This window comes from Muscardinus avellanarius, assembly GCF_963383645.1.
Source record: "Muscardinus avellanarius genome assembly, chromosome: 8".
NCBI lineage: Eukaryota > Metazoa > Chordata > Mammalia > Rodentia > Gliridae > Muscardinus > Muscardinus avellanarius.
This window is the reverse complement of record NC_137794.1, coordinates 86,238,161-86,310,249: the sequence shown is the minus strand read 5'-3', so window position 1 is coordinate 86,310,249 and position 72,089 is coordinate 86,238,161.

Here is a 72,089-nt window from a genome sequence, read left to right as displayed (position 1 = left end):
CTGCCCCGTAGTTAAAGGCCCCAAACCGCACAGGGTGAGCTGGACCAAGCCATCCGGACTAAAGCTGCCTGGAACCATGCAGTGGGGGAAACATTCCAAATGTCCTTGTGCAGTACATGCTGAGTTGACTTCTTGAAGTTTTACTGATAATTTTTCCATTGTTTATGCTGTCCTGTTTGTTTTTTAACGAGAGAGAGAGAGAGAGAGAGAGAGAGAGAGAAAGAAAGAAAGAAAGAAAGAAAGAAAGAAAGAAAGAAAGAAAGAAAGAAACAGGGAGATTGCAAAATTGTGGAGTCAGCAACAGCAATGCACAAGAGAAGGCTGAAAGGCCAAACCTAAACCAAAAACCATTGTTAGCCTCCAGACTGAAGATTGGAGAGTTTCCAGGCTAGGAAAAAAGATAATGTGGGCTGGGAATATAGCTCAATGGTAGAACACAAGTCTAGCATGCATGAGGTCCTGAGTTCAATTCTCAGCTCGCTCGCTCTCTCTTACACACACACACACACACACACACACACACACACACACACTGTGCACCTTTGTCAGAAAAGAAGAAACTTGGGAGAACCTATAGGTGAAAGAGGAACAGAGGAGAAGGAGGAACAGGAGAAGAACAAAGTGCAAGAGAAGGCAAAGGAGGAGTGAGAGGAAGAAGGGAGGGAGGGAAAGAAGAGAAAGAGTAAAGGAGGAAGCAAGGAAGGGAGGGTCCCGTCACCATTTTTCAATTCATAAATGCATGACCTATCTGCAGATGACATTGGGAATGAAAGATTTACACTAAAGAACAGTCACAAATACACAAACATGGAAGTCTTCAGAAAATGATATTTATGATGGAGGCTGCCAAAGTTTAATCTGTTCTTTCCATACAACTTTTCTACTCTATCACTCCTGAGAAAACGCACACCCCTCCACAACGTGGTTACTGTCATCGAGACATATGTTATTAGTGCTTGCTTCTTATTTTTTCTCCAATAGACCCTAGACTCGACTATACTTCTTGCAGGAAAAGGATTGTCGTGGAGTCTACCTCAGACTACAAGGACCTCTGATCCTGCCCTCTTTTCCTGCTGCTCTGACAGGCAGGCTCACAGACCCTGCCAATGCTCCCCGTGGCCAGCAACTCACCATCACTGAGTCACTCTGCATTGAAGGACTTTAATTATTACAAAGGGGTTTTCTTATAGAAGCCTAAATTCACCACCCGTTCTCCCATCCTTTTCCATTCCCTAACTATGTAGAAATATCTTCCCCCTCTTCTATAGAGCAGGCTTTGAAACTGTTAACACAACTTGTCATTCTCTCAGGCAAAATGAACACAGTCCCCAGTTATTCCATATATGATATGGTTTCCAGACCCTTCACCATCCCTCCTTTGAACATGTTCCAGTTTGCTGTCAACTTCCCTCTTAAAATGTGGTGCCCAGGTCTCCACAGAGCGCTTCCTGTGTGACCGGCAGTGAGTGAGGTTAGACCAGGAACTCCCTTGATGTGGACGCTGTATGTCAATTACTAGAGTGTAAGGCTGAGGTGTTCAGCGGCAAACCCACACACTTGAATTAAAACCCAAAGTACTTCTCACACTCACTACCAAATCAGATATTCACTATTCTCTACACAAGAAACTATTTAACCTAAATGTCAGATTTTCTATTTGTCCTTTTCAATTTTAACTGTGTCAGTGCAATTGCTCTCTCTAGCTCACAAATTATTTTAATGAATTACTTTTCCCAGTTCATTAGCTAGTCCTCCTAATTTTGTATTGCTTACTATTTTGATAACTTTTTTTCTTTATCTATGCATTGAATGGAAGAGAAAAACAAGGGCCTAAAATATAGAGGGGGAAAAAATGAAAAACAAGAGCCTTTAAACAACGTTCTGTAACATGCCTGACATCTAACAGGCAATAGTGATTGCTACAATTAAAACTCTTCAGAGTCCTTCCTCCTAGTGAGCATCAATTTTTTTCTCTCATGACAATACTTATAATGACTTGTAAAAACTCAGGAAATACTATGAGCAGAAAAGAGAGGCAAGAATATGAATAAGAGGCGCCCAGGGCTAGGGATGGAGCTCAGTGGTACAGCATCTGCCTGGCATGTTCAGAGCCCTGGGCCCTGATCCCCAGGATTTAAAAAAAAAAAAAAATACAAAAGGCCCAGCAGCTGAGTGACAGCCAGAAATCTGGTCCACCTCCTATCCTCAAAGTGCTCTCTGTAATGCACTCTCATTTGCTGCTAGTTTTCTATCTCCACTATTTTAAGAAACAAGAACAGTAACTAGTAAATGGGGAGTGCAAGTTTGTTTACTTTTTGTTTCAGCGAACAGGGCTCTCATCCTGTCCATATCAGCAAAATAGTGTTAGAGATGGACATTACAAGAATTATTCACTTACGACTTAAGAAAATAACTGAATATTTTTACTGTGGCATGACAGCACAGTACGAAATGTTTCCTGTTGACTCTAATTGCTTCTGTAGGCATTTACGTGAAGAAAATTCCCTTCAGTGAAATGTGGAAAGTTTAATATTATATATTTTGAAGTAAGTGTGTGTGTGTGTGTGTGTGTGTGTGTGTGTGTGTTACTAGGAATGAAACCCAGGGACGTTCCACCTTCCAGCTGTTTCTTATATTTTGTTTTGAAACAGGGTCTCATAGGTTCCTGAGGTTTCCTCAAGCCTATGATCCTACTGTCTCAGTCTCCCACATACTAGAATTATAGTCATATACCACATGCCTGGCTTGAAATATATTTTTTAAAATATGGTCAAAACAATTGAAAAAGATAGTCCTGATACCTGGTAACTGCTATTAAATTTTTATTATTCTGTTCCTTCCATATATCTGCGTTTATTCTTATTTAACAAGCTATATAAATACTCTTTATAATATATGCATCTGGTGTGTATTAAATGATTCCAAATAAATGAAAGTTTTATAAAACAACATACTGTTTCTTCTGGTCTGTGTCCCCTAACTGCCTACTTGTGTGTGGAGAAAATCGGACAAAGATAATTATTTTTCAGAAAAAAATAGCATTTATAATGCAGAGGGAATCTCGATTTTTATTAAATTTATACCTAACTTTAAAAATTCATTTAGCCAGGTATGGTGGTGCACGCTTATAATCCCAGAGCTTGGAAGGCTGAGACAGGAGGATCGAACAGGTTTGAAGCAAGCCTCAGCTACTTAGTGTGGCTCTCAGCAACTTAGTGAGACCCTGTTTCCAAATAAAGTATAAAATAGGTCAGGGAATATAGCCCCGAGGTAGAAAGTCCCTGGGTTTCACCCCCAGTACCACCAAAAAAAAAAAAAATTAATTTAATCAAGACCATGAAATTAAAAGGTAAACATTTAGGTATCCAAAAACAAATGAACTTTTCTATCAATTTCTTACATTTTTTCCTACTTTTTTGTGTATGTGGTATTGGGAATTGAATCTAGGGGCCTCCTACCACTGAGTTATGACCCCAGCCCTTTTTATTTTGAAACAGTCTCCCGAGGTTGCTGAGAGCCTTTCTACTTTGCTGAGTCTGTCCTCAAACCTGCGATCCTCCTATCTCAGCTTCCCAAGGCATGTGTCCCCAGCTTTTTTCTACTATTTTAAGGTAATCAGGGTTTCATTTCTAAAGGATTGATTTTTTTCTTCCCCTATCTACATTTTCTATGTAAAAATAATCATAAGAAAAAGAAGTTCTAATTACACAACATTTGAATTTATCAAAATGGCTTCTTAATCCGCTTATGAGAAAAATCATACCTTCATCAATATCATCAGATATGATAGAATAAAAAGTTAAAGAGTAGTAAAAATACATGAATGTGATATTTTCTAGAGCCCCACACTGAGAGGTACGGTGGAAAGGACTCTTGATCATGCTGTGGCTTTATCTCGTGTATTGCACAGCGGATTTTCCCACTTTTCCAATCCTCTGAAGCACTCTGTACCCCATTCTCTGTGCACCCTTTCGCCCACAAGTGGCCACACTTCTCCCAAGACTTGTTCAACAGCCCGAGGGTCCTGTGATCACCAAGACATGAGTTCAAATGAATGGAAAGAGCATCCCTGTTGGCCAATATCCTTCCACTTCACGGTGATCACTTTCCAGGCCACCTTCGAGATGATGCACCTTGAGCTTGGGGCCCCTCATTGTGAGGTCCCTGCTCTCAATTGCTAATGTTTTTGTGACTTTGGTTATTGATTCTCTTAATGTTAATGGACATCAGATGCTTTAATATGTGCCCACACAATGATGGTTGGGAAAACCAGTAAGAAGAAATTCTTCCTAGCTCCTGCCAAAAAACATTATATATATATATATCTTTAAGTAGATATCATTTCCCCAAAGTCATTTGGGTTTTGTAAATGTGTTTGAAGCCACAGAGGATTACCTTTTGCTATCTCTGCTTTCTGCTGTGGACCTACTTCAGCCTCACCGATAAGCTATTTTTTTGTGATTCTTTATAAATACTTTCATATAATATTTTATAATACTTTCATATAATAGAAATACTTTCTAAATAACTAACAATTTACATTTGTCCTTATAAAGAGAAAATCTAATTTGTTCATGACTAGATCTTTACTTAGCAGCAATTCCTATATCCTAAACACCTGTTATTCCAGAACATAAGAATATCTCCTGTAATCTTTATAAATGCTTCCTATTTACTTTTCTTTTATTCATTTAAATATTGTCTTTTTCAGTAAAAAAAAAAAATCCACCCAAATAACCCCAAAATAGAATTTAAAAGTTACTAAAAGTTGACAGGGGACAGAAATACTTTACCACTAATTACAATTCTAAAATATAGATTTCATATTAATATTCAAACAAAGACATGTTTACATTTACATTACAAAATAAGATACTCTGCTTCAGAGAGGCAATGACCTTCCTGACATTAGCTGGTTAAAAGATACAAGGCAGGGAGACCAAGTGCAATTCCCTTCAGAGTAATACTGATTCCCTTTTATGCTCACTTCCCTCACCCCAACTTCCCAAACTCCGACAGAGGCCTATTTAACAACCAGTCTTTCCTAGTAGATGAAGAAGCCTCATTCACCAGCGTTGCGGTGGTCATGTGCTACATACGAAATTTTAGTACCTTCCATTGATATAGTCAGTTGTGTGTATGTAAGTGTGTGTATGTGTGTGTGTGTGTGTGTAAGAGTTTTTATACTATTCAAGTGCATTGACAATGATGGCTATTTCCATAACAAAATACCAAAACAAATAGAAAAGATCTTTTACTTCACTGCTAGAAAAAAAAAAATTATCCATGCTGCCGTAAAACCTATATAGTCTTGACATTTTTAAATGCATCATTAGGACATTTTAAAATTTATTCTAATTATAACACTAGATTTTATGCATTATTATGCATGAGAGATAAAAGAGTTTGCTGCATTGGCAATAAGATTTTGTGTGTGTGTGTGTGGTACTGGGGTTCCTGGAAGCCCTTCTACCTCCGGGCTACACTCCCAGACCTATTTTTTTTTATATTTTTATTTGGAAACAGGGTCTCTTAAGCTAGAGAGGCTGGCTTCAAGCCTGTACGATTCTCCTATCTCTGCCTCCTAAACGCAGGGATTACAAGCATGCACCACCATGCCCGGCAGAGAGAAATTTTAAGCAGAAACTAAACTATATTCTACAAAGGACTCAAATTACAGTAGTGTCCACTTGTACACAGATTTAATCTAGACCTCAAGAGCGGTGATAACACCCAACCTTCTGTTTGCATAGTCAGTTTCTAATCAGAAAGAACAATCAGAAGCCGGGCGTGGTGGCGCACGCTTGTAATCCCCGCAACTTGGGAGGCTGAGACAGGAGGGTTACACAGGTTCAAAGCCAGCCTCAGCTACTTAGTGAGGCTCTCGGTAACTTAGTGAGACCCTGTTTCCAAAAATAGGTCTGGGAGTATAGCCCAGAGGTAGAAAGCCTCTGGGTTCCACCCCCAGTACCACAAAAAATAAAAAAAGAAAGATCAAATATGCACTCAACACAATAAAATCTAAGAAAATGTAGGCATAATGTTAAAAAAAAAAACATGATTATTACAGTGAAAGAGTAAAGCTAATACTATTTAGATGAATAGGTTCTCTAAAAACCACTGGGCCCTGTGCAGGTTGTCACCAGCACAGTATCAATAAATGCAAGAAAATATTGCCATATGATATTTTCATATAATAAGGTGCTGTTTTAGTTCTTCTCATTGCTAGACTGAGTTCAATAGCACTGGAAGGCATTTAATAGCAACTCTTTGATCTATACATAATAAAACAAGGCCCTGAGTAGCTTGTCCAAGAAAACATAGATAACAAATGGCTGAGCCAGACCCCAAACTAGCGCCTCCACTTCCACGGCCAGTGTTCTTTCCCATTGCACCAGGCTCATGTAAAACTCTAAGACACACATTTTAAACAGGATGTGCAATTTGGAAAATTTGCTTTGAATTATAACCTTGTGCCCTGATTATTTTCCATGAGTATTTATCTTTGTACCTCTCTCTGTCCTGGGGGCTCTCTGTGTTGGATCATTGTTATCTGATTTTTCTAAACATTCCTGTTTGTCTTTCACTTTCTCTCCATAATTGATTTTCATTGTAGGGGCCGATTTCTGCTTTTATTTTTATTCTGAGCATATTCTTTTTATATTTCCTGAAAAATCCCAAGAGGAACACTGGTATAGTTCTGAAAATACCCAATAGCATGGCTTCATTATCAAGAACTTGGATGCTACTTACATATTCCAGATACCTACAGTTATCATTAAAACTAATTTCTCCTTTCTAACCTTTATGTTATCAAATCCCTTTTAACAGTGTTTTGAGAAGTTGATTTTAAAGCTATGAGAATCCTGTAGATGAAAAAAAATGGGATGAATGTGGTTAGGATAAAGAACAAGACTCTGGCATGGAATCAATGTGATTCAGTGGAGAAGCTGAATTTCCGATTGTTGTATCAGTTTTAAACTAAATTATGCATTGCCTGATTCAGGAGGCTTGATTCTTCCAACATGTTTGAACCATTCTCTGGAAGAAAGTTAGATGCTTTGAGAACAGAACAAAACCAGCAGAATTTATGGTGTTACAGCATCCCATAGCCTCAGAGTTTCTACAAAACAAGCAAGGATACTTTGAAGACAAAGAGTTTGCACATTGGCTATATTATGAGTGTTAATAAATGTACTACTACTTGGCCCAGAACGCCAAAATTTTTCAACTTTGATAATTTTACCTACTTCAAAATTAGGGACAGTGGAGAATTTGAAAGAGACAAACCTAAGATTTTAGCACCGTTGCTTATTAGTTTTGAAACCCTTGGAACATCATTTACCATCTTGAGAATTATCTTTGACCACCGTGGGGTTGTTCTGATCATAAAAATAACATATGCAATGAGCCTGACACATGATGTGAGTGATACGATGATGATGATGATGATGATGATGATGATGATGATGATGTTGATGGTAGTGGTAGATACCGAGAGCTCTCAATGATTAAAGAGGGTGGAAGAGGAGAAAATCAAGCTTCTGGGTGAATCTTATTAGCAGATATAATTGATACAGAATAACCTATAACAACATTTTTTTTGTGTGGTACTGGGGGTGGAACCCAGGGGATTTTCTACCTCTGGGCTATACTCCCAGGCCTATTTTTTTATACTTTATTAGGAAACAGGATCTCACTAAGTTGCTGAGAGCCTCACTAAGTAGCTGAGGCTGGCTTCGAACCTGTGTGATCTTCCTGTCTCAGCCTCCCAAGAGCTGGGATTACAAGCGTGCACCACCACGCCTGGCTTAACTTAAAATTTTAAAGAGGAATGACAATTTAAAATTTGGATCAGTGATTCAATAAATAATTCTAGGGTAAAAAAGTTTATTCATAGAGGATGACCTATGGGGGAAAAAATCAGACAAACCTATATATGTTTGTACCTGACATTAATAAGTTTAAAATGTTTTTCTCAAAATCTTTTGTTTTGCTGGGCATGGTGGTGCACGCTTGTAACCCCAGTACTTGGGAGGCTGAGACAGGAGGATAATAGGTTCGAAGCCAGCCTCAGCAGCTAGGGAGGCTCTCAGCAACTTAGTGGGTCCCTATTTCCAAATAAAGTATAAAATAGGTATGGAGGTGTAGCATGGAGGTAGAAGGCCCCTGGGTTCCATCCCCAGTACCACACACACACAAAAAAAATCTTTTGTTTTGAATACATGATTGAAAGATCATAAAATCTCTTTTTTAAAAAATATACTTGAAGTGGTTTGTAAATGTAAACAAATTCTAAAAATCAAATTTATAGAACTTTACAGAGAGGTATTAATAAGTTAAAAATATTCATCTCAAAATCTTTTGTTTTAAATATGTGATTGAGAGATTACAAAATCCCTTCTTAAAAATATTCACCACTAGCCGGGCATGGTTGCCCAAGCTTGTAATATGAGTATTTGAGAGGCTAAGACAACAGGTTAGCGGACAGCCTCAGCTACTTAGTGAGGGCCTCCACAACTTAGTGAAACCCTATTTCAAAATAAAGAATTAAAAATAAGGCTGGAATTGTAGCTCTGAGGTAAAATGTCTCTGGGTTAAATTCTCAGTACCACAAAAAAAAAAAAAAAACCACTCACCACTTGAAATTATTTGTAAATGAAAATGAAACAAATAAGACCCAAAGGGATATGCTTCAAAATATAGTTTCTGGAAAGTTATTTTAATGTTTTATTCTATGGTATTACTTTTTTTTATATGATTTTAAACAGTAAAACCTCAGGAAAGAGCCGGGCATGGTGGCGCACACTTGTAATCCCCTCGCTTGGGAGCCAGAGACAGGAGGATCGCGCAGGTTCAAAGCCAGCCACGCGCACGCTGGCTTAGGAGACCCTGTTTCCAAATAAAAATGTAAAAATAGGTCTGGGAGTGTAGCCCGGAGGTAGAAGGGCTTCCAGGAACCCCAGTACCACAAAAAAAAAAAAAAAAAAAAAAAAAAAACCTCAGGAAAGAATCAGGGCCTGGTAAGGGAAGATATTCATATACCCTTTGTGTCATGGTCTGTACATAGAAAGCCCATCCATGATTATAGCAGCATAATTCCCAGTAGTCAAATTATAGGATCAACAGATTAATGGATAAAGAAAATGTAGTATACACATACAATGGAATTTTATTCAGCCATAAAGAACAAAATTACATCATTTGTAGAAAAATAGACGGAACTAGAGAATATTAGTAGGCTAAGTGAGATAAGCCAGTCTCAGAAAGTAAAGAGTCATTCGATTTCTTTCATGTGTGGAAGCTGGAAAGAAACTAGGAAACAAACAAAGGGGACTTTAGATAAATGAGAGAGACCAATAGAATAGGGGACTTGGGGAGGGAGTACGCAAGAAGCAAAAGGGGGGCTGATGAAAGAAACCATTCAAATCATGCTGTGTCTACACATGAAGGTATCACTGCCAATCTCACTAACATGTGTGGGGATGGGAGAAGCAGGGTGGGATCTGGAGAAACACATGCCAAGTGGTATGTGTATATGTGTGTGGGTCACACCGAACCTCACTACAGTATATAATTATAAAAGGATTTTAAAAAGCTTTCATTGCCCCCCCCAAATATGAAAGAAATTCCTATACTCAGAAACAATTTTAGAATAAACAAGGCCAGACTAAGGCAAACAAGAGAACACAGCCTTGTGGAAGGGAAAATTGGTAAATCTTTTAAGGTTCCCAAAGGTTGCAATGAGTCCATCATTTTCTTTTGTTTAGTCCTAAGCCACATGCAACCTGACAGCCACCGGGGGTATTTGTGTTGACATCTCACTTGCTGGAAACATCGCCGATATTTCTATTATTCTAATTTGGGGTTTATTTTTAAAATTTTAAATAATTATTCAAGTCAAGCAACAAATTCCTAAAAACAGTGGGCATTATAATGCAGACTGACTTCAGTAGAAGAAACACTGTCCTGTGGCTCCCTCACATGGGGCTTAAGTGTTGAAGAACAGCCTCCGAGTAACAATTTCTCCATCCCACACTCGGCTCCCTTTTGGTGTGCTGCCCAGGTAGGCAGCCAGCACTAAGTATCTGATAACATGCTTGGTCAGGCCATGTACAATAATATTTTCTTCCAAGCCCTGTAATTTTGATCCTCCACAATCTAAGGCTCCACGCCCAGCACATCTTGTCTCTTGAGAAACCCACAGAGCCTCAGTGGCCAATAGTTAAGCTACTTCTACTTCTTCCAAACCAAAACGAAGATGATTTGAAATTTCTTTACGTTTATTGACCACTGAACTACTCTTCCAAAAATTCTGAAGAGAATGCAAAGATGAAGCGTTCTCTGAAATAGAGGCTAAATGTCTTCCCGAAGCTAATTTTGCTTATTATACAGGCTTGAAAAGACCTATTATGAAAAATAATTTACACTAGCTTATGCTAGCAAATTCAGCGTCACTTTATTTCTTATATACAAGACAGAATTCTAAATTTGCTTGCTTACTTTCTTCTAGGCATTTTATACATGCCTAGAAGACATATATTCAAGTCTCTTATATTTAGCCAGGCACTCTTAGCCTTATTTTAAAGATATAAAGTTGTGGTTCAGCCAGGTGTGGTGGCACATGCTTGTAATCCCAGCATTTGGGAGACTGAGGCAGGAGGATCGTGGTTCACAGACAGCCTCAGCAACTTAGTGAGGCCCTCCGCAACTCAGTGAGACCCTGTTCCAAAATAAAGAATATAGAATGGGGCAGAGGGTATATCTCGGAGATCAAATGTCCCTGAGTTCCATCCCCAAACCCGCAAAAAAAAAAAAAAAAAAAAAAAAAAGGTGAGGTTCAAAAAAATAAGTTACATTAAAAATGATTTTGCTTTGCTGCTAAGAATGATGTTTAAATGTTATCTTTAAGGATATCACATCCTGAAACAGTGTCTGTGTGTGTGTGTGTGTGTGTGTGTGTGTGTGTGTCTGTGTGTGTGTTACTGGGGATTAAACCCAGAGGCATTCTACCTCCAAGCCATACTCCCAGCCCAATTTTATTTCTTATTTGGAAACCAGGTCTCGATAAGTTGCTGAAAGCCTCACTAAGTTGCCAGTGCTGACTTCCAGCTTGCTACCCTCCTGTCTCAGCCTCCTGGGCTGGGATTACAAGCATGCACTGCCATGCCCAGCTGAAACCACTTTTTAAAAATCTTTTTTCTTAAATTGTCAGTGACTTCTCATAAATGATAAATGATGTATAAGTGAAGGTCATATTGTTTGAGTTATAAAGTTCTCAAGGGAGAGATGAGGGATGGAAAAAAAACACTAGATGTTGCTTTCTTCATTAGCTAGCTGCAGAGTGAAGGAGGAGTTAAGCTCATTATCTTGTTATACATACAGGTATTTTTTAACGTTGTGGTTATATTGAACATAATTGCAAACAATTCGGCTTCTTGCTCACTGGTACAACCAACTCACCATCTTCCCCACATTTTCCCAACTGCTTTTCACCACCTCTGATACTTTATCCTAAGGATAACTTAGTATGTGACTTGAGTACATGCAGATCTCCTACCACATCACATCGATGGAAATCAAATAACATTCACGATCCTGCTGTAAATACAGTGTAGAAGGGTCTATTCCTCAGTGTTGTGATTAATCATTCCCTCATTTGCAAACCTGATACTTCAAGATGCTGGCTCCTTATTAATTCTGATTGCACTGTGGTGCTGCAGATCCCATATTTGCTTCCTGGTGAGTTTATGGTGCACCACTGCTGAAACAAAACAAGGCCAAGAGCCACACTGAAGGCTCCCTGAGGGGCCGCATTGCTGAAGAGAAGCCTCAGGTGTGAACTTGAATCACCTGGAAGATGGGTGTGTCAGGAGGAGAGGGGGGAAGGAGACCAGTCACGGTTAGGAATTCTTGGGTGTTCTGTAATCAAACTCCAAAACAATTCCTTATTTTAGTAGAAATTACTGATGGGTAAAATGATGAATTTAGTAGATTTTGAACAAATCAAGGCAAGGAAATAACTTAAAGTTCTATTTATTATTGAGAAAATGAGATGCTCATACATTTTTTTCTGCCCTAATTCAAGCCAAAAAAGTAAACACCGTGTCTCCTAGATGACATATGTAAGTGGCACTCATCATACCCCCAAACGCTTTCCCGTCAGGACTCCAGCTGAGCAGGAAGTGGTGAAGTTAGCAGTAGAAGGTTGGTTTTGCTGCCCTCCTCCTGGTGGAAGCCTGTGTAAAGTGATGACACTTCTTATCCTGTTTTTCTTGAGTTCGTGGGAAAGTGATAATAGCTGGAGTATCTTGAGTGTTGGACCTTTGCTTCGGGGAAGGAGGAGACTGGAAGATTAGCAAATGGCCTTTCTCTGCTGTACTCTGTTCTCTACCTTCTGGGGCAGGGTCTGTGGAGTCAGTCTCTCAGGGAATCGCTTCCTTCTTCCTTCCAGTTTAAATGGCCCCGTGGGTCAGCAGCTGACGTCCTCTGCACAAGATCTTCAGAGAAGCAGGCTGGGCAGGGCTCCACATTCCACAGCCCTTCGCTCCAGCGCTGGGACTCAGGAAGAGGGGCCGAAAGCAGAAGTCACTGTTCCCAGTCCACCAAGCCAAGATCACTATGACTTCTGCATATCTAGAACATCTGAAACCCTGTGTCTTCTACGTCTATACCACCCTGAAAGTGCCTGTTCTTGTCTGAAATCCTGTCCTTTTCCTCTTCATAGGAGAAGCTATCTAGGGTGTCAATAAAATAAATACTAGTTTCCTCATTTCCAGTTGTTTGTTGCAATGTAAGAATGTTTTATGCCCTAGGACCCACATATATAGCAATGCATTTGATCTGCTCCTAATTAATTGTCCTTAAACTTTAAATCCAGAAGTTTAACTTGCTTAAAATGATTTTAAGGTCCAAACAGTACAGCGGTTCCAGTTCTCTGACATATTATTTGCAACCAGAAAAATCAACAGAGCCAGAAGCTTTCTGCTGAGAGTGCTTTTGTTTCCCCCCCTTTGTTTTATTAACCTCTCCACAGCTGGTGCAGTTGAAAACACTCTTTCATCACATGCTTAGCAGAAGTTCAAGTGTAGCTGAGAAGGCAGCCAAGAATCTGTCTGCTGGATTCACAGTCAGAATGTCATGTTTCACTTCTAACCCAACTCCTATCTGATACAGTTGACAGAAACACACAAAGAAAATTCACAACAGTGAAAACTCTCCCTGGACCCTCTTGAACTGACTGTTCGGAGGAATCACAGCCAGTCAAATTTAGCAGAGAAGTTCATGCAAGAATTCAGGATTCCTAGGACTGAGATGCTGGGTTATGAAGCAATGTACTTTTGTCTGATACTACTTGGCATTCACAAAACAGAATAAAAATTCAGCCAGTATCAAAAATGTACCCGATTTCTTGTTTCCTTCTTTATTTTAATAAAACATTTTATTTTCCTGCTCTTTATATATTAGGAGGAGTATTTATATAATCGGGGAGTATTTATGATGATTGCTTAATATTAAAAGATTTGTTACAAGGTGATATTTGCTGCTGGAATGTCTCATAAAATGAGTACTAAAGCTACCTTTCTTTACATTTTATTTTCTTTCCTTTTTATTTTGGAGGAGGATACTGCAGATTGAACCCAGGAGCACTCTACTTCCAAACTATACCCTCATTGATTGCATTTCTCAAGCTAGATGGGATGAGAGGGGATATGACTCCATAATAGGAGAAAATTTTGCCTTCTTTTCAATTTTTTAAGTTTTTCAATTTCAGCTAATTATTAATGGGACCATCTCTCAAATGTAGATACTCACACTCCTGTTTGTGTTGTGACATTCAGTTCATAAGCCCATTGATAGAAATTAAATAGAGCCTAACACTTATGTAAAAGTGATAGGAAGTTAAGAAATATCCAACATGATTACCCATGATGGGTGTCTGGTTCATTCCATCACAAGATAAATATTTAAGAGTCTACTCTTATTATTGGGTGCCCAGAAAAGTATCCTCTGTTAAGAGATATGTTCAGAGATATTTAATTTCTATCAATATAATATAGAAAGGATTGTATATACCTATATTTGGGAGATGATCCTATTAGTAATTTGCTAAAATTTCAGTACTTGAAAAAATTGGTGTGGTAGTGCACACCTGTAAACTCAGTACTTAGGAGACTGAAATAGGAGGATCACAAGTTCAAGGTCAGCCTCAGCAACTTCATGAGGCCCTCATCAACCTAGTGAAATCCTGTTTCAAAATAAAAATACGTCTAGGGGTATACCTCAGAGGTAGAGTATCCTGGACTTAAATCCATGGAAAGAAGGGAGGAAAGAAAGAAGGAATGAAGGAAGGAAATGAAGGAACTGAAAGAGTGTCAGTACACTCACCCTCCCTCATGAGAAGGCAGCCACATGAGGGCTTAAGGGGAAATAAAAAGTCATAAGACAGGCCATGAGGAAGAAACAGAAAGATCTGTTAGGCTAAATAAGTATGAGTTTTATTTAAAGGATACTGGAATCAGATTTCAAGCAGAGGATTAACATGGTTTGATTACTGTATTAAGCCCATCACTGTGGAATGTAAGTGAGCAGTGGGAACAGAGAGACCCTGGAAGCGAGGACAGTGATTCAGACTGAATACAGCTGTTACAGAGTCATTACACAACCTCCAGTTATTAAAATACTGAATCCCTCCCTATTGACTAACAAGCAGCCACTGTTCTGAGTCATCTAAATGCCTTACACCTGCCAGGCGTGGTGGTGCACGCTTGTAATCCCCGCACTTGGGAGGCGGAGACAGGAGGATCACGTAGGTTCGAAGCCAGCCTCGCTTGCTTAAGAGACCCTGTTTCCAAATAAAAATATAAAAAATAGATGTCTGGGAGTGTAGCTCAGAGGTAGTAGGGTTTCCAGAAACCCCAGTACCACCAAAAATAAAATAAATAAAAATAAATACCTTAAACCTTCCTTTCACAGCCTACTTTTTCCCTCAGAATCTCCAAGCCACTTCATGACCCAGTAACTAATGGGTTGATACTTCATATAGCAGGGAACTTACAGGACTTCAGTAGCCCCTGCTGCATGCCTATATGTGTTGTTTAGCAATATATACATATATATAACTAACATTTTAAATGTCACTGCTAATGTAATATTTAGAAATATTCATTTAAAAAATATTTATCAAGAACCCAACACATAACAGAATGCTAGCCCTAAGTGAAATAGATTAAAAAAAATACCTATACAGAGAAAAAGTGGACATATCCAGTTATGTTTTAGAAGTAAAGTCACCAGGATTGGCCGGTGGATTTGGCACAGGCATTAGGAAAAGAAAGAAATCAAGGAAATCTCCCCAATGTGCTGCTCAATTAAGTGGCAGATGGCAGTGCTGCTTATTTAAGTGGGAAAAGTGGTAAGGAGCAGGAATGTGAACAGAAACCTTTCTTGCATGATTGACAGCAGACCTGAATCCCTGAATATTCATACAGGGACTCCATTGATGAACCTTTCAATATAGAATAGAATGACATGTCCAACTTATGAGACACTTCTACAAACCTGGGACATTAATATCCACCACACATCGCAGAGGGCGAGTCATTGAAAAGGCCTGGTAATAAATACATGTGAAATCTTTTCTTATCACTAGAGAAATGGGGGCCCCTACCCCTAACGTATTCCTGACAGTATCACCCAGATATCTGGGACTCATCATTTCTGTCACTTCGAAGTTTCCCCCAGTCAGGAAGCGTGTGAGGCTGGACCTCTCAGCGATAAACATAGAACTGAACAATGGAAGGTAATATCACTGTTCAAATGATCCTTAAATTTTCTTGAACTTTAAGAGGCCATATAGAAATGGTATATACATCAATTTCTATCAGTTCAAAAATGCATTCCCAACCAATCACATATTAACACTAATGAAAACCTGGGCCTGTTTTGATATTGTTTTACAACAAATAAATAGCATCAAATGCAATCAAGCTGTGTTATCTGGTATGATTATAAAAATGAAGACGTGCAGAAGAAAGGAGCAGGTGATATGCCTCCCAAGCCTCCTTTGTGCTTTTTACACTTTTCCCTCGTGCCTTTGGGGAAGCCAAGTCTAAGAAATGGTTCATGTACACAACATTTCCTTCCAGAATTATGGAAAGAATCAAAAGAAATAGTGCATGAGAGTATGCAATTCAAATGTGTATTATGGTTCTATCAGTAATACATGCAGTATACAGTGGAAAAACTATTTGCAGGCTACAATGTGTTGGGTATTTGTTTTATATCTTCATACCTCATCCCATGGCAACCACAGTATTTATTCCAAAGCATTTACCATCCTTCAGTGGATTAAATGAATTATTATTGAAGACAGCAGATGACAAGAATATCATGTGTCTAATTTACTGTACCTAGAAGCTTAAGTTCAAAGCTTTGGAACAATTCCTAAGGTACTTTGCACCCTCCACACTGTACCAAACAACCCTTAAAATTTCAGTAGTTCAAATTCTCTGCCAACATTTTTCAGCTTCCTCTTTTCACCTCCCTTAAGGAATGAGTAATTTAACTTTCTGAAGCTTAATAAAAACTAGACAGTATTTTATAATGCTTAAAGGCACAAGATTTGGGGGCTTCAGGTATAGCTCAGTGGTAAAGTACTTGTGTAGCTTGCTTGAGACCCTGGGTTCAACCCCTAGCACTGCAAAATGGAAAACACACACACACACACACACACACACAATTTGGAACAATACTGCCTGGATTTGAAACTTAAATATGTGAGTGAGTTCGATTAAGTTATTTAACCACTTTGCGTTCATGCAAACGGAGTAAATAAGTTGTTAGCTAATATACATAGTGGGTAGAACAGTGCTGGCACCTAGAATGAGTTCAATAAATGTTAGATTAATTATGGCCTCAGAGTGAGATTTGGCATCTACAATATAAGAAATAAAATAAATTGAAGTGTATGTATTAATGTTATTACATCGTAATACTGATGTGGAGAGAATGCTAATAGGAACACTTTTCACAAAGTGAGATTTATAGCTCAATTAGAATGTTTACACACAAAAAAAACCCACTGATTAAACATTTGTGAGGGCTGGGTGTGTAGTTCAGTGGTAAAACACTTGCCTAACACGTGTGAGGCCCTGCGTTCTATCCCCAGAACTGAAAAATTAAAAATGTGAGAAGTAGCCAGGCGTGGTGGCGCACGCTTATAATCCCTGCGCTTGGGAGGCTGAGACAGGAGGATCGCACAGGTTCAAGGCCAGCCTCAGCTACTTAGTGAGGCTTTCAGCAACTTAGTGACACCCTGTTTCCAAATAAAATAGAAAATAGGTCTGGGAGGATAGCCCAGAGGTAGAAAGCCTCTGGGGTCCACCCCCAGTACCACAAAAAAAAATAATAATAATAATAATGATGATGATAATAATAATAAATGTGAGAAGTATACTGAGATATGCCAGGGACTGTGGTCATGCAGGAAGTATAAAAGTAAATGCAAGAAATATTCAAATTTGGTCTTCTAGCAGGTCACAATGCAGTGAGAAAATCCAGTTAGAATTAAATGAGAACATTTATTTGTTTATACCCATGGAGTTCAAAATTTCTATGCATAACACAGTGTGAAAGGTCCTAGTACAGTAAGAAGTGTGGAGAACAGTGTTCTGAGTTGTGTGCAGGCTGCGTAACTCAGCAATAGCCATTCATAGGACCTTGAGTAGAAGAGAAACTTTGCTCTTTGCTCTGGTTTCGGTGTCTCCCAAAGGGTCATGTGCTGAGGCTTGGTTCCCAGAACCAGTGGGGCTACCCAATTTTGAAATTTGAACCCCTGAAACTGTGTGCTAAATAGACCTTTTTAATTTATAAGTATCTGGCCTCAGGTATTTTGTTATAGTGATAAAAAAAAGTCCTATAGCTTGAAACTGTTCTAGGATAAAGATAAATTGAATCAAAAGAATTTCTAAGAAAATAGGATGCTAGACCTGAGTCTTAAAGAATAAGAAACTTTCCTAGATAGACAGAATTGGGAGGCAAGGGGCATGTATTTTTAGGTTTATTTAAAATTTAGATGGGTAGAAGCAGGAGAGAGCATGGACAAATCTGGAAATGTGAACCTAAATGTGGCCAAAATAAAGTGTTTAGATTCATTGAAGGAACTGAGGATTGGGAGTTTGTCGAGGGTCAAACTGTGCAGGGTGGGGTATATGGAGTCTGAAAAGATCTTAGTGCTGAATGTATTGGGGTAGATTTAATGGGTTTGAGCAAGGTAATGCAGTAATCAAATGTGTGTTTTTAAAAAATCTGACCCTGACAACATCTGGATCCCATGCCCAGAATTCCATATTCTCTTTTTGCTCTATGACACTCCATGGTCCTGACCTGACTCTGGTGTGATTCATTAGTTGTCAATCTCCCCTTAGCAGAAGGTAAGCACCACAAGGACAGATAGATAAGCACCTGCCTCACTCTAAACATCTAATAAGTGAGTATAAAATAAATAGCTGGCATGGGGTCAAACTGCACCCAACTTCTCAACTTGCAACTCACCTATTCATTTGGTCACCCATTCTTCTGGAGGGCAAGTTATTTTGGTGAAGTAGACAATGTGCTATAAACATGACAATTAAAATTATGAGTAGGATCCTAACTGATATTAAAGGAACCCACTTAAACATCAATGATGCATTGGTCCAATGACTCAGATCTCAAATAAAGAGGTTAAGCATTCAGCATTATCCAAAATAAATCCCAAAATATCAAGATTTTTTAAAAAAACAGATGTAACTAGCACAGTAGGATAGTTTTTACAACATTTTAAGAAATGTTGTGGAGGAAATAGGGAAGATGGCAACCAAGTAAAGCAGCATCTACGAGTACTGCTGACACTCGATCTCCATAACTTCAAAAATAATGCCTTACATAGCCAGAAAATACTATCAATAGACAAATAAAAGCTATAAATACAAGGGACACATAAAAAGAAGACTAGAAGAACAACCAGAGAACAGAACAGAAACTTGCCCACTTTGTGGTGGCGGCCACCACACCAATGCGATCTTACCTCACAAATCCAGATTCCCAGGACAAAAAGGAATACAAGGAGCTGAAGTGACCAGATGTAGCTGAGTCGGTTGTAATTCAGTAGTTCTTTCAGCACAAAGACCAGCTAAAATTTCCAGCAGCCAAGCCCATCACACCCTCCAGGGATTCAGAGTGGAGCTCAAAACCAAAAAAGAAATCCACCAGTCTCACAACCGAGGGCGTGGTTATCGGTGCCATATTGCCAGCAATGGCAGCAAGTTCACCATGCCCGCAAGAGCTCCAGCCCAATGCACACCATAATTGTAAGTGAAATTGCAGCTCCTACAGGAGAAATCCTAATGCTGCACCCCCAGGGACACATACAGCTTTGATAAACTCCCTAGGTCTGAGATCTTGCAGTTCAACTCAGTGAAGCAGAAGTGGTAGCAGAAATTATCACACTCTAGTCACAGTTCCCCAAAGGAAAATGCCCAGCCCGGTGCCCTCAGGATCTTGAGCAGCTGTGACTAACTCCCTGGGTCTAAGACTTTGCAATACAACCCAGGGAAGGAATGGTGTTGGCTGAGATTACCACACCCTCCAAAGATCCAGAGCACAAAAAGTGAAGTCATGGTGATCCGGAGAAGAACCCAGAGAAGGTGAGAGTGGGATCTGCTGTTGATCATATCAGAAGCTCAAAGTCAGGCTCTGATCAGTGGAAAGTATGTGGGGAGTCTTACACTTAACACTAAACCCAATGAGTAGGATCTCCAGGAACACCACAAACATCCCAATTGTGGTGAACAGGGAGAAGTCAGACTAGCCCAGCCCTAGCTATGGAGATCAGAGAGTCCTATATTGAGTTTGTTCTCAGAGGCATATGCTACCAGCAGAGGCAGGGAGAGACCTAGACTCCAAATCTTTGGAAAGTGTGGAGGGTGACCTTCACTCAATATTAAATCCAACCCCATTGATATCGAACATCTGCATAGACTGGGAAGACTCAGAAAACCAGACTCACAGAGGGAAAGGTGCTGGTGGCACTCAGTATCTACACAGAGAGAGACTGCTGAGTAGTCATTTATTTGCAGAATTGCCTTAATTTGTTATCGGGATTGTTTGGGTTTTTTCATTCTTTTTGTGTGTGTGACACTGTATACCTGACTATTTTTTGTGGTGGTTGTTGTTTTTTGGGGGGGTGATTTGTGGATTTTTTGCGTTTTGTTTTGTTTTGTTTGGTTGGTTTTGGTTTTTTAACCCTCTTCCCAAATCCTCTCCCAAGCTTCTTCCCATGTATATACCTACTCTCTCCTCTCTAACCTTTTTCTATCTTTCCTCTTCTTTTTATCAGTCCCTTGTCTTTATTAAATCTACTTCATATCACTATACCAGAAACTCTACATTTATTACTAGAATACTACTACATACGTATTATCTCTAATCTGTAGTATAAACTACCTTGCCAAACTCATACTCATAATATTCGACCCTATCTGAGGCCTTACCCTATTCTTCCATTTATTCCTTCACTTCCCTCCGTACTCAACCTTTACTGTTGAATACAATACAACTTGCCCTTAAATATACCAGCTGACACCTAGAGACAAACTTCTGAAATCATGGGAAGGAGGAACAACAACGGAGCAATGAGCTCTCACAACCCCACAATAACAGAACCTGATAACACAGAAATGCAGAGATCTCCAGAAGACCAAATCAAGAATGTAACTGTAGAAATAATGCAGGATTTTAGAAAAGAATTTAGAGAGAGTCTGAAAGAAATAAAGGATGCAATCATTGAAGTTAAAGGCATCAATTCAAACTATAAGCAACTGATTAGACCATGTGGAGAATAGAATCTCACTCCTAGAAGATGATCACTCCAAAAATGAATGTATAGTTTATAACTTAGAAAAAACAATTCAACAACAAGAATTGGACATTGAAGAAATATGGGCCCATCTTAAGAGAGTGAATCTAAGAATAATCGGCATAGAGGAGGGAAAAGAAGGTGAAACCAAAGAGATCAACAATCTCTTCAAAGAAGTAACAGCAGAAAATTTTCGAACATAGAGCAAGAGGTGGATACACAAGTTCAGGAAACTTATAGAACTCCCTTTAGATAAGATCAGAAAAAAGGTTCCCCACACCACATAATAGTCAAAATGACCAATGTAGGCCGGGCGTGGTGGCGCACGCTTGTAATCCCCGCGCTTGGGAGGCAGAGACAGGAGGATCGCGCAGGTTCGAAGCCAGCCGCGCGAGCTGGCTTAGGAGACCCTGTTTTCAAATAAAATTTAAAAAAGTAAAAATAGGTCTGGGAGTGTAGCCCGGAGATAGAAGGGCTTCCAGGAACCCCAGTACCACCAAAAAAAAAAAAAAATGACCAATGTAGAAGCCAAGGAGAGAATCTTAAAGGCAACAACAACAACAACAACAACAACAAGGGACAAGTGACATTCAGAGGCAAACCAATTAGAATCACTCCAGACTTCCCAAACCAAGTCATAAAAGCCAGAAGGGCCTGGAGTAACATATGATCCATTTGATCCAGCAATACCACTCCTGGGTATCTACCCAAAAGAAAGAATACCAAACTAATGCATGTGTATCTATGTTCATAGCTGCACACTTCATCATTGCCAAACTATGGAACCAGCCAAGATGTCCATCAACAGATTAATGGATTACAAAACTGTGGAATATGTACACAATGGAATTTTACTCAGCCATAAAAAAACATAATTTCAGCATTTACAGGGAAATGGATGGATCTGGAGGACATTATGTTAAGTGAGATTAGTCAGTCACAAAAAGTAAGAAATTGGATGCTTTCCCTAATATGTGAAAGCTAAGGAGAAATGGGTCATAGGAGGAACTCCAGGTGAAAAAGGAGATCCTATAGAGGAGCAAATAAGGCAACCTAACTGTGGGGATAGGAGGAGGGAAGAAGGAAACTCTTTAAAGCATAAGATGTACTTATTCATATCATAGTCAACTACTAAGCCAAGCTTAGGAGGGGTGGGGAGGGAGTGGGGTAGGGCTGGGTGAGGGCTGTCTGGGTGATGTGTGTATTTATATCTACACAAGTTTTTTACCCCATTATGATATATAAATACAATGCACCAATAAAAAAAATTTTTAAAAGAAATGTTGCTTTAAAAGCTTATCATTTCTGAGTTTGTTTGCTTTTACATTAATGCCTTTGGGAAGAAATGTAATACAATGATTTTTGAGTTAGCACATGCCAAAGTTTTAATGGTCTACAACTGCAATACCTTAAGTTTATATTAAATTCGTTACAATGGATACATGTTTACATATTTTTAAATTATTGAATGTACTAAGCATTTGAAAGTTTTAAAATGGGTAGCTAAGAAGGCCCACCTGAGACCCATCAGGTTTTCCAGAATATGGCGTGCTTGTTTTACGATGTTTTCTTACCACTTCGGAAAGAATTCAGTTAGATTTTGCTGTGCAGCTTACATCATAGGACTGAATGATCTGGGGCCTTTATTTGCTTTCTGCTTTCATTCACCAATCTTGACTCCTGACTGGTTTTGAGCAGGAAAGTTCTGTGCTTGAGTCTGTCAAGCTGAATTCTGTAGTTCCAGAAAGCACAGGATGTAATTTTACCCTGGCAATTTCAGAGCACTTCCTGCTACCTGGTCTCACTTTTTGATGACTTCTAAGACCTTTTTGGTTGTATCCCTTGAAAGAAGCCAGTGGGGTTTTCCCTGGATTTCTTTTGACTGACCCTAGTGGCTACCAGTCCTGTACATGCAAAGTGTCATTTTATCAAATCTCCATTTGGTAAACCCCAGTGATCTCGGTCCCCCCCATCAATTCAAAGAAGTCCTCTACTTATCATTCCAGTCATTTGATTAGTATTTAGGGAGGTACTTAGGAAATACTTGGCCAGGATATGATCTTTGGAGTTTAAAATTCAACCCACTGCTTTCTAAAACTAAGAAGCCATCCCTAATCCCATCTAAAAGAAAACTCTACTGAACTCATTACCATTTTATTTTGGTACTGGGGATTGAACTCAAAGGTATTCTACCTCTGAGCTTCACCCCCACCCAATTTTTTATTTTTTATTTTGAAACAGGGTCTCACTAAGTTGCGGAGGGCCTCACAGTTGCTGAGGCTGGCTGTGAAACTGTGATCCTCCTGTCTCAGTCTCCCAAGTACTGGGATTACAAGCATGCACCACCATGCCTGGCTATCACTACTCTTTTAAAAAGACACTTTTGGTCAGGAGTGGTGACATATGCCTGTATTCTTAGTACTTGAGAGAGTAAGGTTGCAGGTTTGAGAGTAGCCTTGGCAACATAGTGAGACTCTAAACAACATAGCAAGACCCTGTTTCCAAATAAAAAATAAAATAGGGCCAGCAGTGTAGCTCAGAAGTAGAATGCCCCTGGGTTCAATCCCCAGCACCCCACAAATACTAAATCAATTAATTAATTAATTTAAGAAAGCTATTTTCAAGCCAAGCAAATAAATATTATTACCAAAAAAGACTCAAAATATAATGTATTAAATATTGAGTGAGAAAATGAGGTATATGAATTCAATCCTGAAAAATGAAAATAAAAGAACACTTTACTTTTTCTTGCCTCTGTGTGTGTGTGTGTGTGTGTGTGTGTGTGTGTGTGTGTGTGTGTGTGTTGTGGCTCTGATTATTAAACTTGCAGCCTCACACATGCTAGGCAAAGGCTCTACCACTGAGCAGTATCTCCAGCCCTGACCTATAATATTAAATGACTATGCTAAAAGAGCCTTTAGAAATTTCAGGATCTGTGAAGGTTCAGAGTTGTTTTCCCTACTCGTAAGTTAACAAGTTCACAGGCCATCGTTTCATAAGTGTTATCGGAAGACACAAGACTCCTGGGCAGAGACAAAGTAATGTATTACTCACAGAACAGCATGCTATGCTTGAATATGAATCTGCTTCATATTTCCACTAGTTCACTTGCCCCAAGTCCCATGGGAGTGATGCAGGGTGACTTAGGTGGGTAATGTACACACAGTGTGTCTGTGTCACAGCTGAGAATTTTAATTTGTGTGGGGTGTGTGTGTGTGTGTGTGTGTGTGTAGGGGTACTGAGGATTGAATCCAGGAGCCATATACCTCCAAGCTACAATCCCAGACCTTTTTATTTTTATATTTGGAAATAGTTGCTGAGACTGGCCTCACACCTGAGATCCTCCTTTCTCAACCTCCCAAGTATTGAGAGTATAGGTGTGCAACATCATGCCCAACAGCTGAAGAATTTTAAGCTTAGGAAAACTCTAATTTCATAAGGTGTTGCTAATAAATCTACTCAATCTTTTCCAGAGAGAGCTATTATATTTATCATCCTTATCAGGAAGAAACTCTGTTCTCTATCCTAGAAGTATCTGTCTTACAGGTTTTTTGAAAATATGTGCGGCAGTCTTGTAAAGATAGTCTAAAACAAAACCACTGCAAAATGTGTAGAGACACCATAGAGAATTTACCTGAACAATATCCAAAAATTTCACCGTAGAGTTAGCAATGCACAAACATAACCACCATGATATCAACAAATATTTTGAACTTCAAAACTAAAAAATAGTCACTATTAGCAATAAAAAGTGAGACGTAGTAAGTGCGTTTTTGCATGTGGCCCATGCAAATTTATTACATAACACGGTGTTTTTAAATAGTCTATATAAACCAACATTAAGGTATAAATATTTCTATGTATCAATGTAACATAAATGAACAATAATGACAATTGTGAAGGTTTTTAGAGTCATGAAAATTTTTAGAAGTTAATATTTTTATCTTTATATATGAAATTGAAAGGAAAATCTATTGCATTAACCCATATAGTCCCAAGTTTATGATTCTGCAAATATTTCAATAGAATTGACACAGATACATTAACATAGGTTGAAATTATTTTTTCTTTTTGCAGTACTGGGAGTGGAACCCAGGGGCATTCTACCTCTGAGCTACACCCCAGCCCTATTTTTTATTCTTTATTTTTAAACTGGCTCTCACTGAGTTGCAAAGAGCCTCACTAAGTAGCTAAGGCTGTCCTCAAACCACGACCCTCCCATCTCAGCCTCCCAAATGCTGGGATTACAAGTGTGTGCACCACTCCTGGTTGGTTGGAAATTATAATCTGGAGTTTATATATCCACCATCTTATATTTTCATATATTTTAAGCACTCTAATCACTATTATTTCTTAAAATAATAGTGATCTAAATACATAATATTTATTTCAAAAGCTATCAGCAGTGATATATTTGTTGCTCAATTTAAGTTGTTTTTTTTTTTTTTTTGAGTGTCCCACATCTAGGACAATGGAACTTAATGGGTTAAGAATGTAAAGTTAATTATATATGGGTTGTTTTTTTCCCTTTCTCCTCATAACTCATAACTGTCCCTTCACTCTTAGTGAACATTTCTCTTATTTCACAAAGAAAATACAATTGATTAAACAAAAAATCATCTTGTATCTCACTACCAAATATACCAACCTACCCATCCAGGTCCACAACTTTGTATTCTATCTCTCAAACTGAATTGACTCTTTCCTTTCTCTCCTAAGGTTCTTTTAGCTTCATCAGAGACATTTTTTTGCAAATATCCCCTCTCTGTATTTCACATCATCAATTTTCTTATTACTGACTTGATCTAAGCACATAACTATATGCAAAAAAACCTTAAGAAGAACCTCCCTGGACTTCCAGTCCTCCTTTGTCTATTGCCTTATTTCCCACTCCCTCAAAAGAGTCATATAAATAATAATTGTATCTACTCCTTCACCTCCTTGTCTTTTCAGCTAATCATTCCTCAAGCCATGGAGACAGCTACTAGCTAATCAGCAGTTGTGCATACCATTTAGATAGAACTTCAACTCATGGTGCTAGATTAATATTCAGTAGTCAATTTTACTAAAATATACAACAGCCAATCATCTAATTTATAAAATGCAAACAGTATTTCTTTTACGTCATAGTGTTGTTGTGAATCAAAGACCATCACACAAGTAAATATTATATAAGCCACCATGCACTGCACACATGTATCGTGATTTGCTAGCCTGTGAAAACATGGCACAGATTCTTGTAGTTTTTAATCAAACTTTAGTGCAACTCAAGGAAGTTAAAAATGTTACATTGTCCAAAGACATTTGTTTAAAAAAATGAATAAATAAATGATTGAATAGAAATAGTTTAGTGGATAATTCTGGCAGGACACACGTGGAAGTAACCAACTAAAGTGGTGTTAACAAGCATAATAGTGCCTAAGAAGATACTCAGAAAAATCTTCTCTTCAAAGCAAAATGCAGAACCGTCTAAAAATCATCTGGTACACTGAATATCTACATGCCTTCATTCTGTCCAAAAAAGACCTGAACCTTCTTACCTACATTTCTTACCTACATTTCTGTTTAGCTGAGGAGCTATTTCATATAGCCACACAGCAAATAAAAGATAACAGACATGCACACATAAGACAGGACTTCTCTGCTTGGCTAATAATCAAACATCAAGGCAAATCAAAAACATCAACTAAAATATATAATGTGAAACATGATAAAAATGTGTTCGTTTGTCATCTGGTGAATCGCTGTTTTAGGATGCAATTAAAATAAGCTAATGAACATCTTGAGCCCTCGAGCTGCATAAAACAAATAGCTTACTTTACAAAGTCACACTTAAATTACTATGGTCTCCTCTCTATAAAATACTTGATTTTGGGTGACCCATGTTATGATATTCTCCCAGATCTTGAAAGCTTTCCCACATTGTCTAATGAGGAACTTGGAGGAGCAACTGCTCAGCATTAGATTGAAAATAAATGTGCTGCTCTCAGATATTTGCTTCAGGGTTGGCTGACAGCAGTCTACCGTGTTATAGTTTATGGGGGAGACTTGTGAACAGTCTTTGCCGCCAGAGTAAACAGTGCCACAAACCAAGAAAATTTAAAGCACATGCCTTATTGTCAAGTCTAACTTGTTTTATAATTCCAAACAGCCACCCAGCTTCTAAAAATCCGTTTCTGTTTCAATAATTGATATTTAATCATGAAAATAAAATAAACATATTTGTGCACATACATATATGGTAACTATAATTTTGCCACAGGGCTCAACTTTTCAATGTATTGTATGAGAATTCACTAGAGGAAGTAATAATATTAAGAATCATCACAGAGAGATTGCTAACAAGGCAATTACAGTGAAGAATTAAGCAGGGGGCCAGGGATTGTAACTCAGTGGGAGAGTGCTTGCCTAGCATGTCCAAGGCCCTGGGTTTGATCCCCAGCATCACCAGAATAAATAAGTAAATATTAAGTTATATTCTGTTTCTTGGCAGACTAGAGATACACACAAATGTACTTGAAAAATGAGATGATAGTGTTTTGTTGATATAGTCTTCATTCCTAAATATATATTGCCTTTCAAAATCGTGCTATACAAACGTTTGTTAAAACACAGATAATTATACATAAAAATTATTAGAGAGAAGAATGTAAATCACAAAAAATATTTTGAAAATAATCTCAGTAATTTAAAATATGTGGATAGGAATATTACTTGATTAAATAATATATTTATTTCAGATTAATTATATAGAGAGAAGTTCCACGATTTACAGTGAGGTTAGGTTCTAATAAACCAATTGTAACTTGAAAATATCCTAAGTCAAAAATGCATTTAGGCCAGGTATGGTGACACACACTTGTAATCCCAGCATTTGGGAGGCTGAGACTGGAGGATCGTGGTTCATGGACAGCCTCAGCTACTTAGTGAGACCCTTTGCAACTCAGTGGGACCCTGTTTCAAAATAAAGAATAAAAAAATAGGGCTGGGGTGTGGCTAGGGGGTAGAATGCCCCTGGGTTCCAACCCCAGTACCTCAAAAAAAAAAATGCATTTAATATACCTTACTTACCAAATGTTCATCCTAGCCACAAGGCACAGTGAGTCTCTGGTACTGGCCCTTGTGAGGGTGGGGCTGACTAGCAGCTGTGGCAAGCTGCTGCTTGCCAGCACTTTGAGAGAAGATGGACCACTTATCAGTAGCCTGGAAAAGATCAAAAGTCATAATTCAAAGTGTATGGTTTCTACCAAATGCATATTGCATTCATGCCATAGTAAAATTGTAGTTAGGGCACTATCTGTATGTAACATTTATAAATATATATATAGAAAAAATAGAACAAAATCCGGGCGTGGTGGCGCACGCTTGTAATCCCCGCGCTTGGGAGGCTGAGACAGGAGGATCACGCAGGTTTGAAGCCAGCTGCACGTGCTGGCTTAGGAGACCCTGTTTCCAAATAAAAATATAAAATAGGTCTGGGAGCGTAGGTCAGAGGTAGAAGGGCTTCCAGGAACCCCAGCACCACCAAAAAAGAAAAAGAAAAAATAGAACAAAATATACAGGATGAGTTAGATTTTGTGGAGTGATACTGCAATAATAAATAACCTCATGTTTCTCTTTACCAATTTATAATAATAAAAGTTTAATTCTTGCTTTTGTTTCATGCCAGCTGTGGCTTTGCTTCAAGTGTCTCCCTTGTTCTTCTAGTCAGTATAAAGGAAAAGCCCTTCTTTGTTACCTTGTGCTTTTCATGGAAGGGAGAAAAGAGCCAAAGAGAAACTGAGTGATAACTTTAAAAAATTGTACTCAGAAGTGATGCATCCAGTACTTGGAAGGCTAAAACAGGAGGATTGCAGGTTTGAGGCCAGCCTCAGCAACTTAGTAAGACTTTATTTCAAAAAAAAATAATAAAGTAGGGCTGAGGTTGTAACTCAAAGGCAGAACACCTCTGGGTTCAATACCCAGTACTAAAAAAAAAAGTAGTGTATCATTTTCATCTATCTCGTTGGTCAAAGCAAGTCCTATGGACAAGACTGGCTTCAGTAGGATAGAGGAACAATCCTCTTGCAGGGAACCCCAGACATCTCCTGGCAAAGTGGAGAACACTGGGGGAGTAGACCACCATTTGCCACAATAGTCAGCATCTCTTAGTGCTAATATCAGGGCTGCTATTTCTTTTCTTTTGTGTATTTCTGGGTATGCTATTCGGCTAGTACTGAACATATATTACTTAAAAAGCAAAAGAGTTGATGTCACATGGAAAATGAAGCCTGTTCTATTGTGCCACATAATTCATTGCCCACTCTGCTGTCTCCTGACTGAGCTGCATCTTCTCCACTGAATCATGTGAATTGTGCTTCTGATGGGCCCTGGGTCCCAGGCATTAATCTGGTTGGTTTGCTCCTTATTTCTCACAGTCATGTCTAGGCTTCCTTTTAATATTCTACAGCCCTATAAGATAGGCCCATAAACAATATCATTGACATTACTGGAGGGCGGTTCTTGGTATGGGACATCATCATTCTCAGATCAGGAGAATTTTGCCCCAAGAGATTGTTTGACAGTGTTTGGGGGCATTTATGGTTATATAAGTTTGTGTGGGAGGTCCTTCTGGTGACTCATAGGTATTGGCCAGGAATGCTGCTTAGTGGTCTGACTCAAAATGATAGCAGGTACTAAAGTTAAGAAACCATGTGACTCCATGATGACATAATTCATATTTACAAGGGAGACTAAGAACCTTTCAAGGGCTTTGACACCCGCAACCTCCAACTCAACCTTCAGGCAGGGCCGATTATTTTTTTTATAACTGAAAATCTCACAAATGTGATCTCCAAATGATGATGGCGTGTGAGCTGGATTCTGTGACCCATCAAAGCACGCAATCATGTATGTATCCTAAGAACTCTTGACATCAGGAATTGGAGGCTGGGTAATATTTTAAATATCTTGGAAATAATGTCTGGGTGATGACTGTGAGACCAAGGCTTGAGAGAAAGCGCTCTGGTATTCTGCACAGGAAATTGTTGTTGACATGAGGAGGAGTATTTGGAAACCAGTGAGGAATGTTGTGACGGTTTGTCAGTCATGAGTAACTTCAAATCACACAACTATTACCATCATTTGTGTACACGTCTGTCACTTCACCTTCATCTGGTGTGTATTTTGGAGATGAAGGAGAACAAGAGTGATATCATCGCAATATTCAGAGATATCTTGTAACACTTGTATTACACATAGTGTTGTCATGGGTTATTAATTGACTACATCTTGATTCCAAATTTAAAACAAATGTTACATGAGCATCACAATGTAAGAGATTATTTTGTAAAAAAAATTCTAATTAAGAAAATTATTTGGAAATAATTAAAATATGATGTGCTCTCTTTGCTGCTTCTTTCCTGATAATCCCTGCTCCTCCTAAAAACTCCTTTCCACCAAAAATGAGCTCCTTCTCTTTGCCATTGGCCCCATGCCAGAGGTTCTTATGTTTACAAATATCCACCTCTCCTTCCTAGTGTGTGAATCAGGATTGCTGTCCTGTCATACCTTCTGTTACTTCACAGTTGGGAGAGACCACCTATGATCTGTTTTTGTAACCTAGAGACTTACATGTCTAGTATATGACATGTGTCAGTAAGTGATTATGGGTTTATATATAGTCTCTCAATGACAACATTTAATTATAAAAAGGAAGAATAAATTGAGATAATTTTAATATTAAGAGTTGAATGGCTCACCTTTTAAAAGATGATAAATATTGTGTCCAAAAAAATGAATATTTTATGGTGAGATTTCATCCAGAGAAATGGAGAAATAAGGTGTGCAAGTGGTACTGGGAATGGAATCCAGTGGCATTCTACCTCTAAGCTATACCCCCAGCCCTATTCTATTTTATTTATTTATTTTTTATTTTCTAACAGGGCCTCACTCATTTGCATAAGGCCTCACTAAGTTGCTGAGGCTGGCCACAAACCTGTGATCCTCCTGTCTCAGCCTCACAAGTACTAGGATTGCAAGTGTATACCACCATACCAGGTGAAGAAGGATATTTTGAAGCAATGCATTCCCTCTAGATTCCTCAATTTATTGCTAAAAGGTTTTGGCCTGCTCCAACATGACCAGAACCTATTCTGTTTTAAAGAACTAAAGCTGTATCTTACACATTGAGCATGGGAGTTCCTGAAACTGAAAAATATTTTTTCTTAAAGTTATAGCTAATAAAATTCTAACACATATTGCAATGAGAGGGTTAAAAAGTATTTACCTGCCTGTTAACAATACAGCTTGACTTAAGACAAATACATTAATATTTATGAATATATACCTGTAATTACAGAACCTAAAAACCTAATACTGTGTTGAGAATTCTCAATTTCATAATCTATTACATTTTTTAAAAAATTATAATGCAGTTATTGCTTCTTTATTATTTTCTTTCTTTTTCCTAGATGCAACTTTCATTGAAAAACTTCAAATGATGCTCAAACCTCTACTTTATTTTTTATTTTGAAATAGGATCACTCTAAGTTGCTAAGGGTCTGGCTGAGTTGCTGAGACTGGCCTCAAACCTGGGATCCTCCTATCTTAGTTCTTGAAGTTCTAGGATTACCAGCGTGCACCACATTATCCCACCCTACAAATAAATTTCATATGTCACACAGTTCTTCTGTATTCATCCTTAGTTCCCAGTTTCTAATCTTAAACTGTAATATTTCCTGACCCTAACTTCATTCTCCCCAAAGAAGAATAAAATTGAAGTGTGTGGCACATAAAAATATTTTCAACAACTGGCAGAAAATAGTGTTTCAATATTGCAAACAGTAAAACAGGAGCCGAATCCCAGGCTCTAGGTGATCTATCTTGACTATCTATCTTGATCTATCAGCACTTGGCAATCCTGACCATTTTTATTTATTCAAAGATATACCAGACCAAAGGGAAAGAGTCCTTCCTACGTTTGAGAGAGAGCACATTTTTCCTCTCTTTCCCATTAGAAGTGAATAGGAAGGGATATCCCTGACAATTCCTGACCATTCTGTTACACCTAGGAGAAGAAATCATCAGGACAGACCCAGGCAGAGTGGGAGAAACACAGAATGCAGACCAATTCCCAACTAACCATCTCCTGGAAACCGACTGACTTCTCTGATTTCTAGTATGTAATAGAATACTTTTCCTTTATGTTAAACCAGTTTATGTCAGGTTTCTATTAGTTGTAGCTAAAGCTATTCTAAACAGCCCAATATCAAATTTTCTGAAGCAAAGAACGTTCCTCCCTTCTATTCTTCTAATTCTAGTCCTGGCAATAAGAGTCTGTCTATGATTTCTGAGACCCAATCTTTTGAAGATGGAATTGAACAGATATCTCCTTGTGTCTAGAGGAGCCATACTTATTTACTGTTGGGCCCTTGATGTCTCATGTTTTTCCCAACGCAGAAAGAAAAATAAATCTTCAGATACTAGAGGAAGTAAATGGCCTGAAGCCCAAAGACAAGCCCTTTCTCTTCCCACTTCAAATGATGCTCAAACCTCAGCCAGTTCATTTTCAGCAGTTCACCATCACATCTAAAAATCTAAGCATGATCCAGGAGTGATTGCATGCTTGTAATCCCAGAATTTGGGAGACTGAGATGAACAGAATCCTGGCTCATGGCCAGCCTCAGCTACTTAGTGAGGCCCTTTGCAAATTAGTGAGACCCTGTTTCAAAATAAAGAATAAAAAATAGGACTAGGGGTGTCGCTTGGAGATAGAAAGCCCCTGGGTTCCATCGCCAGTACCACACACACACAAAAAAAATCTAAGTAAGTGCCGCACTAGTAGCTTCCCTGAATTCCAAATTCTCCTGAACACCCGTTCCTAATCATGGAGATCTTGATTGGAACTCAATTTGCTCGCTGTGTTCCAAGAGCAGTTTCTCTTTTGGTCAAATTAGCTGTGTAAATATTACAAATAAAAATATATGTAAGAGCAAGTGGATTACAAAAAGGCATTTCCTTATAAATGATCCATATGACCCCAAATTAGAATTATCTTGCAAATAGGGAGAGGCTGGGAAAGATTAGTAGACACACACACACACACACACACACACACACACACACACACACACAAACTAGTGCCAATAAACTGCCCCAGATTTTACTCCAAACTCTTCCCAGCAGAGCACAAGAAAGAAAGAAAGAAAGAAAGAAAGAAAGAAAGAAAGAAAGAAAGAAAGAAAGAAAGAAAAGAAATGGAAGAGAGGGAGGGCATATTCTAGAATCCTAAAATACAAGCAGGATTTTGAAAAACAAAGGGAGATCAAGTGGGAAAAACACAGATTAACGATTTCCTTGTTTTTTTCCAAATTTCTGCCTTTAATGTGTTTCCATCTTTTGTAAACAATTTAACTCATCCTTTCATAATTTTTCTGCAAAATTGTGTATGTTAACTTGTGTGGTGCTTATAAGGAGAATAAACAAACCATGCCCACCATCTCTTATTATCACATCAATCCTTGAGAGATTCTTTAGTGTAGTGTTGTTTTCTTTTATGAAGACAATCAACCACAGTATGGGAGACTTAAAGGCATAAAAATAATAAAAATACACATTTATAACACCAGAAAGTCTGCTGCTTTCCCTGGGAAACCCCTACTTGTGTTATGCATGTGTCAGGACCATGAAACAAACCTGAAATTTTGGACACTGTCTCTCAGAGCTAGGGGAAAGGTCAGCAGTAGAGTTTGGTTGCTAGTTTTTTCTTGTCTTTTTCCATTACAACATTCACTGGAAATTGTTCATTTTGTCTAATGAAAAGAAGTAAATAAATTTTGCTAAGTGTTTATCCTATTTCAAAAACAACTAACACTCTCATTACCCAGTATTGAAACCCTTGAGAAATAATGATTATACTTTGATACTAAGAATGTTTCATGGATCTTATAGGCTTAAATTATATACATATATATATATATATAAATATATATATATATATACACACACACACACACACACACACACACATATACATATATAATAAAAAAGAGCCGGGTGTGGTGGCACACACTTGTAATCTCCGCGCTTGGGAGGCTGAGACAGGAGGATCGCACAGGTTTAAAGCCAGCCTCAGCTACTTAGTGAGGTTCTCAGCAACTTAGTGAGACCCTGTTTCCAAATAAAATATATAATAGGTCTGGGAGTATAGCTGGAGGTAGAAAGCCCCTGAGTTCCACCCTCAGTACCACAAAAAATTAAAATTAATATAGTAAAAAGTTTATTATATGTGTAGTAAAAGAAGCCTTTAATTTGGGTAAATGCCAAGCATATGCCATTTATATATTTATAAAATAAAACTATTACTAGCTTTGCTTGTTATAGATGACAAGTAGTGAATGGATTGTGGTTCAAAATGAACCCTCTTACTAAAAATAAGAATAGAACCATGTGTGGTGGTGTACGCTTGTGTCCCAGAATTCGGGAGGCTGAGACAGGGGGATCCGGGTTTGCAGACAGCTTCAGCTACTCAGTGAGACCCTATTTGAAAATAAAGAATAAAAAATAGGGCTGAGGGTATATCTCGGAGGTAAAATGTCCATGGGTTCAATCCACAGTACCACAAAAAAAAAAAAAGAGCTACAAATTATTCTTTAGCATAACTTTTGTAACCTGAAATAGAGCCACAGATAAGTTCCCCTAAGTTTAACTGTAATACAAATCAATACTTTATAGTCTACCACATAATAAATAATGGAAGTTCCAACTAGATATTTAGATATTAATTATTGAAATATCTATCTTATAAATCTTTTGGATATCATTAAAAATTACTGTTTAAATAAAACTACCTGAAAGAGAAGACCCAATGAGATACACACACACACACACACACACACACACACACACACACACACACTTATATGGTTTCTGTAGGCTGGAGAAGTTTTAGAAAGATACAACCCAAACCGTTCATAATAATTCTCTCTAAAGAATAAATAAGTAAGCAGAGCTTTGGTGAGATGAGGAAAAGTAATGGGGGTTATAAGAGATTTTAACTTTCCCTTTGAAAAAATATTGCAATTTTACTTTTGTTATATATAACAGGCATTGTTATTTTGTAATTTCAAAAACTTGAAAAAAGAACAGACTGGATAGATACAAATATTGTACAGTATAATTTACTTCTGCTTTTACAAATCGCCCATGTTTTTTAGAGTTGTTACTTGACAATTCTATAACACAAGGCCAACTCCTGCTACCTAAAGACTTCTGGAATCGACAGTGCAGCCAGTTTAACTACCACTCATACACTTGCACTGAAAAGTTCTTGCATCTTAGCAAACTGGCTCCCTCTTTGAAGAACCATATGGAGGTAAATGCACTGACAATTCATAAAGTTTGAACAACCTACTTCTTTGTTTGAATTAATACCTTGCAATTCAGGGGAAAATATAAAAGTAATCAATGATCATTCCTTCATCATGTGATGATTTTTTTCTCCCACTACAAGCTGAAGCAATTTCTTCTGAGAGATTAGGTTGAGCACCATTGGCCTGAATAAGGAAAAGTTTGACTCAGTACCACATTGAGGCTTGCTCTATGGTGGTGGCTCTCAGAATTTAATAGGCATCAGAACTGCCTGCAAGTTCTGATTGTCCCCACCTCCAGAGTTCTGTATGCGAGTAGTCTGGGATGGGCCCAAGGATTTGTTATTTTGTTTTGAACATAATATTAAACCCAGGGAAAATTTTCATCTTCAACAGGTTCCGAGGAGATGGTGATGCTACCACTGCTAGTTTAGAAAATACACTTTTCCGTAAACATTAAGTTTAATTTTTGTCATTTACTTTCTAAATAGCAAGAAGACTCTTTTTTCCCTAACTTAAAGCGCACAGGCTTTTTATATCTTTATTATAGTCTCACATCATAATATAAATCACAGTGATAATGACATACTAACACACAGAAAGCCCATAGGCTTTCTGATTCAAATAAAACAGATTAGAAGCCCAGGAGCTTCATAGTTCCTGAGATTGCTTCTTTCTTTACTTGATAAATTTTTCTGCCTTATCATGATCACAATTTCTAAATTGCCATTTAACTCCTATTTTCTTCAATTTCTTATCAATTAACTCAACACAAAAATCGTTGAAGTCATTTGAGTAATCTAAAAATGGGGCGGGGAACTCTCCTGAAAACAAATCAGCTTTATCGTTATCATCATCTTGAAAGCACAAATTCCTCTGTGAAATAAGTGATTAGACCCAAAGACTTCTCTACACAGCATCTAAAGAGTCTAGTAGACTTCACAATCAGTGTAGAAACAATTTTATTCTGAACGAATTGTAGCCCAATCTTCTTTCTTTCTTTCTTTCTTTCTTTTTTTTTTTTTTTTACAGAACTTGGGGGCATTCTACCTCCAAGATACACCTCCAACCTTTTTTTTAAATTCTGTGTGTGTGTGTGTGTGTGTGTGTGTGTGTGTGTGTGTTTTGCTGGGGATTGGACACCAGGCATTCTTTCTCCAAGCTACACCCCCAGCCCGATTTTGTATTCTTTAGTTTGAAACAGGGTCTCACTAAATTGTGGAGGGCCTCACTAAGTAGCTAAGGCTGGCCACAAACCCAGATCCTCCTGTCTCAGCCTCCCAAGTACTGGGATTACAAGTGTACGCCACCATGCCCTGCTATAGCCCAGTTTTCTAATGAAATCATCATTTGCAATGTGAAAATCATGGATTCTGGTTACATTCATAGAAAGCTTTCTTTACTTTGGTGTTTGTTGGTTTAGCAGTTACAAGGTGCCAAGCATCTGTTGAGTTAGACACATGCCAGTTGCCCAAGAGGCCTTCTTTTACTGGCCAAGACTCACCAGAAGTCTCTTTTAGGACTCACAAAGAAGACACTGAATAGTGACATTCTTTAATCACATGGCTTCAATAAAAAGGACAGTCCTTTCCTGTGACTGCTTCTACTTGCTTTTCTCCTACCTGCTAAGGGCATAATCCAAAGGCAGCTCAGTCAAGGCAATTTGCAGGGGGGGGCAAAGCCATCTAGTCAAGGTATATAGTTGATGAAAAAAATGAGAAGTCAATGGAATGCATATCCTGTTGATACTGCTTTCCATACAGGATTTTTTGAGACAAAATCTATGATAAGAGTCAAGACCACTGAAAAAGTAGAATGGAAGCCAAGTAAAACAGAGAGAGAAAAAAAATGTGTGTGTGTGTGCACGCACACGCATGTGTGTGTGCGCATGTGTGTGTGTTGGTGGTGATGGTGCTGGTGCTGCTGTGGTGGTTGAGGGTGTTATCCTTGCTGTTGGCAGTTTGGTGGAAGGCGGCAACAGTGTAAAGTGAGAGAAGCAATGACTTCCTCCTAGCCTTGTCATTACTTTGCAAATGTGCAGGCAACCCTGCCCTTGTCAGAGATCACCCTTGGTCTTCACCAGGTGCACATGTTCTTCACAGGAGAACTTTTGAGTTTTAAACCTGTGGGGTGAAGGTCCAGCTGGTTCCCTGGCTGATCTGCATGCTGAGCCCAAGGCCCATCTTACAGGAAGAGCTGTCACTGTTTAAATCCCATGCACTGTGAGGTAAATGAAAAGCATCTTGTAGTGACTCTTGCAGTGATTCTACCTCTGAGCTACACCTCCAACCTTTTTTTTATTCTTTTTTTTTTTTTGGTATGTGTGTGTGTATGTATGCGTGTTTGTGTGTGTGTGGTGCTGGGGATTGAACCCAGGGGCAATTTATCTCCAAGCTACAACCCTAGCCTGATTTTTTATTCTTTAATTTGAAACAGGGTCTCACTGAGTTTAAAGGATCACCTCCAGATCCTTTAAACTGGCCATGAGATGGAAGTATGAAGACCTGCTCTGCATATGCTTGAATATGATCGTATGTGCTCTCAAAAACACAAAGAAGGGGGGAAAATCCCATATCCTGCCACTGTTTACATACATTTAAAAGAAAACATTTAAACTTTGTATATGTTATGGAACAGAGAGGTGGGAGGAGGTCTAAAAAGGACGTATGTCTTGTAAATAAAATATAAATGGATCCAGAAATGTTTTTGAAGAGGGACCAAGAACAGATGCTACCATATAGCGAATCATAAAAACAGAGCTACCTTTTGCCATCTTTTCAATCCCTCTCGCTCCATCAACTGGCTCCAGATATGGAAATGGAGCTTTCAATAAGTGGAGACCTCGTCTTTTTACCACACATGAAGAAAAGGCTAAATTGCCCAAAGGATTGCTGCCTTAATAGCCCTGTTCCTCTGGAAACTAACTGAAGAGTTTCTTCAGGGTCTGGTTCTCTTTCACTTTCTTAATAACTTCTTCTTCTTTTGTGGGTAATCAAGAAATAAGTTTCCTAATTATTTTTATTTGTGGAATTTGAGAGTCATTTTGAGTTTGAGAAGTTTGTACGCACACTGTAGTCCAGGAGGAAAAATACAAGCAATATTGCACTCTTAAAAGACCAAAATAAGAATAGGTTTTTGTCTCTTCAAACTGTAGTCCTGTAAATACCACTTTATTTTGAAATGAAATATTCACATTTATGGTACACATCTACTTAGACATGGAAAGTAGATACTAAATGTTTTGTATTTACTTATTTTATAGTGCTGGAGATCAAACCTAAGCCCTCTTATATGTTAGGCAAGCACTGTGCCACTGAACTACATTCCCAGCCCTTGAATTAGGTTTTTATATGATATTAGAAAACACTACTTAAAGTCAAACAAATTGCTGGGCATGGTGGTGCATACTTGTAATCCCAGCATTTGGAAGGCTGAGACAGGAGGATCATGGTTCGTGGACAGTCTCAGCTACTTAGTGAGGCCCTCCTCAACTTAGTGAGACCTTGTATCAAAATAAAGAATAAAAAATAGGGCAAGAGGTGTATCTTGGAGGTCGAATGCCCCTGGGTTCCATTCTGAGACCCGCAAAAAAAAAAAAAAAAATCAAACAAAAGTTATCTTCTGAGATGACTTATTACATAAGTCCTACTATATATTGGGTTATAAAATGGTCAAAGCAAAATAATAGAACATTTACTATTAATAGTGTAATAGTGTGTGTGTGTATGTGTGTGTGTGTGTGTGTGTGTGTGTGTGTGTTATTGAGATTAAATTCAGGGGTATTCTATCTCTGAGCTATACTCCCAGGCCTTTTTGGGGTTTTGTTTTGTTTTGTTTTGAAACAGGGTCTCAATAGGTTGCTGAGAGTCTCACTATGTTACTGAGGCTTGTGTTGAACCTCTGATCCTCCCTATCTCATCCTCCTAAGTACTGGAACTACAGGTATACTCCATTATATCCAGCTAAGTTATACTTTTTATAGAGATTATTTCTCAAACATTTCAACAGTAATGTTGATCTTGTTTCAACAGTATAAGTTTCAGAACATTAGAAAACTTGCCCCAGTTTGCATCTTTACAGACACATGGTACACAACACAAGCTTTAAAGCCCAACTGCCTATGATGTGTTTCCAGCTGTTTCTAGGACCTTGCACAGACTAGGAAAGGGCTCAACTGGGCCTCATCACCAGCCTTTTTTCCTAGTTGTGCTATTCTTTTGCTGTTAGGGCAAATGGGCTAAATTCTTTGTGCCTCAGTTTCTACCTCATTGAGAATAATAACAGTGCCCGCTTCATAGAGCAGTCAATGAAAAATTAGTATGTTAACTCATGTGAAGAAATTAGAACACTGCCTATTCTGTGTCCCCAAATTACTACTAATAGTACATTATAAAGCAGCCATACCTTACACACTGCATCTCTGTAGTACACTTTGTAAAATCCTTTCTTTCACCCCTCAATCATCTTATTTGATCACGAATTTTTACTATGTTAAGAACTATCATACTTAAATCATATGGAAAAATGATTTATGAAAAAACAGGAGTCTTGGTTTAATAGTAGAAAAGCTGAATTCCCCAGAGGCCCTGCCTGCCCTTAGACAGTGAGCTGTCCAGGTCCCAATCAAAGCTTTGAAATTGAACACAGGCGGAGCCATAGACATTTGTATCAACAGAGCGAGGAGGCAAATTGGATAACATTTTTCAATAATCTTGTTCACAATCACAAAATTCCCCTAAGTTGGCCTCCAAGCCCCTGAACAATGTCTAGTTACTCACAGAAGAAATAGAAAAATAAGGAGCATGCTTCTGATCCCATTGCTGCCTCGTTGTTAGATATTATCCCAGGATTATTGCTGTCCCCTGGCCTCCTCTCCTCCCACTGAGAAAGGAAAAGTTACCGCAGGTGGAAAATTGCTTCTGGCATTAATCCTCCTAGCTCAGATCAAGAAAGTGGATATCAGTAATCTCTTCTGGACTAGCTGCCACCATTCATTTTAGTGCCAGGATGGAAATGTGTGGGGAAACACGACTTTGGGGCACTTTCAAAGAAATTCACTGAAGAAATAAAATGAATGAGCATCTATGCATACTAAAAAAAAAAAAAAAAAAATCCCAAGTTCATCCAACTTGGTTAGAAAGCAGAAGCAAGGCCCCTTTCTCTTAGAGCATTTTATTCCCTGAGAGGTTTTGCCGGGAGGCTGACTCCAAAGTTATCAGACTCGGAATTTTCCTCAATTCCTTCTTTTTCCAGTTTGCTTCTTGCGGTTAACTTCATTACTAACTTACAGCGATAAACACCTGGAGTCTATCAAAAACAAAGAGAGGCTTATTCAGTGAGTCCAGCCCTGCCTGGTGAACACCCTGAGCAGAAACAAACTACATAATATAAGACTTGAGCAGGAATATGTTTTTTATGATGTGCCAGCAAGGGGATCAAAGGCTAAAGCCAAATAAATAGCAACTGGGCACCAGCAGAGGAAACATATTTAGACTTTGAAATAATCAAAAACAAACCCAAAGAACACTAACACCCTCCACATTCAGCAGTCGGATTCTCCCTCTTTCTGTACGCAGCTTCAACCTGTTAGGAGTTTGGAAGCTAACCACTGGACGGAAAGGGGAACCCTGCCTTTCACTAGGGCTCTGACAACCATCGGAGAGACCCTTACCCCGCCCCATCCATCCTCCCCATGACAAAACCCTCCTCCTCCCTCTATTGGCCTATTATTGAATTTACCTTGGCCATGCTGTGGAATTTGCCAGCTGACATTAACCCATTTATTGAGCTGACTCCCCCTTATCTAAAACATCTCTAGGCAAACTGGAACAATCTGTCTGCCATTCTCTGATTGGCAGGGCAAATTTTTCCAGGTGGTATAACCAGCTCCCTTCAAACAACTTGCCAGCCTTATTCTGGCAGCAAGAGGAAGAGGACCAGAGCAGTGAGTCTTCTCTGCCGTGGTTAGTACCTGCAATGCATTAACATCAACAATTTTGAAAGATTAGTAGGACTGGGGGGAAAAAAAAGTTGCGGATGGGGGGCCCAGCGCCAAAAGAAGGAGGTAGATATGGGAGCGGAGAACTGACAGGCTCAACCCTGAGGGCAAAGAGCTACATCTGTATCTGATTTGTCAGGGATTTACATTAGTGAAACTTTAACTCTGCAGATGATACATAAGATTACACTCACAGAACAAGCTTATGCAAATAGAGCTTAAACTCCATGGTATGTGGCCCAGACAGTGAATTTGGCAGATTTCATTGAGTCTGGTGGCTGGATCTAATAAATTCATTTACATGAAGGATTAGGACATCTGGAAAAGTAGCATGGTGGTTTATTGAAACATAAATAACATTAATTGAAAGGTTACAGGTATGCAAAACACTCATGCAGGCAGCACAAGATGCCATAAAGCGGCTTCCCTATTCGAATAAAGCCAAAAAGAAAAATATCTTGCTAACATAAACAGAAAAGGTAATTTCCAGGATCTAATTTAAATGTCACTTTAGACAGTAAGAGTGAGAGAGGGAACCCATTTCTTCATCCAGCCTCTGTAGTGAATTCCCTTTTCCAAATCTGCACAGGGCTGCCCTCCTGATAAACATCTTAGGCACTAATTAGCAGCAGCAAGGTAGCAACATAATTAGATTTATTTTCAGTTAGAAATCCCCAAACTGTCATGCCATTCCGCAGACAGAAAAGCATGGTTGAGATCCCAAGCTATTTCTTCCACAAGTTTATTTTCATTTTATTGCTGTAATGTATACTCGCTGGTAACGTTGGATGGCCGGTTAATGTCTCATGGAGTTGGTTACCATCAGTGTAATAACAAATTACCCAGAGGAAAATGAGCAAAGATTGATATGGTATGATTTAAAAGCTGAGAGAAAAGCTCAGGTGGTTCACAATCATTCAAGTACCTCAAGATTAATTTATAACTTGGTAACCCATTTAAATTCCCCTCCATCATTTATCCCCAAATAAAGAGATGACTTAACTGCTCAGTCACTCCAAATGTCTCCTGCCCAAAGCAGTGGCAAGCTAGTCTTTTTTTTTTTTTTTTTTTTAATGCTGGTCTGGGGATGGAACCCATGGGCACTTGACCTTTGGACTACACCCCCTGCCTTATTTTTTAAAACAGGGTCTCACTAAGTTGAGGAAGGCCTCACTAAGTAACTGAGGCTGTCTGCGAACTGCGATCCTCCAGGCTCAGTCTCCCAAATGCTGGGATTACAAGCATGTGCCACCACGCCTAGCTAAGCTCGTCCTTTTAAAAGGACCATTTTCATTTTAAGTCATTATCCAAGTGCTGACTTTGAGGAGTCATGCCAGTGAGAACTCAGGACATCTGGCATTCTCTCAGGTATGGATACTTACAAAACTCCTTCAGAAACTCTGTGAATCTGGCATAAAACAATCAGGTGAACACCTGTTTAAAAGAAGATCCCAGGTAGCCAGGCGTGGTGGCACATGCTTGTAATCCCCACGCTTGGGAGGCACAGATTCGAAGCCAGCTGCACTGGCTTAGGAGACCCTGTTTCCAAATAAAAATGTATAAAAATAGGTCTGGGAGTATAGCCCGGAAATAGAAGGATTTCCAGGAACCCCAGTACCACACATACACAAAAAAAGATCCTAGGTATTTCCTCCCCCAAAAAAAAACAAAAAAAAATTGCAAGTGGAATGATTGATATACTTTAGAGAATAGTTTTGTGAAGTTCTTTTTTTTTTCAGTACTGTGGATGGAACCCAGGAGCATTCTACCTCTGAGCTACACCCCTATCCCTGATTTTTATTCTTTATTTTGAAACAGGGTCTCACTGAGTTGCAAAGGGCCTCACTAAGTAGCTGAGGCTGTCCGTGAACCACGATCCTTCAGTCTCAGCCTTCCAAATACTGGGAATACAAGTGTGCGCCACACACCCAGCCTTGTGAGATTTTTAAAGAGACTAATATCCTTGATGATCTTGCTTCCCATAATAATAATAATAAATTAGATAACATCATTTTTGTTGTTAAATAAAAACAAAATAAGAACAGCTAATAGAATCAGAAAAAGGATAGAGTCATTACTGAACATTCATATTTCAGCTCTTGCCATCATGAATACAATTCACAGAATTGACAAAATTTGAATTCGGCTCATTAGAGTTTCTGTCAGAAATTAAGCATAACTGGTAACTGAAGTTGGTCAAATTAACTATAGTTTCACAGTAAGGTTGTTTTCTTATATATGAATTTTTTAAAAGACACAAAAGCAAATTGTTCATAAAAAGCTAAGTAATAATAGACACATTACAAAAAATATCAAATCATGTTTACCAATTCCCATTGAATTTAATATTTCCAAGTTCTTATATGGAAATGCCACTTGATCACACTGATAAGATATAAAATATTTTTCAGGGACTGTATTTCAGACAGATTGTCCTTATTAAGTACCACCAGTACTGTAAAAAAAAAAAATAAAAAAATAAACATTTTTTTGCTGACATTGGCTAGTTTGAAATTTTTGGAAATAAAATATCTTTTTTTTTTCTCTATAAATGAATCCAGTGCTTGGAAGCAAGTATGACCTCCTGATAAAAAGAGATGTAAGTCTCATATTGATACTAGGCTCCAGTGGTCAAAAGTTATTATAATTAAAATGACCCCCAAATAGTCTACCCATCCAATTTAATATTGAGGATGATTTTAACTAGACCTATTATTGAATTTCAGGGTTTTTAAATTTTATTTTTGTTTTGTTTTGTGGTACTGGGGATTTAACCCAGGGGCATTCTAACTCTAGGCTGTATCTACAACCCAATTTCTTATTTTTTTAATTCTGAAACAGGGTCTCACTAAGTTGCAGAGGGCCTCACTAAGTAGCTCAGGGTGGCTGAGAACCTGGATCCTCCTGTCTCAGTCTCTCAAATGCTGGGATTACAAGCATGCGCCACCATGCCAGACTTTCGTTTTTGTAGATACTTTCAGAAAGAACAAGGCTAAATCTCAGATACCAAATATTATTTGCTGGTCAGCAAAGTTTTTGCATATTTGTGACCAACCAGAAGGCAGAGCGCAGTAGGAAGTGTCCATTAACTTCCATGAAGTGACTGGAGGAGATTCTAATAAGAGACTTCCTCTGCATGTGATTTCAGGAAGAAAAGCCACAGGCTATAGAAGGGAAAATATACAGTGCTCAGAGAAGTTTAACTCAAAGTTTGTTTCCTTTGGCAAGTCACCTATAGTCTTTGTGAGTTTGCTTTTGGTAAATAATGTTTACTTCTTCCATATGATTGGGACATAATCTATATTACACCCTTAGTACTTAAAAAGAGTGCTATACATCTATAACATGTTATGATTGAACAAGAACAACTTAGAATCACCAAAATGGTAGAGCAAATGAGCAGAACTGGTGACAGGAAAAAAAAAAATAAAAGAAATACCAATGCACTGTCAAATAACCAAGCTACCCAGAATTCATTTTAGGCTTAAAGTTCAGAAAGATATGAGAAGTGTACAAGTATTACCTAAATAAAGTGGAGGAAACACCATGTTTACGTTATTTTTGAAGATATCCATTTCCATAACTTAAAAAGCGACTTCCCTACATGTCCACAAAGCTTCTATCTTGCCCTCTCCCAAATAACACACCCATCATAATTTCTGGGTGTAATTAAGACTTAAAAAGGTATTACTAGCCTAGAGATAAACTCATCCTCCTCTCCTCTCTCCTCCAAAATGCTCCTCCTTATGTATCAACTAATAACATCACCTTAATACAAGTATCTATTTTTCTTTCTCACCCACCTCCCTAGCCAAGAAAGCAGTAAGTCCTGTTGACTCTGCCACTTCCATTCTCTTGACTCTATCCAGCTTGTCCCCTTAGCCGTCGCTTCTCTAAACCAGTGATCATTCCATTCTCTCTTAACACCTGCCAGTGACTCTCCTCTACTTACACTTTAAAGTGTAAATCTCTCAGTATAATATATGCAGCTATTTTCAGTACCCAGGATGGGGATGGGATGGGAATGGGGGACTTCTGAGGCAAGTGTTTTTGAGTCTGTGTTTTTGAGTCTGCAGAGTGCTTTAGTTCTCTGGAATTTTTCCTTCTCAGTCTAGGTTAGAAAAAAACAATGACAAGAGAAAGCACCTCACCAATCATATCACTCCCTACTGAGTCAATTCATTAAACGCTCTATCACATACCATACCATGAGTTTTTCACAACCCAGGGCTTTTGTACATGTTATTTCCTCTCTCTTTAACTGGCAGGCTCTCTCCCATCCATCAAGATTTAGCTCAAATGTCACCTGCTCCATGCAGCTTTTCCCAACTTCCCAAGGCAAAACTGATTCCCCACCACTGGGCCCCCACAACATTCTTATACCTCTTTTATGAAATATATTTTTCATTTAAAAATCTCAATACCCAGGATCTCCAGGGCAAGGCACAAGTCACAGGAGGTACTTAATAAATAAATATCTCTTAAACAATGGAATCGAGAGGTGTCTAAAATGACAGGTCTGTCAGAAGCAAGTAACAAAACAAATATATCAATTAAAACAATTTCTTAAAGACAGATGGGTTGAAATCAGTTAAGCAGAAAAGAAATCCCAGAAGATATGGTTGGCAACAAAGCATAGTTAAAAATGAGCTGGGAAAGTCTCAGAAGAAAAATAAATTATATTCCAAATCAGTATTTACTCATGGTTCTAATGTTGAGAACATGCTAGCAGAATTAATATATTCCTACCTGTGAGAGATATCTATGTTTTTCATTGTCTGGTGTATCTCAACTATGCTTCTTTCCTAATCATTCTTTTAGCCCCAAAACTTTGACCTCAATTTGTCCTTGTCAACTTTCTATATCGTCCACGCTACTTCAGGATCTGTCTATACCTTATTCATAAGCAAGTGGAGATAGAAGTGACTACTTGGTATTGTCACAAACTAGAGTAGAGAACAAGAATGAGGGACTAGCCACGATGGCCCAGCCCACTGAGATTATGTCTGTGACCCAGGTGGAATATTGTAAGGGCAGTTAGGACTTCAGCAAGAGGTCACCACCACTCTTCCCATTAAACTCCAGTCATTGCAAACAACTTCAGTGATGTTTCCCTGTTTTTTATCTCAATCTGCCCTAGTGAATAAGACCAGGTATTCATATAAGAAAAACATAATAGAGTTGTAAGTAATTTTTCTGAGGGCGGGGAGATGTTTTTAACTTTTACCCTAGAAAATTTAAAATCAGAGAAAGACAGTGAAATGAGTCTACCCATCATGCATATAAGTGACTCAGCTTTAAATAACTTTTGTATACTTTTTACTTGTGGAATATAACTATACATCACAGTGAGATTCAAAGTTATACAAACATACATGCACACAATTCTTGGTGTGCTTTCCTCTGGATCCTGCCCCACTACTCCTAATACATGTTGGTGAGATTGGTAGTGATACCTTCATTTATGGTCATAGCAGTATTTGAAATGTTTCCTTCATCAATTATTCAATAACTTTTAACACATACTAAATCCACAATGGATTTTTACAACAAATCCAAGGCCCCATGTTATTTCATTTGTAAATATTTTGGTGTGTTTTTTAAAAGATGGCGGTTCTTTTAAAAAGCATAAAAATTCCATTTTCACATCTAACAAGAAATTGACAAAATTCCTTAATAATTCTTTAGTCACTAAATATCCTATGACTAGTCAAGTTTTTCAAGTTTCACATGTTTTGTATTGCTTTAGTTTCATTAATCAGTAGGAACACAGGGACTTTAGCTGATTCATTGTTGAAGATTTCAACAATTATTTTTAAAAATCTAGGTGACTCAGCAGGCCAATCAGGACTATGCACAACTCTCCAGACACGTGGCCCATTGATCCGTTCCCCCATGGCCGGCTGACTCTCCGGAGAGGCCAGCTCTGAATAAAGCAGTGGTCTCTGATAACCCAGTATTTTCAACCTTTCATCTGGTGCTGACCGCAGGAGAAGTTTTGGGTCCCCCCACTTTTTTTAATCTCTTTTTTTGAGACCAGAACTCTCTGACCCACCAGCAGCTCAACCCCAAGGTCCCATGTTGGTGCTTGGCTTGCAGGCGTGGCTCTATCCATCGCCGCGCTGCCACAGCAGAATGCGGCATGCAGGCCCCAATCCTGCCACCGCTTGCAGGCTCCATGTGCCCACTGCAGGCCCCAATCCTGCCGCCGCTTGCAGGCTCCATGTGCCCACTGCAGGCTCTGCCAGCCGCCAGGCTGCCAGTTGCACCCGCCCTGAGCCAGGCTTGTTAGGAGTGCAAGTCCCATGGCCGCTGGCACCTGCTCAGCCTGCCGACAGCCTGCATAGGACAGGACCTCCTTCTGCCGATTGGACCTTCCACAACCACTGTTCCGGCTTGGTGCTTTGGTCACTGCCTGGACCTCTGGCCATTCTGTTCTACCCATCCCGAGCCAGGCTCATTGGGCGGCACATGATCTGGTTTCAGCGTCCACCACAGTCACCTATGCCAGCCGCCAGTGCCGCTCACACCAGGCACAGGCGCTGTGGGCCCCAGCTGCACCGCGCCCCCAGAAGCTTCTCAGCACTTCTGCTGCAGCTGGCACTGGCCGGCATCACTTCACTCTGGTAAGCTCCCTCTCCTTCCCTTGGTTAGCAGGTTCTGGACTTGGGTGTTCTGGTCCACTGGGACCCCAAAATCCAAGCGCTTGGTGACCCTCTGTCCCCCAGTCCACTGGAACCACCTTCCAGATGACCAGGTCATCCTCTAGTTTTTGAGAAGGGACTGAGATGTCTTTCCCAATCTCTTAACCCTCATTTCCAAACGACTGATCAGGAAATGGGGATGCCTATTTCCTGTTCTTCGTTTTCACTCGCAGATCAATTATGGGAAGTCAAACCTTTAAACTAGCAGAGGACTTATGCCCTGAGTGCCTGTCTGGCCTTGATACGAGTTGGGTAATGGGTTGCAGTAGCCCAAGAATGGTTAACAGTTTTTGTAAGTGGTCTGGTAAATGGGTCCTAAATCTTAATGTCCAGGTTTTTTTCCCCTGCATTCCCATCCTCCAAATGCTCTCCCCCATCAGCTGCCATTTTCCCGCCAGCCACCATTTTGTGATGGCATGTAGTCGCTGCCTGGTGACATCACAGTCACCATCTTGGTCGCGACCTTGTGACGTTATTCAGTTGCCATCTTGGCCTGCGCCAGCCTGCAATTTTGCTGAGTCACAGGCAAAGTCCACATTTTGTGGTAACACGTGGATACCAGCATCTGACCTGGCTGGCTTTTAGGCGCTGTTTTCTGCGGACACTGATTTACAGGTTCTCTCCTCACTGCCCCAGTCAACATCCTATCCCAGGACAGCCTCCCACTCTAACCCACTCTGTTCCCCCTGCCTTCATCCCTTAAGGAAGCAGCTCAGGAGGCTTTTCAAAAAAATTGAGAAAGGCTGAGGGTGGTCCTCAAACTCCTATCCAAGATTTGATTAACATGGCATTTAAAGTTTTAATTCCAGAGAGGAACAGGCGGAGAAGGAGTGTACAGTCTGACTTCGCCGAAAGGCAGATCCCTGGTAGCTGCCCTGTGGCTGGTTGTGGTGGCTCAGCCCTTTGGAGCGCCACCTAGGGGTGGAGGACAGCAACGACAACTACCTCCAGGAACCTGCCTCAAGTGTGGCAAGGCCATGCCCACCAATCAGACCCTGCCTGGTGTGTGGCCAGAAGGGCTACTGGAATAGTGCCCTTGGAAAAGCGATGAGCCCCTGGTGCCTCAAAGCAGGGGGACCACCTTTCCAGCCCAGGCCCCACTGCTGGCCCTACTCAGCCTGACTGAAGACTAGCAGCTCTTGGATCCCTCAACCTCCATCCTCCTTGCCAGTCCAGGGTAACTCTCCAGGCAGCAGGTAAGCCAGTCTCCTTTTTGGTTGCCTGCTCAGTCCTTTCATCCTTTCAGGTCCTAGTTTTCCTTTTCCGATCTCCGTACAGGAGATTGATGGCAAGCTCTCCTACTCACTACTACAGGCCCTCTTTTACAGGACAAAATTGCTCTGCCTGAAGCTCAGGCCAAGACTAAAAAGGGCTCTGCTACAACGTCCTCATGAAAAATTGTCTTGCACAGCTTTGGGGCCCACTAAGCTTCGTTTTTCTCGGCATAATTCTCTTTAGTGTTCTTATTTTAGCAGGTCCACTTGTTTACATAGTATGGTGCTTTCCCTCTCCGAATGCCAAACAGCTATAAGTATTAAACTCTCTAAAATCCATTACTGATGCTTCTGACCCAATAGCATGTTTTTATTTGACCAAACTGACCCAAACCCACTCACTGCTGAAAAGAATGACATGTGTCTTTCTCAGGAAAAATGCTACTATATAATAATAAATCCAGTGAAAATCTACCTCATATCTCAAAGGGCTCCAAGGTCCAGCAGCTGCTGGGCTCCTGCCTTTCCCAGGACACGCTCTCACAATTTGCATTTTCTTTTAATAGTTCCTTGTCTGTTAAAGTCTCCTTGAATGTACAATACCAAGCTGTCCAGGGTAACCTCTGACTCCTGCTGCAGCCATACTCCCACCTGCCTACTTCCAGAGAACCCGACCTCTCCCAGCCAAGCCCTCCCACGATGCCCCCTGATGGCAGGAAGTAGCTTAAGACTCGGGCTCTGCCCATTATCACCAAAAGGCCACGATGATAAATTGGGTCCCTCCCCCACGTGATCTCACAGCCGGAACAGGAGTCAGAACCCTGGAAGCTGGAAGCAGAGATATCGTAAGACTCCAGGTGCCTCAAGACTCCAAACATCATGAGACTATAGATGTTGCGAGAGCATCGGCATGCCTATAAAACATCGGTGCTTCCAATCCACCACGTGACTCAGCCGACCCATCAGGACTATGCACAACTCTCCAGAAGCGTGGCCCGTCGGTTCCTCCCCCCACAGCCGACTGACTCTCTGGAGGGGCCAGATCCGAATGAAGCAGTAATCTCTAATTTAAAAAAAAAAATCTATAGAGTCTTTTTGTTTTATTTTTCCTTGTACTTTATATTTATTTATTTAGCTATTTATCAATCAATATTTCTCTGTAGAGTTTCTCATATTTTGGATATTGCCAACTGTTTATCTGTAATTTGGCTTAGTAAGCTCCTCTGTGCCCTGCATTTATATTGTATTCAGATACATTTATATTGTATTCAGATACTTTCTATACTCATTTAATTTTTTTAATTTCTCATTTTTGTGAAAATTGGTGCTTTGAGAGTTTTCTCAAAGCTCATACTTGAGTAATGAAAGGCATAGTATAATTTTGTTCTATATCTTATTACTAAAACAGCAATTTCCCAATTTGGACTTGGTTATGGTGCCAGTTACTTAAAAAACAACTTCTTAAGTCTTGCAAGAGCAATGCAGGCTCATTCAACACAGACCAGATCTTTTCCTAAATGACTTTGACTTCTCCTGCCCTGCCCTCCACAAAACAGATGACACCAACTCACTCATTGACAGACAGTAAACAAAGACAAATAAAGTAAAACACCTGTCTTCAAGGCTCTCATACTCAAGTGGAACAAGAGGATTTCTATCGCTAAACATATGCAGGAGTGTTTCAACATATGCTGGATGGATGAGTTAAAAATTGAAATATGAGCCGGGTGTGGTGGCGCACGCTTGTAATCCCTGCGCTTGGGAGGCAGAGACAGGAGGATCGCGCAGGTTCAAAGCCAGCCATGCGCACTGGCTTAGGAGACCCTGTTTCCAAATAAAAATATAAAATAGGTCTGGGAGTGTAGCCCGGAGGTTGAAGGGCTTCCAGGAACCCCAGTACCACCAAAAAAAAAATTGAAATATGAATTATAAGGGTTGATGTGAAATGGTAAAGTGGTAATAAGTAAACAGAGGACATTCTAGTTGGAGAAAGGCACACAGTAGGTGAACAGAGGGAAGATGTGGGTGTCTATATAAGAATTCTTTTTAAAAAAAGTTTTTATTGGTACACTATAGTTTCACATTATAGTGTGGACCATATTGACAATGGTATACATTCACACAGTATTTGGTGCCCTCCCCCCACCGTTTCCCCTTCCCCCTCCCAACAATGAGTGTTTAGGTAAACCATGCTACATTCACACTTAAACACACACTGAAATGTAGCTCCTTCATTAATCAACCTCAGCCTTCCTCCTCTCCTACCCTTCCTTTCTAGCTTTGCTGAGGTTTCCCCTCCATTATCTGAAGTTCCTCCCTAATACTCCCTAGTTTGGGCGTATTAGAGAAAACATATGTCTCTTCTCTTTCTGCATTTAGCTGATCTCACTTAACATAATGTTCTCCAGATCTTTCCGTCTTCTTGTGAATGACATGATTTTGTTCCTTACTGCTGAGTAGACTTCCATTGTGTGTATTTCCCTTAATTTTGCAACCCATTCATCTGTTGATGGAGACCTAGGCTGGTTCCATATTTTGGCTATTACAAATTGTGCCGCTATGAACATGGGTATGCATATGTTACTGTAGTTCTCTGATTTCAACCCCTTTGGAAAGATACCCAGGAGTGGTATAGCTGGATCATGAGAATTCTGAGAGCATTGATCTGATTAGGGAAGACTGTGTAGGTAAGGAAGATAGACTGGACAGTAAGATGAGCTAGATTTTGGACACTTTGAATGACAAAACCAGATTTTCTCCATCTGACATGAAAGGAGTCATTATAGATGAAGGGAATCCAGGCTGCAAGGAGGACAGTGTGAAAGATACAGAAGTTGAGGAAAGGCTCAAGACAGGCAAAGCAGGGATGTCTAGGCACAAAGTATGACACGTAAATGCTAAGGTGGTGGCTGTGGGAAAAGGGAGAAAAGCACATCATATGATAATTTCACATCATAATGTGGATCACATGGAGGAAAGAAAGAGAGTTATGGCAGAAAGGAGGTGAGAAGTAAAAGAAATCAAGACTAAATTTTTAAACTTGGGCAATCACAAAAATGGTGACTATCCAAATGCAATAAGTCCAAGTCCTAAAAATTCTGCAATACTGTACACTGAGTGGACTTATTGGGGAAAAAATCATTTTTAAACATGAACTTTATCTTGTACTGCTGAAATTAGATGTATAATTCAACTTGCCTCTGCTAACCACACAAATAAATCTAGGAAATCTCTGACTTCATTAACTTTCACAACATACAGAGTCTGTAGTAAGCACAGAGCATTTTATTTTTGAAAATAAGCAATGGCGAAGCACTATGAATTTGAAAAGGTAGTGATTCTTCATCAGGTCACAACTGACTGAATGAGTCATGTTCAGAAGCATTAACCAGTGTGTTATATCTCTCAGTGAATATCTAAAATGTAATTTTTTTTTCGTAGGTGAAACACTGAAGTAAATGGTTGGTTGTGTACTCATAGGGAGTCATTAAAATGGCACAGTGAAGAAGTAAGTGGCAACAGTGAGCTACAAGTTATAAAATTTAGGTACAAAATATGATTTATGATCAGTTTGATCTAGTGCAATCTGACCAAGTACATTTTTTATTCAGTGCAACCCAAATCCATGTTTATTTTTTTCTTTGATGATTACTTTTGAGCTTATAAGTATTTTTACCAAAACTTTTTTGATAAATATAAGAAGAATGCATAGTTGTATATTGTACTGTTTAAAACATGGTTCTACATTATCAAATAGTAATACTGATTTTTAATATAAACAACAATATGTAATAAGAATGTAAAGTTCAACACTAAATAAGATTTTAAAAAATATACCACTGCCCTGTATGCACTCTGGTATGAAAATCATAACAAGGCAGACCATTGTTTCAGGAAATAAGATGGCAGAAAAAGTAAATTTATTTTATTTTATTTTTTGTAACAAGCCTAAACCAACCAATAGCAAGCAAAGAAATAAAAAGAGAAATAAAAATTCTGTCATCAAAGAAAAGACCAGGCCCTGATGGGTTTCCAGCTGAATTCTACAAAACCTTTGGTGAATAACTAATACCAATACTTCACAACTTGTTCTGGGAAACTGAAAGAGATGGAATTCTCCCAAATTCCTTCTATGAGGCCAATATCACATTAATCCCCAAACCAAATAAAGATACCTCAAGAAAGGAAAATTACAGAGCAATATCCTTAATGAACATAGGTGCAAAAATTCTAAACAAAATACCAGCTATACACATCAAAACCATATCAAGAGACTTGTACAAGACAACCAAGTTGGTTTCATCTCAGAAAAGCAAGGCTGGTTCAACATATGAAAATCAATACATATTATTCACCACATAAATAGAACTGAGAACAAAAACCACATGATCATATTAATAGATACTGAAAAAGCATTTGACAAAATCCAACATCCATTTATGTTAAAAACACTGCAGAAAATTGGAATAGAAGGGATGTATTTCAACATCATTAAGGCAATATACAATAAACCCAAGCCAACATCATACTGAATGGGGAAAAACTGCAAGGAACAAGACAAGGATGCCCACTATCACTACTCCTTTTCAATATAGTCATGGAGACTCTTGCCACAGCAATAAGACAAGAGAAGGAAAACAAAGGAATTCAAATAGGAAGAGAGGAATAATTATCCTTATTTGCAGATGGCATGATCCTTTATCTAAAAGACCCAACGAACTCAACCAAAAGACTTCTGGAGCTGATTAACCGATTCAGCAAAGTTGCAAGATTCAACCTAAAGAAATCAGTTGCTTTTTATTATGCCAATAATGAATCCACAATGAAAGAAATAAAGAAAACAATTCCATTCACTACAACCTCAAAATCAATAAAATACCTAGGAATAAATCTAACCAAAGATGCAAAAGACCTTTACAAAGAAAACTATAAAACATTAAAGAAACAAATTCATGTTTATACAAATTAATATTTTAATAAGGATGCCTTTAATGACAAATTTTATCTAGAATAATTTGTTTGCAAAAGTTGTCAATCCCTTTATTAGCTTTTAAAGATGCACAACTAACCACCTACATTTTTTACTCTTTAAATTTTACCGAACTTAATTTCAGCAAAACAATTTTCAATATAAATATTCAGTGAAGACTTAGGTAATTTATGGGGTTCTTAGTCATGTCAATTTTCACTTTTAATGACTTAAGCTACTGTGGGTTTTTTGCTTTTTGGTGTGTGTGCGTGCACGCATGGTGTGCACGTGTGCACACACCACACACCCATGCACATGCTATGCAAGAATAATGTACTTTAATCTCACTTTGCATGTGTAAATTTGGGTCAGAAAAAAAACTGTGTTCAGATTTAACCTTTATTCTTGTTATTTTATGATAATTACTTACCAATTACTTTTTTCTGAGTACTTTCATTTCTGAGAGTAGAAATTTTGAAACCAAAACATTTTGCCTCACATAAAGAGATAACGTGGAGCAGGGCCACTATCAATGGGAAACAGGTTGCAAGCTTTTTTTTTTTTAATTAGTGCATCGTCATACATCTTAATGGGGTACAAGATGGTAGAAGCATACATGCACACATCACTCAATTAGCTCTTCCTCCCTTCTCCCTCCCTATTGAATGTATCTAATATGATGGCCTGCTTCCACTGTAGTGGAGAAATTCACATCGTTGTCTAATGTCTAACTTCCAAATATATTTTCTTGTTGACGAGTACCAAATACTCTTAATCTGCTAGAAATATGAGAATGATGATAAGCTCTCTATGGCTTTCTTCTAGAATTTTTACCAGAAACTTAGTTCTACTTCTCTATGATTATGTTACATGCTCTGCAGAAAGACTTGTTTTTCCTACCTAAACTCATGTTGATTTCTAGCATTCTTTCTACCACTACCTGCTGTATGAGCTCTGGATTGCGTGGGACCAGAAGAAAGCAAAAGCAAGTTTGCAGATTTCACCACTTAAGATTCAAAGAGATATAGTTCATGCTACAATAAAATACTTTGGAAATCTCCTTACCTTGCCTTGCCTTCTGAATGCCTTTGAGTGAGCATGATTCTGTCTATGATTTTCATTCCCTCAATTATTCATTTGTCATTGGCAAAACTTTTTGAATGTGTTTCTTGTCTTTGAGACATAACAAGAGAATATAATGTTTCGCTCGTATGAAGAAATTGGTAGCATGATGGATGGAACTTCAGGAACACTACACTAGCTGGTTGTTCAAGCTTTAATAAAAAACACACTTGGGTCTTCCTCACTAGATTTGAAACTTAACATGAATTGGCCTGCAAGGAAATATAAGTACCTTTTTTTGTGTGTGCATTTGGATTTTTACATGTATCAATTGCTCAAGGAAAAAAATGTCATTTTCCAATTGCTTGCTATTGTACAGTTTTAAGAAATTCTAGAATAAATAAATGTTTTAAGGCCTTAATACAATACTTATTCAAATCTAATCCATAGTTAAATCATTCCTCATAATCTTTTTAAAACATTGTTTATAGCATCAAATGCTATTTTCTTGTGGATTATTTAATATTCATTTCAAATGTTATTTTTATTTTCTCTTTTTTTTTATTAGCTATACCTGTGACTTAGCCAATCACTATGATATTATTACGGGAACCCTGAGGTGTTACATAAAATATGATTCTGTAGGACACGGGAGATGATCATTTAGATGCAAAGTCAACGAGATATTAAGATTTCGTTGCTTGCAATTTCAATCCCCGTAAGTATCTGAACAATGATGCTTCTTTGTTCAGCAGCCTCACACATGACTTGAACCTTATTTGAGTTTTGCAAGCTTCTATCATTTTATTTAATGTATTTTCATGGGGAGAGCATAAGCAACATAAATATACAAAATATCATACAAAAATAGTTTCCATCGGGTTATGATTAGTAAAAGATAAACATTTTATTTATCCAGATAAATAAAAAGTTATTTTTATGTGTTAAAATAAAAGAGACCACATTCATCTCATTAGATAATGAATGTATTGTTCACCAACTCAACTCATTTCTGAGACACCTGTGGTTTTTGTTTCCCTCGATTAGCATGTCAGACTAGAGTAGGATTATTGTGGCAGCAATTTGTTTCAGATTTATTCTGTCAGATCAGCTATTGATGATTTGAGATCACCCTAATATGAAATAGAAAATAGACCTTTTTGTCAAGAGAAAAAAATAGTGCTTATTGTTTTTAAGCCATCTCATTTTCTACTGGACACAAATAAGAGCAGTTAGATATGATTCCAGTGAAAAATGGGCCCACTTACAAGTGTTGGTCATGTTCACTTGATTTATATAATTTCATTTCCAAAAAGTTTTGGCTTTACTGATGATATTTTTAAAAGGCAAAAGAAAATCTCAAATGCTTTAGTTCTCCCCATCAAATAGTAAAGAACTTGATCTGAGAACTAGGAAGAAACTATAAAAATGTTTGTGATCGAAGATCAGCAAATTATATGACTAGATCTGCTACTCCAGCTTTTAGAAAATTGTTATTCTAAGTTTAAATTTATCTCCAAACATTTTGTATGAGAGAAATTTCAAGTGTTTAAAAATATAATATATTCTTTAAGTAACTTTCTACCTTTCTTTTACATGATTAAAAATGACTCAAAATGTTTTAAATGTTGCTAAAGTTATTAGTGTACATTAAAAAATTATTGCTAGATAAAAAAAGAGTTCAACTTTGTATTTTTCACTATCTAAGGATCATTTGTTTAATATCTGAGGGAGATTTTTTCATATTAGCCAATTCTATACTTGGTATCTACATTTAACTCAAAATCAGTGTATGGCATCTATATGGTCAGGCTCTGACTTACATCTTGACTGCATGATCTTGGACGTGGAAGCAAACCGTCTTAGGCCCCACATTCTCCATCTGCAAAGAGCCACTAATAGTAGGGCCCTCCTCATCTAGCTCCATAAGACTTGCATAATGATTATGTTTATGAAGAGTTTATCTCAGAGCAAGGGATACTCTCAATAATGCAAAATACTCTCAATAAATACAAGTTGCTGTTGTTTTATACTGATTTCTTTATCATAATTCTGAAATGTGCCTATGGTTCCTTAGGCACCTTGTAGGAATTCTTAGGTAGCATTAATTTATTATTTACCAAGAGGATGTTTACATTAGAATTCTTTTGTGTGAAAACAATAGAGACTAAGATACATTGGTTTAATCATGCACACACACACGCCTCATGAAAGTGTTATTATAATAATTGAAAAGTGTTTCACAAAGTTCAGTGGCAGAAATGCAGCTAGGCCTCCAGAAAGAATCAAAGTGAAAACTGGGAAGCTCTTGGGAGCCTGGGACAGATTCTTACACCTCCTTGCACTGATTCTCAGGAAAGTTACTTTCTTCTCTCTCAGTTTTAGTTGCACTTCTGTTCATATGGCAGAAGATGGTCAGACCATGACTCAAAAGTGGTACACCTCCTATTTTTAAGATATTAACCCAAACAGATCTTTTGGTTCCAGTTGATAGTACCTCAAAGAGACAATCTGATTATCCCAGCCTAGTTTGACACATCTGCCCCAAAACAAATGTCCAGGGACATAAATTATGAATTAAAATCAGGCCTGCTTGGAGATGACCTCCATGAGTACATGTCAGAGCAGAGCTGGGAAGATGATCCTGTGTCTATGGTAGCTTTAATTTGTATAACAGAAGCAATGTCATATATTTCTTTTTTTGTTTTGTTTTGTTTTTAAAGTACTTGTGTTCACAATGTCATTTTTTAAAAATAATTTTTATTGGTGCATTGTAGTCATACATCTCAATAGGGAAAAAAAAAACTTGTGGAGATATACATGCACACATCACCAAGCAGCCCCTAACCCATCTCTAACCCCCTCCCTTCCCCTCTCTCCTACCCATGCTTGGCTTCCTGATTGACTTTGATATGTTTAAGTACATCATATGTTTTAAAGAGTTTCCCGTATCCTCCCTATTATCTATCCCCTCAGATATGTCACCTTCATTGTTCCTCTATAGGGTCCCTTCTTCAAATAGAGTTCCTCCTGTTACCCATTTCTCCCTAATATTTTGCACATTAAGAAAAGCATCTGATTTCTTATTATTTTGTGTGACATTTCACTGTAAATGCCATAATTTTGTTCTCCCTTATGGCTGAGCAAAACTCCATTGTGTACATATCCCATAGTTTTAGAATGTGTAACATTGTTCAGGGTTTGTAAAAATACTCAATATTCATTGATTTTCATTTTCCTCAATTTTACATCTATTCTTTACTCTCTTTGCTTTTTGAAATTGGAAATTTTTTATACATGAGGGTTTGACTCAATTATCTACCAGACTTTTGATCCTCCAGATTAGGTGACTCTAGTTTTCTTTAAATATTCTCCCTAGCTGTATTTTCTAGTCTGTAGAAATAATGTTTAAAATTTTTGTAATGTTTTCACCTGTTTCTTTAGAAATGAACTAAAGTATCTAAACTAAAATATATGGAGTTCTAGCTAGATCCTGATCGCTATCAACCAGTGTATCATATAAAGAAATTGCTGTTCATGACCTCATTCCTGACATTGTGCTTAGCTCTTAGCAGCATATACTTTTGATATTCCCTAGAGTTTTTTCTTCTATTCTTGAACATTCCAGAATTTTATTTGTGCAGTTTCCTTACCATCTTCTCCAACAAACTAAACAGGAATTAAGTTAAAAAGAGCTTAGAACCTAAGGATACAAAAGTCACACACACACACACACACACACACACACACTGATGACACATTACACAATTCTCAGCAATCATATTGTCAGTGGTACATTGGTATTGCTATTCTCATTTGATTTCACAGGTAATACATTAAAGAAAATTAGTATTTCCATGATGATATTCTAATTCTAACAAACCCTTGAGATTCAGGATTCCCAAAATGAGAGAAAAGAAATATATGTAAAATAGGGAGATTAAATCACTGTAGTCCCACAGAAGCATCAGTATAAATTTAAGTTATATTTTATCTTTTGCCTATGTATGTATAATCTTCATTTTTAAATAATATGGAAAAGAAAGGTAAATCCAAGTACAGTTGTTTTAAATTGGCCATAAATTCATAATATTTCATCTGGATTTTAAGTATCTGAAGTTTACTCTTCTGTTGTCTTGTATATGTTTGGAATTAATAAGTTCCACAATACAACCTTTTGAAAGTGAAAAGTTAGCCAGGCATGGTGGCACATGCTTGTAATCCCAGCATTTGGGAAGCTGAGACCAAGGACCATGGTATGCAGACAGCCTCAGCTACTTAGCGAGGCCCTTCACAACTCAGTGAGACTGTTTCAAAAATAATTTAAAAGTCTAAAAGCTGGGCTGGGGGTGTAGCTCAGAAGTATAATGCCCCAGGGTTCAATCCCCAGTACCACAAGCAAATGGTTAACATGTAGAGCTATGCAGTGAAGGAAACTCTAAACAAGATGATGGGAAAGATATCTGTCCTCGTTCCCATTTATATTTCACAAACAAGACCAGAAGGCTAGAGCAAGTACTTAGTTTTCAGAGCTTTTGTTGACTCATCTGTAAGGGTTAGGTAGAATTTATCACCTTCAAAATAAGAACTAGACCATGTTTTTCAAGGAGTTCATTTTAAGTTCTAAGACTATTATTTTACAAACTTCTCCAAATTCATCAAAACCTCCAACATTAAAATTAGGTTATAGAAGCATGGACTGAAGTTTAGTAAACCACTAGCCATTACATTTAGGCATCAGTAAAATTATTCAGATGAAAAAGTAGTAAAGCTTAAACCTTTTTTTTTTTTTTTTGGTATTATGGATATTTTACCTCCCAGCTACACCCTCATCCCTTTTTGTGATTTTGTTTTGAAACAGGGTCTCTTGCAAAATTGCTGAGAAACTTGTTAAATTGTTGAGGCTTATCTTAAATCTGCAATTCTCCTGTCTCAGCCACCCAAGTACTGGTATTACAGGTATGCATCACCACACTAGGCTAAGCTTATACTCTTAACTAAGAAATGTAGTTTAGAAATAGAAAATTTTATTATTTAATTATAAAGTTAAGTGTCTGTTATATATTCACTTATAACCCACTTTTCTCCAAAACTCTATGCAAATATATATATATATATATATATTTTTTTTTTTTTTTTAATTCAACAAGGAATAGGGATATAGCTCAGTGTCAGAGCACTTGTCTAGCTTGCATGAGGCCCTGGGTTAGATCCCCAGCATGGCAAAAAAAAGGATGATTATTTTTCTTCTCATCTCATTGTAATTTAATAATCATAACCAAATACAAACATAATAGAAAATATAAGAAAAATTGCAAATACACTTTTAGACCGGGACTTTTAGGATCAACTTTGCAAATGGCTTTATAAAAGTCCCCACTGTATAAAATAATGAAGATATGCCTCACATCAGGATTAAACTCACCCATATGATGTGAAAAGTTTGCCTTTCTAATTTCTCAATGATCAACTTGAATATGTATGTGCATATGTACAATTATATATATGCATATGTATATGCATGCCTCTCCTTGGACAGGTCTGTTGAGTACACTTTTGATTTCCCCAAACTTAGTACCTTATACTTAAAAAATAAAAATCACACTTTTTCAGCCAACAATATAATTTTTTCAAAAACTCATTTTGGGATTTTCCCCCATTCCAATACATACTCATTTAGCAAACATACACACATGTGAGAACACACACATTTTAGCTGTACTAAACTTAATGTGAAATTTTAGATTAGAGTCTCATTTATTGGCAATTCTGGGAAAGGGTTTTAGCTTAATCCCCAGTTAATGAAACCCTTGCTAGTGAGTTTCCTTTGTCAACACTGCATTTAGTGTAGAGTGCCTCATACCTTCTAGATCATCAAAACCCACAAAGTGATTAGGCTCAACTGGAATGCAAAAGTTGGAAGGCAGGATTTTTGTAGAATTTTATAAAAAGATTATGCTCAGAAATTACATGGGCTGGCTCTATTTAAAAACTATTTTCCAGCTTCTGTGTCTTACTACTAAAAGCAACTAATACCTATGCTTCGAACATAATAAACCATTTCTTGAAAATCAAGCCTGTTTAGTATATCGTTCCTTAAGGAAAAACAATCAGGTAAGATACCAGTTCAAAATAATCCAGCATGGTCACTGTTTTTACTTTGGTCTTTTAAGCTAGATACACATGTGGAAATAACTTTAAAAAAATTATAGCAAACGACTACCCAGAATTGCTAGGAGTGTAATAAACTTTATAATCAAACACTTGGCTTATAGAGAGCCATCAGTAATTCATACACTGTTTTATATTGCTCATTTTCAAACAGATGAGCTAACATAACATTCAATAAATAACAAAATTCACACCACAATTTCTCTTTGTAGGTACAAGAATAACTTCTAGATTTTATATTGTCTTCCAATATGGTACTCCAGATAGCTAAAGCAAAATTTCCACTAACAAATGGTATTCACCACAAGGCAGAAATGGGAATTATAGAGATTTATCAAAAAGTTAAAACACTTGGTTTTGAGTGAGAAAAATCTCCAATGAATCTATGGTTTAATTTTACCTAGTAGGTAATCATTTTGATCATGAAGTCTAACACCACTAGCTGGGTATGATGACCCACATCTGTAATTATAGTACTTGGGAGGCTGAGAAAGGAGGATCACAAGTATGAGGGCAGCCTCCACAATTTAGTGAGATCCTATTTCAATATGAATTGGGAGGCTGAGACCGGAGGATCGCGGTTCGTGGACTGCCTGTGAGGCCTTCCACAACTTAGTGAGACCGTTTCAAAATAAAGAATAAAAAACTGGGCAGGGGTGTAGCTCGGAGGTTAAATGCCCCTGGGTTCCATCCCCAGACCCGCAAAATAAATAAATAAATAAATAAATAAATAAATAAATAAATAAATAGGCAAAGGGTATAGCGCAGAGGTAGAATGTCCCTGGATTCAATCCCCAGTACCACAAAATGTTAATTAGGTTAATGAAATTTCCACCTTGATGTTCTTTTTTGGTGACAGTTGTACTGGAGATTGAACCGAGGCATGCTCTATCTCTGACCTATACCTTCGGCCTTTTTTTATTTCTTGTTTTGAAACAGGTCTTGCTAAGTTGATGAGGGTCTAGCTAAATTCCTGAGGCTGGCCTTGAACCTGAGATCCTCCTTTCTCCGTCTCCCAAATACTAGGATTACAGACATGCACCACCACAGCCAGTATGGTATTTCTTCAGAATTAATCCACAATTCTTACATGTATCACTTTATTTTATTCTATTTTATTTGGTGATACCGGGGTTGGAACACAGGGGCTTTTCTACCTCCGGGCTATACTCCAAGACCTATTTTTTTTTTTAAATTGGTGCATTGAAATCATATATCACATTGGAATACAAGACTTAGAGGATATACAAGCACACATCATCCAATTAGCCCTCATCCGGCCCCCATCCCATTCCCTCCCCCTCCCTCGATTCCATGCTTGTTTGGTGATTAACTTTGATACATTTGTTTATGTACCTCCTGCATTTTAAAGAGGCTCCATCCTCCCCTATTCCATACCCTCTGACTGGTCACCTTAATTGCTTCACTATAGGGCCCTTTCTATAGCTCAACCTCTTCCTGTTGCCCCATTCCTCCTAGTTTTTGCTGATTAGGGGAAGCATCTGATTTTTATTTTCTGCAATATTTCTCTGTGCATGCCACGTTGCAAATACCGATCCTACTCTTGATGGCCCCAGTAGTGGCCTGGCTACCCGGTGAACTGATTCAGACCTCGCTGGTTCAAGCAGTGGCATTGCCTCATGGGAGGCCCCGATTCTGGTCTCGCTGGCCCCGACACCAGCCTAACCCCTCAGCTGGCTCCAATCCCGGCCTCGGAGGCCCCAATAGCAGCCTTGCCTCCTGTCAGGCTCCAATGCCGGCCATTGGCCCCGGAATCAGCCTAACCCCTCGGCAGGCTCCGATCCTGGCCTCGGAGGCCCCAGCACCAGCCTTGCCTCATGGTGAGCTCCAATCCTGGCCTTGCTGGCCCCGGCACTGGCCTAACCCCTTGGCAGGCTCCGATCCCAGCCTCGGAGGCCCCAGCACCAGCCTAGCCTAGCCTCATGGCAGGCTCAAATCCCAGCCTCGCTGGCTCCAGCACCAGCCTAACCCCTCGGCAGGCTCTTATCCTGGCCTTGGAGGAGCCAGCACCGGCCTTGCCTCACGTCAGGCTCCGATGCTGGCCACTGACCCCAGCACCAGCCTAATCCCTCGGCAGGCTCCGATCCCAGCCGCGGAGTCCCCAGTAGCGGCCTTGCCTCACGGCAGGCTCCGATGCTGGCCACTGGCCCCGGTACTGGCCTAACCCCTCGGCAGGCTCCGATCCCAGCCTCGGAGGCCCCAGCACCCACCTTGCCTCATGGCAGGCTCCGATGCAGGCCTCGCTGGCCCCAGCACCGTTCTAAACCCTCGGCAGTATCCGATCCTGGCCTCGGAGGCCTCAGTAACAGCCTTGCCTCACGGAAGGCTCCGATGCTGGCCATTGGCCCCAGCACCAGCCTAACCCCTCGGCAGTCTCTTATCCCAGCCTCGGAGGCCCCAGCACCAGCCTTGCCTCACGACAGGCTCAGATATTGGCCGCTGGCCCCAGCATCGACCTAATCCCTTGGTAGGCTCCGATCCCAGCATCGGAGGCCCCAGTAGCGGCTTTGCCTCACAGCAGGCTCCGATCCCAGCCATTGGCCCCGGCACCAGCCTAACCCCTCGGCAGGCTCTTATCCTGGCCTCGGAGGCCCCAGCACCAGCCTTGCCTCCTGGCCGACTTTGATGCCGGCCTCGCTGGCCCCAGCACCGGCCTAACCCCTCAGCAGGCTCCAATACAGGCCTCAGAGGCCCCAGCACTGGCCTTTCCTCATGGTGAGCTCCGATCCTGGCCTTGCTGGCCCTGGCACTGGCCTAACCCCTCAGCAAGCTCCGATCCCGGCCTTGAAGGCCCCAGCACCAGCCTTGCCTCATGGCTGGCTCCGATCCCGGCCTCACTGGCCCCAGCATCGGCCTAACCCCTCGGCAGGCTCCAATCTCGGCCTCGGAGGCCCCAGTAGTGGCCTCGCCTCACAGCAGGCTCCAATGTCAGCCATTGGCCCTGACACCGGCCTAACCCCTCAGCAGGCTCCGATCACTGTCTCAAAGCTCCAGCACCGGCCTTGTCACGGCAGGCTCCGATCCTGGCCTCACTGGCCCCAGCACCGGCCTAACCCCTTGGCAGGCTCCGATCCCGGCCTCGGAGGCTCCAGCACCAGCCTTGCCTCATGGCAGGCTCCAATCCCAGCTTTGCTGTGTCCATCGCCGGCTTCAACCCTCGGCAGGCTCCAATCCAAGCACCCTTTCGCCCAACCAATCATCCCACGTTCTTGAGGGTGTGTGGTGGTAACATTCTGCCTCTGGGGTTATTATTTCAAAGGTTCCAAGTGTAATGCATCAGATCTCAGCCTCCCCTGAGTACTGGCCACTGCCATTGCCACTGCCTCCACCATTTCAAATCCTTCCCAAGCTCTTTTGCCACTCTGAATGTTGTCCAGTGTTCCTAAGCATGCGTGACGGTAGCATTCGACATTTGGTGTAATTTCTCCAAAAAAAATAAGGTTGGCAGGATCCAATTTCTGTTTCTCCTGAATACAAGTCTCCACCGCCATCGTGGAGACTGCTTTCAACACCGCCTTTCTCCTTGGTCTCCACTAAACTTTCTCCTTACAGGTGATGTCCAAGATTCTTAACAATATAGAGAAAGAGCAGTCCTCCTTCACAGGGAATTTTTCCATAAGTTCCAGTGCATTTGGATAAGTTTTGTCTGCGTCTCCAGTGTCCTGGCATCTGCCACGTAACCCCTCTCCAATATTTTCCTTTTCCTTTTTCTTTTTCTTTTCCCTTTTTTTTTTTTAATAAGAGAAGATAGTATATGTGTTTTGAGGAGGTAGTAGGATCAAGCACTCAGTAGCACTGTGACCCGGTCAGTTTCCAAATGGGTCCTGCGTGCTCCGCACTACTCCGCCTGGGGCCCAGAGTCCTGTGACCCAGGCCCTGGCTGTTCCAGGGTCCAGCGTGCCCCACCCGACCCCTGCCCAGGACCCAGGGTCTTACTGGGCCCGGTTTCTCCAGGGGTCTGGCATGCTACGCGCGGTCCAGCCCGGGACCCAGAGTCCCGCGACCCAGGCCCTGGCTGTCATGCCCCGCGTGACCCCTGCCTGGGACCCAGGGTACTAGACCTATTTTATATCTTATTTGAAAACAGGGTCTCACTAAATTGCTGAGAGACTCACTAAGTAGCTGAGGCTGGCTTCAAAACTGTGTGATCCTCTTGTCTCAGCCTCCCAAGCACTGGGATTACAAGCATGTGCCACCATGCCCGGCACATGTATCACTTTACTATTTATTTATTTATTTATTTATTTATTTATTTATTTGGTGGTACTGGGGATGGAACTGAGAGGCCTTCTACCTCCAGGCTACACCCAGACCTATTTTATATTTTATTTGGAAACAGGGTCTCTTAAGCCAGCTGAGGCTGGCTTTGAACCTGCGTGATCCTCCTGTCTCCGCCTCCCAATTGCGGGGATTACAAGCGTGCACCATCACGCCTGGCTACATGTATCACTTTAATTTTTTTTTTATTTTTTTATTTTTCGGGTCTGGGGATGGAACCCAGGGGCATTTGACCTCCGAGCTACACCCCCTGCCCTATTTTTTATTCTTTATTTTGAAACCAGGTCTCACTGAGTTGCAGAGGGCCTCACTAAGTAGCTGAGGCTGTCCGCGAACCGCGATCCTCCAGGTCTCAGCCTCCCAAATGCTGTGATTACAAGCGTGCGCCACCACGCCCGGCTCATGTATCACTTTAAAACAATAAGTGTTTATTCCTATTCAAAATAAAATAAGGTGATAGAGATGAGACTCCAGGTTTGTTTTTTAAGAATTGTAAAATACTGCCTGTCTTTTAACTGGTCTGCCAAAAAAGACTTCTGTTCTTGTGTTTCTATGAATTTCTTATTTAAAACTTGCAGGATATTAAATTAGCATGTGTATAAGCCAAGTTCTGTTCAGAAATTTTTGAGCTTGGTCAGTTTGTTACCATTTTTATCTGTAAGGAAGCTAAACAACTGAATAATCATAACTTTAACTCAAAACTCTGTGTAGTTTCATTGATGATTTCTCTGAGTAAATTTCAAAGCTCAGCTGCACATACACAAAATCTAAAATATACAAAGAACAGAAAGTCCAGACAGAGGCCTAACCCCTAGGTATAAAAGAAAATGTCTGCCAGCTCTTCCCAGAAATTGACTCCGTCTCTATCAAAATGGTATGAGATCTGATAACCCTTTTAGAAACAGAACCAAACCTTTGCTTTCATGACCCCTGGTCCTGAACTCATCATCCTATTACTTTAGCGTGTGAAAATATATTTGCTTTTCCTTCCTAAAGCTATTCTACTTTTCTATTTTAATTTTTAAATTTTTGATAATTTAATACATGCACACAAAGTATAACAATTGTACTACCTATTAATAGCAAAAATTGCCTAGATCCTTTGTTCTTCATAAAGGGGTGCCATATAAATATGACTTAGCCCGCAATATAAAACCAAGAAGAAAAGGGTTACATATATGCATGTTCACATACCAGTATTTTACAGCAGCTTGCATTACAATGAAAGGATTCACTTTTAAAGAAAACTATCTGTCCAAACAGAAAGTCAGAGGAAGAGAGCATACAGCCTTTCTCCTGTGTACTGGATGTATGTGGGCAGTCTGTCTGAAGGCAGAATGGTCTGTAGCATGCCAGGAGGATCTGCTCAACATGATAATAATATTTTTTCCTTCCATGCAGCTGTTCAAGTGTGGATTAAGAACTCTTCCTCCTCCTTGAGCTGAAAAGAGGGAATGCAGCAAAGCTCTTTACAAGGATATTTAGGAATACATAATATTGCCCTGATTTAAATTGTTGCAATAGGTGCTGTAATATTAAGAGTCCCCGAAGAGTCTTGAGCTTTTGTGGAAGCAAAGTCTCTATAAATAGTAATGAGGTCAATTCTCTCATATTTTGAAGGGCATGCATGAAGGTTTATGGAAGGAGATGGAGCAGAGGCAGCCTAGACCTGGATGCAGTGATTTTCAAGTGTTTACAACACTTCTGCTCCAGTGACAGACCTAAGCCAAACTTACGGTCCTGTTAAAGTATGAGACTTGAGCTCATTATTACCATGGTGGGTATTCCTTCCATACCTTTACTGCTCCCTGGAACCATTCCTTCAGTTTATGAGTGAATTTGCAATATTTTTAAAAGAAAAGAAAAAATCTCAAATAAGTCCATTAAAGCAACAATTTAAACAAGTAGCAAACAAAGTTTGGAGGCAAGTATGTCATCACAGAAGAAAAGAAGAACAATTGAAAAATTGCTAATCTTTCATTGATGGTACTTGGAAATCTGAAGGAATAAAGGAACGAATAAGGTTCTATACACCTATTATCTGTGGCTCTATGATTTTAAACTGCAAAGGCATAAATTCAAACATAACAGATTATAAGATTCAGTATATTGGGTTAAAACATAATAATGATTTGAAAAAGGCACTCTCTATAGTGAAGGTCAAGAGATTACCCATTGGTTCCTACAAGTTCTTGCGTGTACAATGTAACAAACAACAACCTTAAAATAAACAGACTTAATAGGAGTTATAATCAAAGCTATGACCTCATGCCAAGAATAATTCCATAAAAGCAATGGAATTAAGTCTGGGGAGACAGGAGAGGTGGCTTTCTGTGGCTTCATTTTAGAATATAATTTAGAATATCTATTAATGAGTGAACAAGATATATTTCAGAAAGTATCAATATATATTTACTTAAGCTTTTAAAAGCTATTAGGTACTATTCATATATAAATAAAAATTTTTATCAAGTACTAAGAGTTATCAAGCAAGAGAAATATATAACATTGGTAAAAGATGGTTTTATAAAATTATTCAAATTCCAATAAAAATATCAATGTAATATTGTTTATATAGTGGAGGGAGAAAGATAACAAAGGATAGTAACGTTCATTTAAGAAATAATATTTAACTGCCGGGCGTGGTGGTGCACGCTTATAATCCCCGCGCTTGGGAGGCAGAGAGAGGAGGATCACGCAGGTTCGAAGCCAGCCTCGCGCGCTGTCTTAGGAGACCCTGTTTCCAAGTAAAAATGTAAAAATAGGTCTGGGAGTATAGCCCGGAGGTAGAAGGGCTTCCAGGAACCCCAGTAACACCAAAATAATAATAATAATAATAATAATAATAATAATAATAATAATAATAATATTTAACTACTTAGAAAGGAAACACAATGGAAAATGTGTATGGTAGATGCAACATAGAGTAAAACCGATTAGAAATCTTCAATGATAAAAATTTATGTGGAACTGTATAAGATCAATGGAATAAATCCTAAAACAGATCCTACCTAATACATATAGGTACTTAATAAATGACGAATAAGTTCTAATAAATTTAAGGTAATTTTTTAAATGTTTATAAAAATTTGCTGAAACAAAATAAGCTATTTAGAAAGAAAAAGAATCAGAAGAATTTCTCTGAAATCATAACTCAGACAAATCTGGTAAGACATAAATTTTGCCATTAGAAAAAAAAGAATTAACAAATGACTACAAAATCTAGGTGAAGCCCATTTAATCTCTTCTCTAGGAAAAGACTTTCTTAAACAAAATTTAAGAATAATCTGTAATAAATGAGATACATAAAAAATGCAATGATGAAACCTGACTGAATTTTGAATAAATTAATAAAAGGCTTAGAAAACATTCACTTAGAAATAGTGTGAAAAATTCAAATATAGCTAAATGTTATATACGATGAAATTTTTGTTGTCTTAGATGTTTTAATAGTATTATAGTATACACGTGTGTCCTTTTTTTTTTTTTTTTTTTTTTTTTTTTTTTACTTCTTTGCAATACTGAAGGTCAAACCCAGGGCTTCTTTACCACTGAGCTACATCCCCAGTCCTTTTTTGTTATTGTTTTTGAAACGGGGTCTCACTTAGTTTCACAGCCTGGCCTTGAACTTGAGATCCTCCTGCCTCAGCCTCCCAAGTAGCTGGGATTGTGTGTCACCACACCTGAAAAAAAAAAATTCTTTATTCCTTATTCGTGGTTTTTGTTTTTTTTTCAGTATTGGGGATGGAACCCAGAAGCATTCTACCTTCGAACTACAATCCCAGCCTTATTATTATTATTATTATTATTATTATTATTATTATTATTTTAGTATTTATTTTGAAACAGGCTTTCACCACTGAGTTACAAAGGGCCTCACTAAGTAGTAGCTGAGCCTGTCCGTGAACCTAGATCCTCCTGTCTTAGCCTCTCAAATGCTGGAATTACAAGTGTGCGCCACCCACCACGCTGGGCTTATTCCTTATTCTTAAGAGATACACAATGAAGAATTTGACATCAAGTGTTATGATGTCTAAAGCTTACTTCCAAATAGTTCAACTGTAATCTCAATCTCTCTCTCTCTCTCTCTCTCTCTCTCTCTCTCTCTCTCTCTCTCGCATAATATGAGTCATATAGTTGGGTGTGGTGGCAAAATGCTTGTAAGTCTAGTACTTGGGAGGCTAAGACAGGAGGATCACAGTTCTACTTAGTGAGGCTCTCCACAATTTAGTGAGAACTTGTTTCAAAAATAAAGAATAAAGCCCGGCGTGGTGGCGCACGCAATCCCTGCTCTTGGGAGGTGGAGACGGGAGGATTCCGCAGGTTCAAAGCCAGCCATGCTGGCTTAAGAGACCCTGTTTCCAAATTTTCCAAATAAAAAGTATAAAATAGGTCTGGGAGTATAGCCCAGAAGTAGAAGGGTTTCCAGGAACCCCAGTACCACCAAAAGAAAGAAAGAAGGAAAGAAAGAAAGAAAGAAAGAAAGAAAGAAAGAAAGAAAGAAAGAAAGAAAGAAAATAAAAAATAGGGCTAGGGGTGTAGCTCAGAGGTGCAATGCCCCTGGGTTCCATCCCCAGTACCACAAAAAAAAAGTAAAAGTAAAATAATACATATCATATGTATGAGTGGGGGAGTGACTAAGTATTATCAGCTAATGAATCTAAGTGAAGAATATACAAAGATCACTGGATTGCCTTTCAGATTTTCTATAATTTTGAATTTTAAGAAATGTTGAAAGAAAAAAGTTCTAGTAAAAAAAAAAAAAAAGAATTTAAGCCAGGTGAGGTGTAATCCCAGTACTTGAGAGGATGAGACAAAAGGATCTGAGGTTTGGGGGTTGTTTCTTTGTTTGTTTGTTTGTTTGTTTTGACAGAACTTAGGTTGGAACCCAGGGGCATTCTACCGCTGAGCTACACCTCCAGCCCTATTTTTTATTCTTTATTTTGAAACAGGGTCTCACTGAGTTGCAGAGGGCTTCACTAAGTAGCTGAGGCTGGCTTCGAACCTGTGCGATCCTCCTGTCTCAGCCTCCCAAGTGCTGGGATTACAAGCATGCGCCACCACGCCCGGCAGGATCTGAGGTTTGAGCCCAGCCTGGGAAACTTAGCAAGACCCTATTCCAAAATAAAAAATATCTAGGGATGTAGTTCAGTGGTAACATGCCCTTGGGTTCACATACCACACAAACATACGAGCATACAAAATAATAATATAGTTAACAAGTTAGAAATATAAAGTAATTACATGCAAAAAATAATACATCTAAATTATATAGCAAATGGTTATTATTTTAATAAACAAAAGTTTCATGAAAATTAAGGAAAATATTATGACCCCAAAAGAAAAAAAACTAGCAAAGGATACAGATAGATGCTTCTCAGGAAAGCTTCAGATGACTAGTAAGAAAAAAGGTCAACCTCATAGTCATTAAAAAAAATTCTATTTTCCTCTACTTTAAGTAGGAATTTCTGTTTATTTACAAGAGACTCCAGCCAAGCACGTTGGTGCATACCTGTAATTCCAGTACTTGGGAGGCTGAGAAAGGAGGATTGAAATTTTGTGACCAGTCTAGGCAACTTAGTGAAACCTACTTCAAAATAAAAAGGGTTCAATATTCAGTACAAGGAAGAAAGGAAAAAAGGAAGGAAGGAAGGAAGGAAGGAAGGAAGGAAGGAAGGAAACGCTCTCCAAAGTATTCTGATAATCAAAAGCACACCGGAGTCAGTCCAAAGCTGTATATATATACAGCAATAGCAAATCCTTTGGAATAGACCATATACCTGAGGGACCAAATATAATTTTTAAAACATTGCAAGCAACTGTTTTTCTGTTTCCTAAAGATCTAGGCAATTGTCTAACTTTCTCAGTTCCTGTATGTTCCACTGCATATTCTTCTTAATCTCAGATAAAAGAATTGCAAGGGAAGTGAGAGGGCCCCGCGGACAGGAGAGCAGGCAGCTGCAGTACTGGAGCCAAGAGGAGTACTCTGCGCACTCCCCGAACAACCCACACTGGGAAACGAGATGCCTCAATGAGTTAAATCCACCTTTTAAAGGCAAAGATAATTGAGTCAATATTAATCTGCTTCACATAAAAATCCACATACTAGGGAAAACAGAGATGAGCAATTTAGATTTTTCACAGAAAATTTTTTAATCTCTAATTAGGCTTAAAGCCCTAAACTAGAAAAGCTAGCTGTTGTATTAATCCATAATTTCCCCATGCTAACACTTTTTAAGGAATCTATCCATTCCTGCCCTTTTAAAAAGAAAGTTCCCACAGGACCAACTGAATGGCCAGCAAGGCCTGGACCAGGGTTGACTGCACTGGAAGGACGGCTAAACTAGGCCAGGTCTCTGAGACTCTCTCTTCTGGGTATTTGTAGTTAAAACAATGAAGACTGAATTTATTTTCCAAAAGCATTG